Source organism: Nerophis ophidion, linkage group LG08 (genome assembly GCF_033978795.1).
Source record: "Nerophis ophidion isolate RoL-2023_Sa linkage group LG08, RoL_Noph_v1.0, whole genome shotgun sequence".
In the NCBI taxonomy this organism is placed as follows: domain Eukaryota; kingdom Metazoa; phylum Chordata; class Actinopteri; order Syngnathiformes; family Syngnathidae; genus Nerophis; species Nerophis ophidion.
The window spans coordinates 67,076,655-67,148,743 of record NC_084618.1 but is presented as its reverse complement, the minus strand read 5'-3'; the positions used below and the strand labels follow the sequence as shown (position 1 = coordinate 67,148,743).

Genomic DNA, 72,089 nt, shown 5'->3' with positions numbered 1-72,089 from the left:
CATTCACACTTTTACACACTAAGGCCAATTTAGTGTTGCCAATCAACCTAGCCGCATGTGCATGTGTTTAATTTCATTGTATTTTTTTTTCATTTATCAAATTGTCTTTTATCCATCCATTATTTACCCATGATCTCTTTTGGGGTCGTGTGGGGGGGGGGGGTCTGTGGGGCCTATCTCAGCTGCATTCGGACGGTAGGCGGGGTACATCCTGGACGAGTCGCCACCTCATCACAGGGCCAACACAGATAGACAGACAACATTCACACTCACATTCACACACTAGGGACCATTTAGTGTTGCCAATCAACCTATCCCCAGGTGCATGTCTATCCATCCATTTCTACCGCTTATTCCCTTTGGGGTTGAGGGGGGTGCCTATCTCAGCTACAATCAGGCAGAAGGCGGTGTACACCCTGGACAAGTCGCCACCTCATCGCAGGGCCAACACAGATAGACAGACAACATTCACACTCACATTCACACACTAGGGCCAATTTAGTGTTGCCAATCAACCTATCCCCAGGTGCATGTGTTTTGTTTTTTTTGTATTTTTTATTTATTTATTAAATTGTCTTTTGTCCATCCATTATCTACCCATTATCTCTTTTGGGGTTCTGGGGGGGGTGCGCGGGTTGCTTGGGCCTATCTCAGCTGCATTCGGGCGGTAGGCGGGGTACTCCCTGGATAAGTTGCTATCTCATCACAGGGCCAACACAAATAGACAGACAACATTCACACTCACATTTACACACTAAGGCCAATTTAGTGTTGCCAATCAACCTATCCCCATGTGCATGTGTTTTATTTATTTTTATTTTTTTTTTCATTTATTAAATTGTATTTTGTCCATACATTATCTACCCATTATCTCTTTTGGGGTCGCGGGGGGGCTGCTGGGGCCTATCTCAGCTGTATTCGGGCGGTAGGCGGGGTACACCCTGGACAAGTCGCCACCTCATCACAGGGCCAACACAAATAGACAGACAACATTCACACTCACATTCACACACTAGGGCCAATTTAGTGTTGCCAATCAACCTATCCCCATGTGCATGTGTTTTATTTTATTTTTTTTCATTCATTAAATTGTCTTTTGTCCATCCATTATCTACCCATTATCTCTTTTGGGGTCGCGGGGGGGTTCCTGGGGCCTATCTCAGCTGCATTCGGGCGGTAGGCGGGGTACTCCCTGGACAAGTCGCCATCTCATCACAGGGCCAACACAGATAAACAGACAACATTCACACTCACATTCACACACTAGGGCCAATTTAGTGTTGCCAATCAACCTGTCCCCAATGTGCATGTCCATCCATCCATTTTCTACCGCTTATTCCCTTTGGGGTTGCGGGGGACGCTGGTGTCTACCTTTGCTACAATCAGGCGGAAGTCGGTGTACACCCTGGACAAGTCGCCACCTCATCACAGGGCCAACACAGATAGACAGACAACATTCACACTCACATTCACACACTAGGGCCAATTTAGTGTTGCCAATCAACCCGTCCCCAATGTGCATGTCCATCCATCCATTTTCTACCGCTTATTCCCTTTGGTGTCGAGGGGGGTGCTGGTGCCTATCTCAGCTACAATCAGGCAGAAGGCGGTGTACACCCTGGACAAGTCGCCACCTCATCGCAGGGCCAACACAGATAGACAGACAACACTCACACTCACATTCACACACTAGGGCCAATTTAGTGTTGGCAATCAACCGATCACCAGGTGCATGTGTTTAATTTTATTTTATTTTAATACATTAATTAAATGTTCTTTTCTTTTTTGTGACATAATACTATTCCATTGAGCACAACATTGTTTACTGGAGATATGTATGCATATTATGTACTACATGTATGACCCTGAAAGGGACAAGTTTCCACCCAAGCAGGCCAGGCCCATGACCAGGTTTTATCTGGACCGGAGGATGAGTGTGCTAAGTATAAAAATGAACCGGAAATTTTTGAATGAAGGAAACAACTGGTCTAAATGTGTCCACTAGATGTCACAATAGCAATTATTTGTATCTTTGTAGATGATGCTACATATGTACAAAATAAACCACATGATGTTAGTACATCAGTTAAGGAAAATTATCAAACAACATAAAAAACATACTGTAATTCATCTTGATTGATTGAAAATTAACACCAATGAGTTGACTGATGAGCATTATCACATAATTTATTCAGAAATATTGATAAAAACAAATAAAGATAGTGTAAAAAGTGTTTTAAAAAAAAACCTACAACATTATGATTTGTACATTTTCAGAAGGTGCGTGTTCTACTTTTAAACAAAGATCTGAAGTTGTCTTTATTTTTAAGTTATCGTGTCATGAATTTAACAGTGCGGCCCACTTGGGAGTAGATTTTTCTCCATGTTGCCCCTGATCTAAAATTAGTTGGACACCCCTATTTTAAATCTTTAAAGCCGAGATGGGCAAACTATGGCCCACAGAATTGCCACAACAAAACTAATACAAGATTTCGACACACTGGCATAAAAAGGGTGCTCAACAACACTGCTCCCAATGATAGAGAATGTAAGTGTTAACACTGTAATACCATTTTTGTGTTTCGTCAAGGTACTGATATGATATTGTTGAAAATAGATGTACAGCTCGTGTTTGGGAAGGCTACTCTTAGTTCCAACCGATATGATATGCTTTGAAATACATCATGTGCTCGCCAAGCCCGTCTGTCAAATTTCAAAAGCCAACGTGACCCATGAGCCAAAAAGTTTGCCAACCCCTGCTTCAAAGGACATCTGTACTATATGTGTGGAGCCTGTTGATTATTTCCAGCAGTGCTGCCACTAAGTTGGAGACTTTTGTATCATTCAAATATGAGAAAATATGCTAAGTCCCTTGCCTCTCAGGCCCCCCGTGACACGCCCCACTATTTGAGAAGCAGTAGCTCGATACAGAGATGGATAAAGAGTTGCAGCTACTAAGGGTTGGAATTGGGGGTTTAAATCACCAAAATGATTCCCGAGCGCGGCCACTGCTGCTGCTCACTGCTCTCCTCACCCCCCAGTGGGTGTAACAAGGGGATGGGTCAAATGCAGAGAGTAATTTCACCACACCTAGTGTGTGCGTGACTATCAGTGGTACTTTAACTTTAACTTAGTAACTGTTCATAAAATTTTGGAAATAAACACATGACCTCCAATAAAATGAATGATGAGATAGAAAATATAATATAGTACAGTACAAATATAGTAGTAGTTTTCAACAATATGTGGGTGCAAATAAAGCTCTCCTCTATAATGAACTCCTTGCCTCGAGCAAACATCTTGTACATGCACTCAGCTCCTGAGTAGATAAACACCTTCGGCCACTGTAGGTATACAAATATAAGCGAAATAAAAAAATAAAAGCCCCCTCAATATTTGTCATAAATTGTGTGAAAAAAGTATTAAATAGCATTCAGTGTATTGCAACAAATTAACAGCCTGCACTCAAAAAACACCAAAAGTAATGTTATATTATTTGCAGTTGACTAAAGAAACACCTGCCACAATTTGAAGAAATACAAGATAGATTGTTAAAGCGTGCAAGGGTCCTCTCTAGTAAATACCTTTCCTTTAACAAACATCCTGTACACTAAACGCCTCGGGCCACTGAAGGTAGAAATACGAGCGAGTTGAACAAATAAAAGCCCCCCGCTCTCGATAATTGACAATGTTTGCATGGAAAAGTATTAAGTGTACTGAAGCAATTTTAATGGCTTCCACTTAAATGAAGTAATTTATTGTGCTATTTGCAGTTGAGTAAAGAAACACCAAACATTATGTGAAGAAATTCAAGGTCAGAGCGTGGCGTCTTCTCCCGTAAACAACTTACCTTTAACAAACTTGTACACTCTTGTACACTCGGCGCCTGAGTAAATAAATGCCCCCGACCACAGATGGTAGGAATATAAGCGAAATGAACAAATAAAAGCCCCTCTCAGTTATATTTGTCGTCATTAGTATGGAAAAAGTATTGAGTGTACGGCGACAAATTAAGGGCCTCAACTTTAACAAAACACCTGACCTCTAACAAATATATAGGAATATTTGCAGTTGAGTAAAAAATACCTGCACTGTGTGATGAGTGTGGCCTCCTCTCGAATAAACGCAGTGCCTCAATCAATTGCCGAAATTTCAAAAGAAAAGTATATATGGTACACATTTGTATATAAATAGTTATCAGCATTATATGTGTAAAAAAAGTAGAATGTGTAACGATCTGTCACTTACTTTCTGATTGTTTTTCGTGTTTTGTACTTTGTTTCCTGTTCAGTGCTCTTATTTTGTCATACTTCCTGTTTACTCCACTGAGCACTGTTTTTGTCACACTCGCCGTTGATTGGCAGCGGTCCTCAGCTGCGGTCAATCAACAGGTCTATTTATGTTTCACTCGAGCACTCCTCAGTGCTCGAAGTTAAACCTATGTTGGGAACATCTCCATGCAAGACTGCTTTCTGTTTATATCTTTTACTTTGATGAAATTAAAATCATCTTACCTGCTTTCTGCTCTCCTGGATTTTTGCATACTTGAGGTCACACAACTGCAGCCATGCGACATCCCAACAGTAACTTCGAGCCAGAAGATTGTGACCTCGCGAGAATCCCTGTCGGCAATCCTCAGCCGACGTTCTGGACCGCACAATTCCTGGAGGACTTGAAGGCCAGGTTTGTGCGGTCCCAGCCTACAGACGCGGACCCTCTCCCCGCGGCAACGCCACCGGCTTCGGCTCTCCGACCGGCGCGTCCGCCACTTCCTGCATGCCTCGCGGCTCCCGCGGCAACGCTACCGGCTACGGCTCTCCGACCGGCGCGTCCTCCGCCGCCATCCTTCCTCTCGGCAACGCTGCCGGCTACGGCTCACCGACCGGCGCGCCCGCCTCCTCCTTCACGTCTCGAGGCTCCTGCGGCTCCGTCGCCGACTGCGGCTCTCCGACCGGCACGTCCGCCGCCGCCATCCTTCCCGTCGTCTGCTGAGCTGCTTCTCCCTGCTCCTACGCAGCTTCCAGCGGCTGCTCCCCGGCTGCTCTTTTTGCCAGCTCCCGCTCTCTTTTTTGGTTCGCCGAGAGCTCCAGTGGAGCCCACAGTGAGGTCGCTTTTGTCCTCCTGCTGGGACTCGGCACGGGACGTGTCTTCGTCCCTCCTCCTGGTCCCCTCCCGCCCGTCCCTGGTTTTCGCACCGGGGGACTCCGACGAGCAGGCACGTTTTCCCGCATGTGTGAACGGTGTCTGGCAGCCACCTAGTGGAGGGGGGCCCACTATACACTGCGGTGCAGCCAGGCACACACCGCTGTCATCCCCGCCAGCGTCTCCTTCCACGGAGACATCTACGTCCCTGGCGGGCTTTCGCCTAGCCCCAACGCCGGCTCCACGCCGAGCCCCAACGCCGGCTCCACGCCGAGCCCCAACGCCGGCTCCACGCCGAGCCCCAACGCCGGCTCCACGCCGAGCCCCAACGCCGGCTCCACGCCGAGCCCCAACGCCGGCTCCACGCCGAGCCCCAACGCCGGCTCCACGCCGAGCCCCAACGCCGGCTCCACGCCGAGCCCCAACGCCGCCAAGAGCAGCACCACGCCGGGCTTCGTCACCGCCGGCATCCGCTATTCCTCGGCCAGCATTTGCTGCTCCTCGCCCGGCGTCATCTGCCGCTTTCACGCCGCCGATGACATCTGCAACAATCACGCCGCCGATGACGTCTGCCGCTTTCACGCCGCCGATGACGTCTGCCGCTTTCACGCCGCCGATGACGTCTGCCGCTTTCACGCCGCCGATGACGTCTGCCGCTTTCACGCCGCCGATGACGTCTGCCGCTTTCACGCCGCCGATGACGTCTGCCGCTTTCACGCCGCCGATGACGTCTGCCGCTTTCACGCCGCCGATGACGTCTGCCGCTTTCACGCCGCCGATGACGTCTGCCGCTTTCACGCCGCCGATGACGTCTGCCGCTTTCACGCCGCCGATGACGTCTGCCGCTTTCACGCCGCCGATGACGTCTGCCGCTTTCACGCCGCCGATGACGTCTGCCGCTTTCACGCCGCCGATGACGTCTGCCGCTTCCACGCCGCCGATGACGTCTGCCGCTTCCACGCCGCCGATGACGTCTGCCGCTTCCACGCCGCCGATGACGTCTGCCGCTTCCACGCCGCCGATGACGTCTGCCGCTTCCACGCCGCCGATGACGTCTGCCGCTTCCACGCCGCCGATGACGTCTGCCGCTTCCACGCCGTTGATGACGTCTGCCGCTTCCACGCCGCCGATGACGTCTGCCGCTTCCACGCCGCCGATGACGTCTGCCGCTTCCACGCCGCCGATGACGTCTGCCGCTTCCACGCCGCCGATGACGTCTGCCGCTTCCACGCCGCCGATGACGTCTGCCGCTTCCACGCCGGCACCAACATCGGCTCCTCAGCCGCCTCCTGCAGAGGTATCTGTTTTGGCTGCAGCCCCCGCCGCTTTGTCTGCTGTCTCCGGGCCTGCTTCAGCGCGCCCGCCTCCACGTCAGCCGCGGATGTGGCCGTGCCCTGGGCGTCCTCCTCGCGGGATGCACTCGTCTCTTTTTCGGCCAATGATGTGGCTGTTCCGTGGCCGCCCGCCCCGCCAGTTCCAGCGGCGCTCTACGCGCCGTCGCCACCTGACTTTCCCTCGCTGGCTGCGGGGACACGAGGTTTGGCGACCTTCCACCAAATCCTCCTTCCATCCTCCCTTACTTTGTGGACATTTTTTTTCCATTTTTCTTTTCCAGGGAACATCTGGTATCTGTTCCTTGAGGGGGAGGTCCTGTAACGATCTGTCACTTACTTTCTGATTGTTTTTCGTGTTTTGTACTTTGTTTCCTGTTCAGTGCTCTTATTTTGTCATACTTCCTGTTTACTCCACTGAGCACTGTTTTTGTCACACTCGCCGTTGATTGGCAGCGGTCCTCAGCTGCGGTCAATCAACAGGTCTATTTATGTTTCACTCGAGCACTCCTCAGTGCTCGAAGTTAAACCTATGTTGGGAACATCTCCATGCAAGACTGCTTTCTGTTTATATCTTTTACTTTGATGAAATTAAAATCATCTTACCTGCTTTCTGCTCTCCTGGATTTTTGCATACTTGAGGTCACACAACTGCAGCCATGCGACATCCCAACAGAATGCACGTGTAGTAGGCTGTATAATGACTCCTACCTCTAACAAATGCCTTGTCCTCTCTGCGCTTGAGTAAATAAATGCCTCTGGCCACTATTGGAAGAAATGCGATACCATTTTTCCTCAAATAGTGGCCTTACACTACGTGCCTTCCTTATTACGGATATAAATAAGTGTGTCACCATAAGCTTTATTAAACATTATACAATGCACTGGTACAAATAAGTGAACACCTCACCTTACACAAACGCCAAATACTCTTGAGTAAATAAAGAAATCTAGCCATTATTTGATGAAATATAATAGATGGCATGTATATTTAATCAAAAAGTGGCATCCGGTCTAATACACACTAGGCCTCGATTAATTGCCATGGAGCCACTTGGACAAAAGAACGCCTTACTACCAAGAAACATCAAAATACTCCACATATAGATAGGTGGATAGGTTAAGGTGAGCTACACTACTGTACTGTAATGCTTCTTGAGGAAAACACTGTATGGCAAAATTGTGTTCAAGTCTTTTGAAAGCTATTTAGTTCCCCCTAGTGTTGCTGCAGGGGAACTAAGTTTAATGTGACACTGCACTGAATAAAGGACAGACCTAGTTGTACTTTGAGGACTTACACTTTGTATCTGTCTTGTATCTCTGCCAGGGTAGATACTCGGAGTGAAAATGAGCACAAGATATCCAGTGGTAATTATTATCAGATAAATGGTCTTTATAGCAATGTGTTGTCTACCATGATGGAATATGAATATTGTATGAATCTTTGGTGGCTGCTGCCCTGGACATGTTGCTGTCCCTAAGGACCTATTATGATCCAGTAATGAGCTATTCGTTAGCGTGAATGGGCTTCTTATCTGACAGCGCACGTCCTCTGAATAAATAATTCCAGATTTAGGAGTGTGAAGTAGTTTTATCATTGTGGCCATATGGTATACGAAAAATGCAGTGCTTTAAAACAGTGTTCAAGCCCTGAAAATGAAATGATTAAAGCCAACAAATATGGCCATAAAGTCACTTTTTATGCAACAATATTTTCTATTGTATTTTTTTTCATGCAAAAGTGACTATTTTGTAATTCATTAATATTGATTTTGTAAACACTATTAACAGAAAATAATATGTAACAGTCCATCCATTTGTGTTTTGGTTAAATACTTTACCTCAAATAAATACCCAATGCACTCTGCATTTGAGTTAATTAATGCTCCCAGCCGAGGCCACAGTATTTCCCCACATCTTCATTCTAATATAATCAAAATCAGAATCAGAAATACTTTATTAATCCCCGAGGGGAAATTAACATTTTCAGCACAATCCCATTCAAGATCAGACAAACATTACAGGGAGACAGAACAGGATCGCTGACGGGTCTGCCAACTTCCGGCGGCCCTTACAAAAAAGGTGATGTACCCCCTGTGAACATTTTTTAAATTCAAGTACCCCCTAATCAGAGCAATGCATTTTTGGTTGAAAAAAAAAAGATAAAGAAGTAAAATACAGCACTATGTCATCAGTTTCTGATTTATTAAATTGTATAACAGTGCAAAATATTGCTCATTTGTAGTGGTCTTTCTTGAACTATTTGGAATAAAAGATATAAAAATAACTAAAAACTTGTTGAAAAATAAACAAGTGATTCAATTATAAATAAAGATTTCTACACATAAAAGTAATCATCAACTTAAAGTGCCCTCTTTGGGGATTGCAATAGAGATCCATCTGGATTCATGAACTTCATTCTAAACATTTATTCACAAAAAAAGAAATCTTTAACATCAATATTTATGGAACATGTCCACAAAAAAATCTAGTTGTCAACACTGACTATTGCATTGTTAAATGTATTTTCACAGATTATGAACTTACATTCATATTTTGTTGAAGTATTATTCAATAAATTTATTTATAAAGGATTTTTCAATTGTAGCTATTTTTAGAATATTTTTTTAAAAATCTCACGTACCCCTTGGCATACCTTCAAGTTCCCCCAGGGGTACGCGTACCCCCATTTGAGAACCACTGGTCTAGATTTACTGAGCAGTTGTGCAAATAAACACTCAAGAAATACCCTATTTCCTCACTGAGTTGCCTCCTCTCTAATATATGCCATACTTCAGTTATTACTGGGAATCTTTGAAGAAAATGTCTTAAATCTGTTTTATCTGTGGTTTGGCTAAACACCTTATCGCAAGAATGCAAAATACACTCTGCAGTTGAGTACTTAAATGCTCCCATTTAAGGCTGTACATTAAATACCGTTTTTAATGTACCATGGTACATGTACCATTTTCCCTCACATAGTGGCCTCTACCTTAATTGACACTGAAATGGGGGGTATGACCATAAATCTATATTGCAAATACTGTTCTTTGCAACCTCCTGCCATAAAGATACAGTATGAATCACAATACAAACCCTGTTTCCATATGAGTTGGGAAATTGTGTCAGATGTAAATATAAACGGAATACAATGATTTGCAAATCATTTTCAAACCATATTCAGTTGAATATGCTACACAGACAACATATTTGATGTTCAAACTGATTGACATGTTTTTGTTGTTGCAAATAATCATTAACTTTAGAATTTGATGCCAGCAACACGTGACAAAGAAGTTGGGAAAGGTGGCAATAAATACTGATAAAGTTGAGGAATGCACATCAAACACTTATTTGGAACATCCCACAGGTGTGCAGGCTAATTGGGAACAGGTGGGTGCCATGATTGGGTATAAAAGCAGCTTCCATGAAATGTTCAGTAATTCACAAACAAGGATGGGGCGAGGGTCACCAATTTGTAAGCAAATTGTCGAACAGTTGTAGAACAAAATTTCTCAACGAGCTATTGCAAGGAATTTAGGGATTTTACCATCTACGGTCCGTAGAATCATCAAAAAGTTCAGAGAATCTGGAGAAATCACTGCACGTAAGCGATGATACCACGGACCATTGATTCCTCAGACGGTACTGCACCAAAAACCGACATCAGTGTGTAAAGGATATCACCACATGGGCTCAGGAACACTTCATACAACCACTGTCAGTAACTTCAGTTGGTCGCTACATCTGTAAGTGCAAGTTAAAACTCTACTATGCAAAGCGAAAGCCATTTATCAACAACACCAAGGAACGCCGCTGGCTTCGCTGGGCCCGAGCTCATCTAAGATGGACTGATGCAAAGTGGAAAAGTGTTTTGTGGTCTGACGAGTCCACATTTCAAATTATATTTGGAAACTGTGTACGTGGTATCCTCTGGAACAAAGAGGAAAATAACCATCCGGATTGTTATATGCACAAAGTTCAAAAGGCAGCATCTGTGATGGTATGGGGGTGCATTAGTGCCCAAGGCATGGGTAACTTACACATCTGTGAAGGCACCATGAATGCTGAAAGGTCCATACAGGTTTTGAAGCAACATATGTTGTCATCCAAGCAACGTTATCATAGACGTCCCTGCTTATTTCAGCAAAACAATGCCAAGCCACGTGTTACAACAGTGTGGCTTCGTAGTAAAAGAGTGCGGGTACTTTCCTGGCCCACCAGCAGTCCAGACATGTCTCCCGTTGAAAATGTGTGGCCCATTATGAAGCGTAAAATACGACAACAAGACTGTTGAACAACTTAAGCTGTACATCAAGCAAGAATCGGAAATAATTCCACTTTCAAAGCTTCAACAATTAATTTCCTCAGTTCTCAAATGTTTATTGAGTTTTGTTAAAAGAAAATGTGATGTAACACAGTGGTGAACATGCCCTTTCCCAACTACTTTGGCACGTGTTGCAGCCATGAAATTCTAAGTTGATTATTATTTGCAAAAAAAAATAAAGTTTATGAGTTTGAACATCAAATATCTTGTATTTGTAGCGCATTCAATTGAATATGAGTTGAAAATTATTTGCAAATTATTGTATTCCGTTTATATTTACATCTAACACAATTTCCCAACTCATATGGAAACGGGGTTTGTACATTGTTTGGGATATAAATAATAACAGAATCGTTTTAAAATGGAGTTACAAAGGCTCCTAATTTGTCTTTTGACATAAGCAGTAACATATTGTGCAATTTATGATTGTATTATTTTGTTAAAACTATCTTTAATCTACTTAATAATTTACTGTTAATATCTGGCTACTTTCTGCTGTATCATGGTTTCACCTACACTTCTGTTAAAATATAATAAGTATTTATTGTATCAATCAAAATAATATTGTAATTATTTCCTGGCTTTCATTCAAATCCTTTGTTTTGTCCTTAAATCCTCCTGTGTCTAGTGACATATTTCCTGAGTTCGTAAAAATAATAACAAAAACAGCTACATAATTATTTGATCATTTAAAAAATCACGATCTAACTTTTGTAGTAGATATTTTACTTGATATTGTTACTGCCTGTATTTCTATCAATCTGCCCACCTTTGTTTACTTTAAAGAGCTCTCACTTGCGGCGAGAGGTTTGCTAACTTAGCTTATCCCCAGACGGTCTGTACTGGAGAATGTTTAGCTATTCCTGGTCGTTTAGTGGTGATATTTGTAAGAAACATAGTTTATTTGCCACCATGAAAACAAGGTTTGCTGACTTAGGAGTGGCTTTGCACTGTGGAGGGACGTTAGCTGATGCTAGCAAGAATGCTATAGTGCGTTGAGGACGGATTGATGCTGTCAAATTTGCAGGACACAGCTATGATGTGTCATCAACATGCATTATTACTAGGGCTGTGAATCAATATCGATTCTTGGGTCACGATTCGATAATATATCGATTTTTTTTTATTAGATCCGATTTTCGATTCAAAAACGATTTTTTTTTTCCAGATTTAAAAGGATTCTGTATTCATTCAATACATAGGATTTCAGCAGGATCTACCCCAGTCTGCTGACATGCTAGCAGAGTAGTAGATTTAAAAAAAAAAAAAAATTATAATTGTAAAAGACAATGTTTTATCAACTGATTGCAATAATGTAAATTTGTTTTAACTATTAAACGAACCAACAATATGACTTATTTTATCTTTGTGAAAATATTGGACACAGTGTGTTGTCAAGCTTATGAGATGTGATGCAAGTGTCAGCCACTGTGCCACTTTTTTTTTTTTTTTTATAAATGTCTAATGATAATTTCAATGAGGGATTTTTAATCACTGCTATGCTGAAATTATAACTAATATTGATACTATTGTTGATAATATTTATTTTTGTTTCACTACTTTTGGTTTGTTCTGTGTCGTGTTTGTGTCTCCTCTCAATTGCTCTGTTTATTGCAGTTCTGAGTGTTGCTGGCTCAGGTTTGGTTTTGGAATTGGATTGCATTGTAATGGTATTGCTGTGTATTGTTTTGTTGGATTGATTAAAAAAATTAAAAATAAATTTAAATTAAAAAAAATAAAAATAAAACGATTTTTAAAAAAATGAGAATCGATTCTGAATTGCACAACGTAAACGATTCGATTCGTATTCGAATCGATTTTTTCCCACACCCCTAATTATCACCATGTAATGATAGTATTAAAAGCTCTATAGTTGGCCAAATTTGAATCATTTTTATCGTATATATCACGTCACTCTAATAAACACCATACCTAACTTAATTATTACTAAAAATACTTTTGTTTTGCCTTAACACCTTATCTTTAACAAATGTCTAATACAATCTGCAGTTGAATAAATTAAAGATACCAGTCAAGGCAATACAATGGATACCCTTTGCCTCACACTCCACTGTAATAGACACCATACCTTAATTACCAGGAGTCACTTGAAGAGAAATTTAAATTCTATCCATCTGTGTTTGGGTTGAATATCTTACCTTTAACAAATCCCTAATTTACTCTGCAATCAAGTAGATGAACGCTCCAAGTCATGGCTATACCATAGATACCTTAATTCCCCACAATCCACTCTTAATAGACGCCGTGTCTTAATTACTAGGAGTCACCAGAAGAAAGTGTTGATTCTATCTATGTGTTTTGGCTGAAGACCTTATCTTTAACAAATGCTGAATAAAACACTCCCTGTCATGGCTGTGTGATAAATACCCGATTTTCCCACACTGCGCTCTAATAGACATCGGATCTCAATTACTAGGGGTCACCTGAAGAAAAGTGTTGATTCTATCTATCTGTGACTGAACATCTTACCTCGAACAATTGCCTAATGCAAATTAGTTGGAAAAAAATAAACGTTGTCAGCCAAGGCTGGACCATAATACCCTATTACCTGACATAGTGGCCTGCACTCGTATGGACGCCATACTTGAAATAATTATTACTAGGAGTCGTTTGAAAAAAAAACATTTATATCCATCTATGTGTTTTGCCTTAACACCTTACCTTTAAAAAAAATGCTGAATGCACTCTACAGGTGAGTAAATTAACACTCCGAGTCAAGGCAATACAATAGATACTGTATTTCCTCACACACCACTCTAATAGAAGCCGTACATCAATTACTAGGATTAATTTAATGAGAAATGTTAATTATTTTTATCTGTGTTTTGATGACAACCTTACCTTTAACAAATGCCTAATGTACTCTGCAGTTGAGTAAATGAGTGCTCCATAGATACCTCAATTTTCATTTCATCGTCACCACATAGACAAAAATAAGACCTTTTGGAGGAAAGTTCTGTGGTCAGATGAAACAACAAATGAGCTGAATGGCTACAATACCCAGCAATATGTTTGGAGAAGAAATGGTGAGGCCTTTAATCCCAGGAGCACCATGCCTACCATCAAGGATGGTGGAGGTAGTATTATGCTCTGGGCCTGTTTTGCTGCTTATGGAACTGGTGCTTTACAGAGAGTAGATGGGACAATGAAAAAGGAGGATTACCTCCAAATTCTTCAGGACAACCTAAAATCATCAGCCTGGAGTTTGGGTCTTGGGTGCAGTTAGGTGTTCCAACAGGACAATGACCCCAAACACGAGTCAAAAGTGGTAAAGGAATGGCTAAATCAGACGAGAATTAAGGTTTGAGACTGGCCTTCCCAAAGTCCTGATTTAAACGTGTGGACAATGCTGAAGAAACAAGTCCAGGTCAGCAAAGCACAAATTTAGTTGAACTGCACCAATTTTCAATCAATCAATCAATGTCTATTTATACAGCCCTAAATCACAAATATCTCAAAGGGCTGCACAAGCCACAACAACATCCTCCGTTTAGATCCCACATCAGGGCAAGGAAAAACTTGACCCAGTGGGATGACAATGAGAAACCTTGGAGAGGACCGCAGATGTGGGTGACCCCCCCTTTAGGGCGACCGGTGCAATGAACGTCGAGTGGATCTAGCATAATATTGTGAAAGTCCAGTCCATAGTGGATCTAACGTAATAGTGAGAGTCCAGTCCATAGTGGGGCAAGCAGGAGACCATCCCGAGCGGAGACAGGTCAGCAGCGCAGAGATGTCAATCAATCAATGTTTATAGATGTCCCCAACCAATGCACAGGCAAGCGGTCCACCCTGGGTCCCGACTCTGGACAGCCAGCACTTCATCCGTGGCTACCGAACCTGTGCCACCCCCTCTCTCCCCGAGGGAGAGTGGGGCAGAACAGAAAATAAACGGCAGATCAACTGTTCTAAAAGGGGGGTCCTGGGAGTACTTGAAGGTATGCCAAGGGGTACGTGAGATTTTTTTTGAAATATTCTAAAAATAGCAACAATTCAAAAATCCTTTATAAAAATATTTATTGAATAATACTTCAACACAATATGAATGTAAGTTCATAAACTGTGAAAAGAAATGCAAAAATGCAATATTCAGTGTTGACAGCTAGATCTTTTGTGGACATGTTCCATAAATATTGATGTAAAGATTTCTTTCTTTGTAAAGAAATGTTTAGAATTAAGTTCATGAATCCAGATGGATCTCTATTAAAATCCCCAAAGAGGGCACTTTTAGTTGATGATTACTTCTATGTGAGGCTTCACGGTGGCGGAGGGGTTAGTGCGTCTGCCTCACAATACGAAGGTCCTGAGTAGTCTGGGGTTCAATCCTGGGCTCGGGATCTTTCTGTGTGGAGTTTGCATGTTCTCCCCTTGACTGCGTGGGTTCCCTACGGGTACTCCGGCTTCCTCCCACTTCCAAAGACATGCACCTGGGGATAGGTTGATAGGCAACACTCAATTGGCCCTAGTGTGTGAATGTGAGTGTGAATGTTGTCTGTCTATCTGTGTTGGCCCTGCGATGAGGTGGCGACTTGTCCAGGGTGTACGCCCCCTTCTGCCCAATTGTAGCTGAGATAGGCACCAGCGCCCCACGCAAGCCCAAAGGGAATAAGCGGTAGAAATGGGTGGATGGATTGCATTGTTATAGAATAGAATGGAATAGAAATTACTTTATTGATCCCTGGGGGAAATTCAGCACCACAGTTTGCTCACAATAAACAATAATAATAATAAATAGTATATGACATATATTATACATGTAATATATCCATCCATCCATCCATTTTCTACCGCTTATTCCCTTTTGGGGTCGCGGGGGGCGCTGGCGCCTATCTCAGCTACAATCGGGCGGAAGGCGGGGTACACCCTGGACAAGTCGCCATCTCATCGCAGGGCCAACACAGATAGACAGACAACATTCACACTCACATTCACACACTAGGGCCAATTTTAGTGTTGCCAATCACTTCCAAAGACATATAATATATGAATGATATAAATATATTCTACATATATTCTACATTTAAGTGCAGTCAAGAAGGAACATATGCATTATACAGTCTGATGGCTGTCGGTATGAAGGACCTCCTGTGTCGTTCCGTGTTGCATTTAGGGAGTCTGAGCCTTCCACTGAACGTGCTCATTCTCTCCGCAAGGTCCGAGTGTATTGGGTGGGAGGTGTTGTCCATAATGGCTAGGAGTTTTGCTAGACTTCTCCTCTCCGACACCACCGCCAGAGAGTCCAGCTCCATTCCCATCACGTTACTGGCCTACTCTACCAACTTGTCCAGTCTGTTTGCGTCCCTCACTTCCAGCCCGCCACCCCAGCAGGCAACGGGGTACATTATGGTATTGCTGTGTATTGTTTTGTTGGATTGATAAAAAAAAAAAAAAAAAAAATCGATTAAAAAAAAAAGAGAATCGAGTCTGATTTGCACAACGTGAGAATCGCGATTCGGATTCGAATCGATTTTTTTTCCACACCCCTAATAATATGTAATAAAAAAAAGTGCTCATTATCTTAAAGCACAAAGGCGAGTGATCGTGCGAGTACTTATGGTGTATGCACATGCAAATTTCTCCTTCGAGGGGTGTTTGCATGACTATAGTCTCACCTCCGTCAGCAGCAGCCGCCTGTCTCCTCTCACGACCCGTCCCCTGCACCCATAATCCCCCGCGCCAGGACAAGATGGAAGAAAGCAGCGGCCGCCGGAGAACAATGTTTTGGCAATAAAACCCCCAAAAAGCTGCGCGTACGGAGGCAACACGGGCACGATCCAAGCCGTCTGCGGTCATGTGTAGGTGAGCGACGATCCAACCCGGCCGCCGCGCCAGGCTTCGGCGGCGGATCTAGCGAGATAATCGGCGTCGCAATGCTGGGGTGAACCGTAGGGAGATGCACCGAAAGGCAGCATCATTGTTTCTGATGCATGGGCCCTAATGCGGCTTTGCGGTATGCTAACTGCTAGCCTGCATGCTAATAGCCACTCAGCTACCGAGCTAACGAGGCTAGTTTGATTGTTACACGCTCAGCCGCCTCCCGACTCAAGTGTTTGTTCGAAATGAGGGAGTCGACGAGAAGCTGGATTAAAAATAGAACTATTTTAGCCGCCCGACACGAACACGGCAATCATTATCCGCTCGTAATTACGGCTAAAGTTAGCTATCAATAAATGGAGCGCCAGCCTCGCTCGCTCGCAGCCAGATTTCATTTCCAAGCGTCATCAAAGGTCGGGAATGAACATTACATTCCACTGAAGCTTACTTTAGGGCCAACTTAATGCTTCGTTTAACACTTTAAATACCTTGTATTCATATGTAAATGGACTGGAATTGGCCAATATTGCATGAGCCGCTGCTGCATTTTTAAATAGCCTATATCAACACATTTAGCACAAGATAGCTAGTGACACGGCTAATTGTTATTATGACAAAAAAAAAGGTCACGTTCTACTTATTCCGTTCTGTATAAAATAACCTCACGACTATATAGTGTGGTTTTTCAAGCGACTTGCTCGTTTTTGGAGGGTGAGAGACTCGATGATGCATTGATTGTTTCATTGTGGCAAGCCGGCTAGGCGTGCTAATGTTGTAGGCACAATACCAATGTGAGCAATTTGCAAAATGCGGTAGCAATTTTTTTTTCTGGATTTTTTTTTTATCTATCCAACAAAACAATACACACCAATACCATAACAATGCAATCCATCCATCCACTTTCTACCGCTTATTCCTTTTGGGGTGCTGGTGCCTATCTCAGCTACAATTGGGCAGAAGGCGGCGTACACCCTGGACAAGTCGCTAGCTCATCGCAGGGCCAACACAGATAGACAGACAACATTCACACACTAGGGCCAATTTAGTGTTGCCAATCAACCTATCCCCAGGTGCATGTCTTTGGAAGTGGGAGGAAGCCGGAGTACCCGGAGGGAACCCACGCATTCACGGGGAGGACATGAAACTCCACACAGAAAGATCCCGACCCCGGGATTGAACCCTGACTACTCAGGACCTTCGTATTGTGAGGCAGACGCACTAACCCCTCTGCCAAACCTGACCCAGCAACACTCAGAACTGCAATAAACAGAGCAATTGAGGAGACACAAACACGACACAGAACAAACCAAAAGTAGTGACACAAAAATGAATATTATCAACAACTGTATCAATATTTGTTATAATTTCAGCATAGCAGTGATTAAAAATCCCTCATTGACATTATCATTTGACTTTTGACAAGAACAAGAAAGTTTGATCATGTTGTTGTAGGCACAACACCAATGTGAGCAATTTGCAAAATGTGCAACCGCATTTTGCAAATTTGTATAATGCGCAATCTTTTTGCAAATTGCTTCCAGCTATATATTTGAATAATTTGTGGTGCACATATTGCAAATCAATGGGCGCAAATACATGTTTTTGGTGTCAAAATAATTAATTAAATACTTATATAAATCTATTCATCTGTAGTCGGGACAATATAAATGAGTATTGCCCTCAAATCAGTCCAACCCTAACCACTATACAGTGTTCATCCAAAACTAAACTACTGACTAAACTACTACCACAACTTGGTTTACTATTTATAAAATAAAATAATGTATGGTTACTGACTAAACCATCCACAAAATCTCGTCTTAAATCTCGTCTTGCGATATGCAAATTGCTTGCGCACAATGGAATTGACGTATAATTTAGTTACTGACTAAACCATCCACAAAATCTCATCTTAAATCTCGTCTTGCGATATACAAATTGCTTGCACACAATGGAAATGACGTATATTTTGCAAAGTGCGCGAGATTGGTGAAATGTTTACAACACTAACAAGCTGGCTAACTATTATCTGCTGCTGTCTTGTTAAAGGCCTACTGAAATGAGATTTTCTTATTTAAACAGGGATAGCAGGTCAATTCTATGTGTCATACTTGATCATTTCGCAATATTGCCATATTTTTGCTGAAAGGATTTAGTAAAGAACATCCACGATAAAGTTCCCAACTGAAGAAAAGCCCTGCCTCTACCGGAAGTCGCAGACAATGACGTCACATGTTGATGGCTCCTCATAGATTCACATTGATTTTAATGGGAGCCTCCAACAAAAACAGCTATTCTGACCAAGAAAACGACAATTTCCCCATTAATTTGAGCGAGGATGAAAGATTCGTGTTTGAAGATATTGATAGCGACGGACTAGGGGAAAAAAAAAACCGCGATTGCAATCGCGTTGCATTGAGACAGATTCGTATGTTTTTAGAGAGATTTACTAGGATAATTCTGGGAAATCTCTTATCTTTCTATTGTGTTGCTAGTGTTTTAGTGAGTTTAACAGTACCTGATAGTCGGAAGTGTACGTCCACGGCCGTGTGTTGACGCGCAGTGTCTCGGGGAAGTCGACGGCAGCTGTACGGGAGGCGCAAGCTCAGCTGATATCCGGTAAGAGGCGACTTTTTAACCACAATTTTCTCACCGAAACCTGCTGGTTGACATTCGGTTGGGATCCATGTTCGCTGTGATCCTTAGTAAATTTTCACGTCCGTGAATTTTAAACAAGGAATCACGGTGTGTTTGTGTGGCTAAAGGCTAAAGCTTCCCAACTCCGTCTTTTTACTTTGACTTCTCCAATAATAATTGAACAAATTGCAAAAGATTCAGCAACACAGATGTCCAAAATACTGTGTAATTATGCCGTTAAAGCAGACGACTTTTAGCTGTGTGTGTGTGCAGCGCTCATATTCATAACAGCCCGTCACGTCACACGTACACGTCGTCATTACGCGACGTTTTCAAGAAAAAAGTCCCGGGAAATTTAAAATTGCAATTTAGTAAACTAAAAAGGCCGTATTGACATGTGTTGCAATGGTAATATTTCATCATTGATATATAAACTATCAGACTGCGTGGTGGGTAGTAGTAGGTTTCAGTAGGCCTTTAAACTACTACCACAACTTGGTTTACTATTTATAAAATATCATAATGTAGGGTTACTGACTAAAACATCCACAAAATCTCGTCTTAAATCTTGTCTTGCGATATGCAAATTGCTTGCGTGCAATAGAAATGACATATAATTTGCAAAGTGCGCGAGATTGGTGAAATGCTTACAACACTAACAAGCTGGCTAACTATTATCTGCTGCTGTTTTATGTCTTTCTTTGACTAATGTTGTAAGCACAAGACCAATGGCGCGCAATTTGCAAAATGCGGTTGCGCATTTGACAAATTTAATGCCAAATCAAATCAAATGTTAACTGGATTCATCACTATACAGTGTACATCAACGAGTAAACTACTGACTAAACCAGTGGTTCTCAACCTTTTTTCAGTGATGTACCCCCTGTGAACATGCTTTTAATTCAAGTACCCCCTAATCAGAGCAAAGCATTTTTGGTTGAAAAAATTTGATGAAGTAAAATACAGCACTATTTCATCAGTTTCTAATGTATTAAATTGTACAACAGTGCAAAATATTGCTCATTTGTAGTGGTCTTTCTTGAACTAGTTGGAAAAAAAGATATAAAAATAACAAAAAACTTGCTGAAAAATAAACAAGTGATTCAATTATAAATAAAGATTTCTACACATAAAAGTAATCATCAACTTAAAGGGCCCTCTTTGGGATTGTAATAGAGATCCATCTGGATTCATCAACTTCTTTCTAAACATTTCTTCACAAAAAAAAAGACATCTTTAACATCAATATTTATGGAACATGTCCACAAAAAATCTAGCTGTCAAGACTGTATATTGCATTGTTGCATTTCTTTTCACAGTTTATGAACTTACATCCATATTTTGTTGAAGTATTATTCAATAAATATATTTATAAAGGATTTTTGAATTGTTGCCATTTTTTAGAATATTTAAAAAAAAATCTCACTTACCCCTTGGCATACCTTCAAGTACCCCCAGGGGTACACGTACCCCCATTTGAGAACCACTGGACTAAACTACTACCAAGTGTGGATTCAGGCCGGGTGGCCTATTTGAAGTTCCAGGTAACCCTACATCATTATATTTTATAAATAGTAAACCAAGTTGTGGTAGTAGTTTAGTCAGTAGTTGTGTCGTGGATGTACACTGTATAGTGATGAATCCAATAAACATTTGATTTGGTTTGCTTTGATTTGACATTAAATTTGCAAAATGTGCAACCGCATTTTGCAAATTGTGCGCCATTGGTATTGTGCTTACAACACTAACGCCTCTTTTTATGGGATGAATAATAAAAAAAAATTCCACTGCTAACATAGCGTTTAGTCACAGGACTATGACCGAGTCAAATTACTCAAATGTCAAAGCCCATTTGACCTAAATACCGTTTGTTTTAGGCAAGACCACTGAGGCGTCTAATTAGCAGTTTAAACCGATGGAGCCACGGGTTTTCTATAGAGGAGCATTAAAACAACAATACTACTTGTCTATTCTTCAAATGCAAGTCATTTTTGCTCAATCATCACCACCAAAAAAAAATGCTGTATAAATAATGTCAACACAACTTTCAGTAAAATTTTGGCGATAGTGTGTGTATTAATTAAAATTCATGTATAGATTTTTATCCCCATGTATCCTTTTCTATACCACTTCTCGGGTGGCGCCTCCAACCAGGACAAATTGCCTGTCAATCACAGATGTAGACAAAATATTCACATTCACACCATCATTTGCAAACAGCTAAAATTTAATAGGGCTGCGAATCTTTGGGTCTCCCACGATTCGATTCAATATCGATTCGTGGGGTCGCGATTCGATTATATAACGATTTATTTTTAAATTTTTTTTATTCAACGCGATTCTCGATTCAAAAACGATATTTTTCCAATTCAAAACGATTCTGTATTCATTTAATACATAGGATTTCAGCAGGATCCACCCCAGTCTGCTGACATGCTCGCAGAGTAGTAGATTTTTTTTTTAAAAAGCTTTTATATTTGTAAAGGTCAATGTTTTATCAACTGATTGCAATAATGTAAATTTGTTTTAACTATTAAACAAACCAAAAGTACGACTTATTTTATCTTTGTGAAAACATTGGACACATTGTGTTGTCGTGCTTCTAAGATGCGATATAAGTGTAAGCCACTGTGACACTATTGTTCTTTTTTTAATTTTTATAAATGTCTAATAATAATGTCAATGAGGGATTTATATCACTGCTAAACTGAAATTATAACTAATATTGATACTGTTGTTGATAATATTCAATTTTGTTACACTTCTCTTGGTTTGTTCTGTGTCGTGTTTGTGTCTCCTCTCAATTGCTCTGTTTATTGCAGTTCTGAGTGTTGCTGGGTCAGGTTTGGTTTTGGAATTGGATTGCATTGTTATGGTATTGCTGTGTATTGTTTTGTTGGATTGATTAAAAAAAAAATCGATTAAAAAAAAAAAAAAGAGGGAATCGATTCTGAATCGCAATTCGTATTCGAATCGATTTTTTCCCACACCTCTAAAATTTAACTATAATCTGTTACCAAAAAATATACAACAATTATTCTCAACAAAAGAGGAGAAATATAATATTTGAGAAAAATGTAATTTAAAACATTTGTATGTACGTACAACACTTAAGACCTTCAGTACATCAGTATTTGGAATTAAATTATGGAAAGGATTAAGCAAAGCAATAAAATAATGTACTAATATGATCCACTTCAAGAAACTCCTCAAATTTAGTGTTTCCAAAGTACAAAGAAGAACCACGATAAACATTTTTAATTTATCCCATCCATCCATTCATTTTCAAGATAATCTTACTCATTCATCATATGAAATATAACTTACTTCACCAATTACTATGTATGTATATATTTTATTGATATTACTTATAGAGTATTTCGTGAATAAACTAAGAACAGTAAATGAAAAGGTGTGGGATTAAATAAGCTCTGCTTCTTCCTACTCCTGAAACTGGAAATGTGAGATATCATGTATGCATGCATGTTCGAAATAAACTCAAACTCAACTCAACCACGAGCTTGGAATATATAACGAGATAATAATTCAGCAAAAAATATGTATGTATTATGATGAAATATATAAATCGTGCAACTCTGGTCAGTGAACCAGATAGTAAAAGGATAAGAAGAACGTTTACAGCAATTGGCACTGTGATCCAACACTTCATAATTTGATCTTTTCATTTAGATCAATGATGGCGACGAAAACCGATGATGTCAAACATGGCCCGCCACTGCTGAGACTTTTTTTTTTTGATTACGATCTGTCACTTGTGAGTTGAAAAAGAGCTTCTTGGTGAACACAGTTTGGCGCTAATGAATTATATAAATGTGTCGGTTGATAGAGTTTTTAATACTATCGTGATAATGAAACAAGCGAACAAAGGCGTCCTCAAAGCAATATGGCTTTCCCGTTAGTGGTTAATGGTCCTCCACGGTGCCGCTTCTAAATCAATAATTCTGGCCTCAGTGGCAGAAAATAAACTGTTTCTTACAAGTAACTTTATCACTGAAGGAAAAGGAATAACTAGATCTGCTAAACTACACACCATAGGAGGATACAAAAAGCATGGCTAACTACTAAAGTAGAGCTCTGGATTATAAACGGGTGAGCACATCCATACTAAGCATATGATCGATTTTTATTGTAATAACAAAATCATATTTTGTTGTGATTGTTTCCAAATTTAGGAATAAAGAGCCATTTCTATTTTCTTAGGTTTTTATAAACTATTAACTATTATAAATTGTGTATGTAATATAAATGATTAGGAAATAATTAAAGTATTAATTGTTACACAGCCTTCATGTGTTTTTGTTGAATGGATAAGGCAAATCAATACTGCCCCTGCAACTACTTGGTATTGGATCGATGCCCAAAACTAATGAAATCGTCCAAAGAACAAAATTAGTGTTTAGTCCATTTTAAGATTAGTGTCAATCAATCAATCAATGATTATTTATATTGCCCTAAATCACTAGTGTCTCAAAGGGCTGCACCAACCACAACACAAGCCACTACGTCATCCTCGGTAGGGCCCACAATGGATCCGCGTTACAACAGAATGTTACTAGATATTAAGAGTAAATAAGCAAATAGTTTAATGATATTGAGAAAATATAATGACTGGAAATGACGCAGTATGTTACCACATACATCAACAGCTAAATTAGGAGCATCTGTAACCCATTTTTTAAATGGTTCTCTTAAAATAATAAAAAAAGAAAGTTTAATTTTCAAGAGTGTACAAAACAGCCAGTATTGTAAAGACAATCTCAAAGTCTGACTACTTAAACAAATATATATAGCAACAAAGTTGCTTAGTTGGCAACACTGATCCCATCTGCAATGTGTTCTTAGTCTCTGGCAAACCAGGTAAAAGCCAGACGTGGGAATCTTTGGGCACGTCATGAGTCGATTATAATTGAGGGGCTATGATTTGATTATAAATTGATTAATTATACATTTATCATTATTATATTGTTAATATATCATATATTATTATATATTGTAAATGTATATGTCGACTTGTCCAGGGTGTAACCCGCCTTCTGGCCTAATGCAGCTGAGATAGGCTCCAGCACCCCCCGCAACCCCGTAAGGGACAAGCGGTAGGAAATGGAGGGATGGATGGATGGCTGTCTACAAAACTCTATACCTTCAGCTACTGTTGTTTGCAGTAATGCGCAATTTCCATTTTTTAAATGAAGTCCCTACTTGGTGAGCAGGCATCCTTGATTTAATAGTTGTGCCTTCTAAAACCACAGATTGTCCAGGCACTTTAGCTTCAGTCGCCATAAACTTGCGGCTCAAAGGTGTGGTTCGTCTATCTGCTCATTCTTTAAATAACTGACAAACGTGTTTCCACATTGTGTGGATATTATTGTTTCTCCTGACTTAATAACATCTACTTGCTATTTTCCTCCTCTTAGCTATTTACTTTCTGCTGTAAAGTTGATTGATTGATTGATTGATTGATTGAAACTTTTATTACTAGATTACACAGTTCAGTACATATTCCGTACAATTGACCACTAAATGGTAACACCCGAGTAAGTTTTTCAACTTGTTTAAGTCGGGGTCCACGTTAATCAATTCATGGTACAAATATATACTATCAGCATAATACAGTCATCACACAAGTTAATCATCATAGTATATACATTGAATTATTTACATCCGGGGGGTGGGATGGGGAACTTTGGTTGATATCAGTACTTCAGTCATCAACAATTGCATCAACAGAGAAATGGACATTGAAACATTGTAGGTCTTAATTAGTAGGATATGTACAGCGAGCAGAGAACATAGTGACTTCAGATAGCATAAAAACAAGTATATACATTAGAAATACTTTTGATTATTTACATTAGGTTATTTACAATCCGGGGAGATGGGATGTGAATGGAGGAGGGTATTAGTAAAGGGTTGAAATTGCCTGGAGGTGTTGTTTTAGAGCGGTTTTGAAGGAGGATAGAGATGCACTTACTTTGACACCTGTGGGTAGGTGGTTCCTGTTAGTCTTTTGTTGAAGTGTATATGTTTTTTTGTCACTAATTCACATTCAAGATAGCTTAGTGCTGCTTGTCCTCTCCTTCTCCGTCCTCCGTGTGTCCGAGCTAATACATAACGTTAAAAGAATGTTAGCTAATGGTTGTCCTTTGGTCAGTTCGAATCAAACTTAGAACTAATGTTTAAAGAACATTGTCATTAATGCCGCATTCTAAAACTCTCTGTTTACTGTATTTAACATATATGATTGGACATTTGTTTGTCGATTCATGAATATATTCAATATTCAAAAATATCATATTTGTTTTATTTTGTTATTTATTTTAATTATACAGATCTGCACTTTTAGTTCTTACATGTTTCCGTACATCCGAATAGTGAACGGACGTGTGTTGATAAAGGATTGGCGCGGCGAAAGACTTTGGTCCATATCGGGGGGGGACTATTTTAAAACTGCTACAATGTGGAGGTAATTTTTCCGGTTTATTCACTTTATTCGCTCTGTGCAGCACTCAATTTTAATTTATTTCGTACTGTAAAGAAAATCTACAGCGAGATGGGGCAACCAAAACTGATGGTTAATGCTGTTAAGCAGTTGGCTGTTTAGCGTGTCCCTCCCTTTTCACGACTACTTCCTGTTTGGTTGTCTTATCAGACTGTGAGTGCATTTGTTGAAGCAACCAACCAAGCGGCATGGCGTAGTGGGTAGAGCGTCCGTGCCAAAAACTTGAGGGTTGCAGGTTCGCTTCCCACCTATGGACATCCAAATCGCTGCCGTTGTGTCCTTGGGCAGGACACTTCACCCTTTGCCCCCGGTGCCGCTCACACTGGTGAATGAATGATGAATGAATTGGTGGTGGTCGGAGGGGCCCTAGGCGCAAACTGGCAGCCACGCTTCCGTCAGTCTACCCCAGGGCAGCTGTGGCTACTGATGTAGCTTACCACCACTAGGCGTGAATGAATGATTGGTGCCCACTTCTCTGTGAGCGCTTTGCGTATCTAACAATAGAAAAGCGCGATATAAATCTAATCCATTATTATTATTATTATTATTCTTGCCGTTTTTTTCCGACCATCAGCCATAGAATGCGAAAATAACTTTTACTGTCATAAAGTAATTGTATGTGTCCTTTCTTCCAGGGTGTTCTCCTGCATTCCTCTCTAGATTGATTGGCGTGGCTCACCCCTGCACAACACCATGAGTATTATCCAAGACAAAATAGGCAATGAGTTTTTGCGCAACAGTGGCATGGACCCCAACTTTGCACCAGGCATGCTCATGTTCAGCCACCTGCCACCCGTCACCAGCTTCACGCGACTGACGTCGCAGACGGTCATGGGTGACCTCCCGCAGGAGATGATCCTCAAGAAGGAGCGCGACTCGCCGCCGGACCATCACCACCACCACCACCACCTCAACAACAACCAGGGCTCCGCCACCGCTAACACGGGGGGCTTCCTCCACAGCATGGGCATCAAACAGGAGCGGCTAAGCGAGCTGGATTATCGCATGCCTCTCTACGGTGGAGGAGGAGCAGGGGGCGGCGTGGGGATGAATTGTGGCGGAGCGGGCCCCGGGAAAAGCGGGACTGACATGCCGGACATGTCTTACGGCAACCACCACCAAAATCCCCATAACATGCTGCTGCATGATCTCAGCCACAGCAATGTTCGCTCCCTTGGAGAACCGGTCAGTAGTGGTTGGGAATGCTTTACTCTTCTAGCAACTTGAAATCATGAGATCATTTAAATTGTGCTTTAAATGTAGATGTCAGGACGATCGGGTAAAGAGCCAAAAGAGTCCTCAGGTAAAAGAGGCAGGAGGACCAATGGGGATGGACAGGGAGGCAAAGCCCGAAGGAAACGCAACGACTCTGCAAAGGTTAGTTAGCCATCCTACCTAAACAATCTTCAATTTGAATGCTGCCTTCTCATCAAGGTTAAAAAATATCTTACACTTCGCACAAAGAGCTTGAAATGTATTGCAATTTCTGACTGTTGAATACATTTTAAATGTCGAGAGTTTCACTGGCGCACCTTGTTTCCGTTGTCAGTATGAAAACTTACCACTGGAGGATAAGGAATTTGGAGAATTAACTAGAAATTTAGGAATTATTTTTACCATCTGTTTACAAATGACAAAATATTATAAAATATTATTTTAGTGGTCAAGAGCATTAAAAACCTAAAAATACATTACTTTGTTTTGTCATAAGACAATATACAGGGGAACTAAATAGATACTTTGTTTCACATGTATCTGTAAATTTAATCAAATCAAGTAGGGCTGCAACAACTAAATGATTAACTTAAGAATTTATTTGATGTTACTTTAATTAATTGTTTAAACAGTCACCAAAATATATTGATCAAATCTGTGTGCATGGAACTCTTAATTATCAATCAATCAATCAATGTTTACTTATATAGCCCTAAATCACTAGTGTCTCAAAGGGCTGCACAAACCAGAACACAAACCACTACAATTATGTGTACATTGTTTAATAAAGCACACATGTTAAATGTGATTTTATAATTGTAAGGATATGGATTTACTGGGGAGAAAGTTATGGTAAGCAAAATATGTGTTTTGTTTTCCATAAAATATGGCTTGAGGTTATAAAGTTGTTTTATGTGATTTAAAAAAAAACAGATTACTCAATTACAAAAATAATTGGTAGCTGCAGCCCTAAAGTCCTGTTCTTTTATAACACTGTCACAAAAAAATTTTTTGAACATTAATTTTCTGACTGAAAAATATTTAGATTCTTGTTACATTGTACCGGTACATAAATTACTTAATTTATGTAGGATAACATCTTTCTCCTCGTAACTGTATGACTTAATTTTTATTTTATTTAAAAAATGTGATTGTAGCATATTGCAACCTTTTGTGGTAATACTATGACATAATTACCACAATAATGTTATTATATTTATCTCCTGTAGGATTAAAAGTATATTCTTCTAATATTACAACACCACTTTCTCTCAGCCCCTTTTATCAAATTTGAAATAAATCTGATTGTTTTAACAGGATAGTCTTATTAAAGTTCTCTGGTATGGACTTGACTACAATTTTCTATATTTCCATTGCATTTTTGATAATCCCTCCATGTTACTACATTTTGTAGTGCAATGCCATCATTTTATATCAAAAATCCAAACTAATCATTATTCTCATTGTTATGTATACAACCTTTAAAGGCCTACTGAAATCCACTCCTACCGACCCGCAGTCTGATAGTTTATATATCAATGATGAAATATTAACATTGCAACACATGCCAATACTGCCTTTTTAGTTTACTAAATTGCAATTTTAAATTTCCCGCGAGTTTCTTGTTGAAAACGTCGCGGAATGATGACGCGTACGTGTGACGTCACGGACTGTCAGGAAATATTAGCCCTGCACCACTCGCGGCTAAAAGTCATCTGCTTTAACCGCATAATTACACAGTATTTTGGACATCTGTGTTGCTGAATCTTTTGCAATTTGTTCATTTAATAATGGAGACTATAAAGAACAATGCTGTTGGTGGAATGCGGTGGATTGCAACTGTCTTTAGCACCGAGACACAGCCGGTGTTTCTTTGTTTGTTGTGAAACGGAGTGGTCAAGCGAACATGTTTTCTCTACGTCAACCAGCATGTTTTTGGATGGGGAAATTGTGATATATATTTTACCGGAGAAATCATTGGATTATTCGTCGTCCTGCAGCAGCTTTTTAAAAGGCTATTAAAACAATAAGCAGATAAGGGATCTTTCAGAATTATCCTAGTAAATGTGTCTAATTACATATGAAACGCTCACACTGCCGCCGCCCGGAGCCGTCGCTTTTTCTTTTTCTTTTTCCTAGTCCTTCACTATCAATATCCTAATTCACAAATCTTTCATCCTCGCTCAAATTAATGGGGAAATTGTCGCTTTCCCTGTCCGAATTGCTCTTACTGCTGGTGGCTCCCATTAAAAACAATGTGAATGTGTGGAGCCCTGCAACTCGTGACGTCACGCGCACATACTTCCGGTAAAGGCAGGGCTTTTCTATTAGCGACCAAAAGTTGTGAACTTTGTCGTCGATGTTCTCTACTAAATTCTTAAATATGGCAATATCGCAAAATGATCAAGTATGACACATAGAATGGACCTGCTATTCCCGTTTAAATAAGAAAGTCTCATTTCAGTAGGCCTTTAATTGTAAGCTATTGGCGAATGCTTGGCTTGGTTTGGGTTAAATGAGTTTAATATGACGCTGATGGTTGTGGCATCATCCCCCCTACCATGGTCCTGTCCTTCCAGGCTATGATGTTGGATGCGGACGGAGCCTGCCTGTCCCCCAACTCCAAGCCACATATCTGCGAGCACTGTAATGCTGCCTTCCGCAGCTCCTATCATTTGCGCAGACACGTGCTCATACACACAGGTGAGCGGCTTTCACTGCTTCTTTTTTTTTCTGTCTTGTTGCAAAGCTTTAGACCCAAAGGACATGAAAAACGGTGTCAAGTGAGCATAACGTCATCTCTCCTTCACCACATGTGCCTAAGAGCGGACTGTCAGGGGCATGACTCATTGATCACTCATGTCTTTCTGGGCGTATTAGTCAGTGCCTTTGCCGGGAATTTCTCACCCGGCTATGGGAAGGATAGCTAAATCAAAAGTTTGTCTTTGTCTTAAAGTCAAAAAAAGGTATAATATATGTATTTCTGCTGAGCTGTGATTAATGTGGGTGGGCGGATGGTTGTACTTTTGATCGCACAGGTGAGAGGCCTTTTCGGTGCAGTCAGTGTAACATGAGCTTCATTCAGAAGTACCTCCTCCAGCGGCACGAAAAAATCCACAGTGGTGAGTGTCTTGTTTCTTTCCCCCCTATACCTTAGGAAATATTGCATTCAAATTGTAACCATTGTGTATCGTTTCAGGGGAAAAGCCTTTTAGCTGTGACCAGTGCAACATGCGTTTTATCCAGAAGTACCACATGGAGCGACACAAGAGGACGCACAGCGGCGAGAAGCCGTATCGCTGCGATACATGCCAACAAGTAGGCCACAACACACTTTATACATGCATTTGTGTAATTTTTATCTGAAAATAATTTTTTTATAATTCCCAGTTCATGATGATCGTGTCTGGGAATATTATTTTTGGCGTTATATTTTGTAGTGTATATAGCACTATTAGGGATGTTAATCTTACCACAACGCAAGATTTGAATCCGATTCTTGGTGTTATGATTGATTTAGAGTCAATTCTCGAGTTAAACCTATTCTCACAATATATTTGGTATAAAAAACATAATTCAACCTTTTCAAAACAGGTTATAGGTTACAAATGCTTGTACAAAAGTTAAAGTATACGTGCATCAAGTAAGCGTGGAGATGATGTAAGGCAGTGGTTCTCAAATGGGGGTACGCGTACCCCTGGGGGTACTTGAAGGTATGCCAAGGGGTACGTGAGATTTTTCAAAAATATTCTGAAAATAGCAACAATTCAAAAATCTTTTATCAATATATTTATTGAATACTACTTCAACAAAATATGAATGTGAAAAACTGTGAAAAGAAATGCAACAATGCAATATTCAGTGTTGACAGCTAGATTTTTTGGAGACATGTTCCATAAATATTGATGTTAAAGATTTCTTTTTTTGTGAAGAAATGTTTAGAATTAAGTTCATGAATCCAGATGGATTTCTATTAAAATCCCCAAAGAGGGCACTTTAAGTTGATGATTACTTCTATGTGTAGAAATCTTTATTTATAATTGAATCACTTGTTTATTTTTCAACAAGTTTTTAGTTATTTTTATATTTTTTTTGTAAATAGTTCAAGAAAGACCACTACAAGTAAGCAATATTTTGCACTGTTGTACAATTTAATAAATCAGAAACTGATGACATAGTGCTGTATTTTACTTTTTTAATCTCTTTTTTGCAACCAAAAATGCTTTGCTCTGACTAGGTGGTACTTGAATTAAAAAATGCTCACTGGGGTACATCACTGAAAAAAGGTTGAGAACCACTGATGTAAGGGACATCTATAAAAAAATAGATTAAAAATAAAATGGTATTAGTTTTACAGGCATGTGATTTTTCCATCTATAGTTGGTCATCCGTCTTTTTTATTTGTAAAAATATGAAAAAATATTTTTAGTTTATTGCTGACCCGCATTGTGTGTTAAAATCTTGATCTGTATCTTTGCCATACCTGTCAACAACTACGGTTTCCTGCAATGAGTACGGTTTTGGATACTCCAGTGGTAAAAACTACGGTTTTTCATTAAAAATTAGCTAACTTAAAAATCGAAGCTATGTAGCGAAGCAACTCCACGGGCAGAGGACAAAGTATACGGGAAACATCAATGGTGACTGGTTGGTTTACATATAAGAAAATCCATGATTGGTTGGTTGGTTGGTTGGTTGGTTGGTTTACTATGATGAGTCACAATTGGTTAAGATTAGGGCAAAACATTATGGACAGGCCAATCAGAGGCAAGATAGGGCGGGTCCTCGAACCAGGCAGGGTTAATCACAACAGATGTGCACATGCACATCCCAAATGACGACAAGAGAGTCGGAGAAGAGAAGGAATATTTAACGGGGCGATTTCTATATTTAAAAAACTATTGGAAGATGGCAGGGGGACTTCACTACCTTTAGATTTTTCTTTTAGCGATATAGACGCCGTCCAAGAAACCCACAATGTGTCTACTTGGCCAACTTTGGACAAATGAATGCGTCTGGATAAAACGATGGCGAACACATTCATTTTAGTTGTTTTCCATTAAGCCCAAATCAAAACTGCTCTCGACATGGAAGACGTGGAATACACATTTAAGAACACATATGATTGTGGCAAACGTGATGGCTTTTGCTACAGTATAGCCTGTCTAAATTATACATTTAATTTTCAATGGTGTTTTAGAACAAGACAGCAGCTGACACTTTGGTCGTTATGTCTACTGTTTCTATTTTGACATTGAATAGTTGAATCATTTGGAAACATTAACAACATGACTGCAATATATTTATTTCATGCTATAAATCACAAATGGCTATAAAGAAAAAGGAAGCTAGCTAATAGAATTAACATTGTTTGTACTCTTTATGATTTTTACATTTGGAGCAGTTAGAAGTGGAGAGCGAGTCAAAGAGACAGAAATTGGCTATAAAAGCCAAGGCACGATTCACTAAAGCAGAAACAAAAAGGAAAATGCAAAGAATTAACATTGTTTGTACTCTTTATGATTTTTACATTTGGAGCAGTTAGAAGTGGAGAGGGAGTCAAAGAGACAGAAATTGGCTTTAAAAGCCAAGGCACGATTCACTAAAGCAGAAACAAAAAGGAAAATGCAAGCTGCTCAGAAATTTGCCAGAAAGCAAAAATGCCAAAGTAATGTGTGAATAAACCAAAGTAATGTGTAAATGTAAATAACTAGATGTACCATCTGTGGCTGTGAAGTGAACACAAGTAAGTTTGTATATACTGTATAGAGTAGGCTAACCCATGTGTTTCTGTGGATGTGAACACAAGTTGTATTTATTGTAGTGACTAAATAACGTAGTGACTAAAACAGACATAGTGATTCATTCGGATGAATGGGGTAAGTATTTATGTAATCTCTGTTGATATTTTTCAATTCTTTAAACACTAAAACATCTTTAAATGGTGTATTTTTTGCTAATGTTTGCATGTTCCATTGGTGGAAAATCAGGAATTTGGCTTCGGGTGCCACCTGGCTGGTGACCTGCGGCCCTCAGGCCCCCTGCTTATTTAAAGTCTTATTCATTAGTTTCGAATCACAGGCCTGGTTTTACCCTACTGATGATGTGGTTCCAATTGTATTTTTTGTATTTATTATTATGAATGTATTTAGAATCGGGATAATAAGAATCACAATTTGGATGTGAATACATTATTTTAGCACCCCTCATTACTATGCTTTATGTTTTTATACTTGGGACTTTTTTTTTTCTCCACTTTTATAAAGTTTACTTTTTAGTTTTAAATTATACTTAAATATGAGTTCGCTTTTTCCACACAGTGATCAGAGTATTTATTTAGTAATTGGGAACGTACCCAGCATTTATTATAGGGATCTCTATTTGTACAGAAACATTTTTAATAGTATTTTTGATTTATTTATATTTTATTTATAATTATTTGGGATTATAATACAAATATAATAAATACATGTATTTATTTTGGTTGATATAATTACAAAATTGCGATAGATGCTTTGATGATTTAGTAATACTATTAAATATGGTTTATTGGAAATTATACACGTATGAATATAATAGTCTACATTATTGCTGCTATTGTCCCTCAGTGAAGTTCACCAGTAATTAGTTAAAGCTAGGGTTGTCCAGATCCGATATTTGGATCGGATCGGCCGCCGATATTTGCCCAAAAATGCGTATCGGCAAGGCATGGAAAAATGCCGATCCAGTTTTAAAAAAAAATCTGGTCCGTGTTTTCCAACGCACCGATTTAAATAATACATTTCCACTCTTCTGCTGCTCCCTGCGCTCCGTTCCGCATTTTCCAGCACACCTTCAACACATCCACAGGTCTGTGTTCTAACCGTTAAGACGGCCGTGTGAATTAAAAGTTACGGGAAAAATGTCAGCTGTGTGGGATTATTTTACCCTACAAAACGAAAAAGATGAAGAGATGGAGTGCACAACATGCCACCATAAAGGCAAGTGTGCTGGTAAAGTTGTAAGACATTTGAATGACTCTTAAGAGTGAGAGGCTTTTTAGTACTCATCATTGATGGACACAGGAGCAGGCTGGCACCTGAGCATCTTGAAGCGCTCGTCTTTGTTAGAAAGAATCTCCCCATTATGCATGGACTTCAATTGTCCCCAGTCACCCCTAGTAGATTTTTTTTTTTTTTTTTAAGTTTACACTTGTTCAAGAGCAAGTATTGATGTTGAGTTATAGACATTTTATCCCACTCAGGTTGTTTGTGTGTTTTGCTTTTTTAAATAATGTTTACAGCATTATTTGCACTTTATACTGTTCACTTTTTTTACTGTTTAATGATGCCATTTCTGTTTGTCATGTATAATTTTTTCTATTTTGTGTTTATCCTTGAATACCAACCATTGTGTATTATTCAAACTCACCTAATTCAGCTGGCTAGTTGTCATCAAGAGTACTAAAACCCTTTTCAACATGAATCTGTCAACTAAGTAGGCTAAATAACTTTAAACTTTAATACATGCTCAGATAGGCCAGTATCGGATCGGAAGTGCAAAAACAATATCGGTATCGGATCGGAAGTGCAAAAACCTGGATCGGGACATCCCTAGTTAAAGCTGCATATTTAAATGCCAGCCGTACAGATGTCTGCTGTCTTGTGAAGGTGTTATGCTGTGGTAGTTACGTCTACTGTTAGTTTTTTACCTGCTGGGGTGAAAACAATGGCTGGCATTTATTTGTGATGGGGTGTGGTGGTTAATGAAGGAATGGCGTCCATTAGAGCAGAGGCCGCAACTACAGTAATATATGTCATGCAAGTAATATGTTCTTAAAGTGAAAATCTGTTCTTGTCTTCAGTTTTTTTCAAGAACTGACCGGTTACTGAAGCACAAGAGGACATGCGGAGAAGCCATAAAGAAGGGCCTGGACCCAAACATGCTGGAGTTCAGCGACGCTGAGCTCGGCCAGGGCAGCTATTCACTCACTCAGGGAAACGCCACCACCTCTGGACGCAAGCGAGCCAAGTCCAAAAACGGGGAAGGCGGCGAGCGCAAGCGGAAGAAGAACGTAGTGGCGTCATTAGCGTCCTCAGAGGCAATGGCGCGTGACCTAGGCCTGCAGGACTTTGGCATGGAGCAACCCTCAGGCTCAGGTCCCGCCATGCAGGGGCGCACTCCCAAACTGTTATTCAAGAAAACAGGCCGCAAGAGCCTGGATAAGAGTCTCCTTTCTCTGGAAGACAGTACTGATGGACAAAAACTGTTAGGCCAAAAAGCTGTGTCCCTGGATCACGTGGAAGCTTCTGGGCTGGATAACATGGGTCTCCTCCAGGGGGGTGCCAAGCAGGGGCCCACCACCAACAGCAACTATGACGATGCCATGCAGTTTGTAAAAAAACGGCGATATCTCCACGCTGTAAACAACGACTACGGCGCGGGCTCTCTTCACATGGCGTCGCAGGGGAGCAGCGTCATCCAGGCTTCTTTGGGGCCCGAACCCACGCTGGCTATGCTGGACACTTCGCCGCTGGAACTCAAGCACGACAAGTCGGGCATCCCGGATGAGGTCCTGCAAAGCCTGCTGGACCACTACAGCCACAAACCGGAAGGAGCACACCATCACGATGTGGCGTTCGACCTGTCAGATCACCCGCACCACGTTGACCTCCAGCCGGCGGCCCCCGTCACCCCCGAGCTGGAGGACGACGCTGCCAACGGCGGTGATAAAACCGCTGTGATGAGCGAGTACTCCAAGTTTCTCCTACAGGCGCTGGAGCGCACCAGCCACAGCGGACCCTTCCCCAGCCTCGGCCCCACGGGTCCTTTCCCGCTCCTGTCCAGCAGCTCCAGTCCCACCGGGCCGCTCTTCTCCGACAAGCACGTCTACAGCACATCGCCGCTGGACTGCGGTTACCCCCCCACCGTATCTTCCCCGCTGCCCATTGCCGCCACCTCTTCGACGTCCTCTTCGTCCTCCTCCAAGTCCCACTACGGCATGCTGGTGGGCTCCCCCTCCCAAACGGGCTTCCACCTCAGTCTGGAGCCCAGCAGCCACCAGCAGTTGACTCCATCTCAGGAGTTGACAGAGCAGCTGGAGAAGCAGCACTCCCCTGGAGCCTTCAGCCTACCCCAGGACCTGACCGCCCAGGCGGACGGCTCCAAGGGGCAACCAGCCAAAGCCGGGGGGAGCGCCGCGCCAGCCAACGGCTCCAGTTACTCGGAGCTGTCCCCCTTGAACCCTCCTAAAGAAACCACATACCAGATTGAGAATTTCGCCCAGGCCTTTGGCTCCCAGTTCAAGTCAGGGCGCCGCACGCCTCTCAGCTACGGCAGCGACCCCCCCAGCGCGGAGGTGGACCACAGAATACGGACTCCAGTGTCAGAATTCTCAGGGTATAGCAGTTTGCTAGCTGACGTCAGCGAGCCAGCGAGTACAGGATCAAAAACCCCGACAAGCCAAAGTTTCAGATAAGGGTCAAACGAGGTGAATCCGGTTGGGGTAAGGGGGTGCTCTTCTTGTCCACCTGCACCCCCTTTAACCCGCCCCCATTTTGTTCTTGAAGCAAAATATTCTTGATTTTTTTTATTTTATTTTTTTAAACACTGCCATTAAATGTTGATGCAAACACGACCAGGGAGGGTCCGCCATGGCCTCAAATGCAATTTTTTTTCTTTTTTAAACTTCTCGTTTCTATTTAGTCGCTTTACAAGTAGTGATTTTTTGATATGAGCGTACAACGGTAGATTTAAATGTCATTTGAAAAAAACAACATTTAGGGGGTAGAGATGAACTTTTCCTTTTTTTCTTTCTGAACCTTTTTATCAATCAGCATACCATAAAGTAATAATGTTGTGGCAGGGAAAGCCCAGAACTCAAATGGCAAAAAAAAAAAAAAAAAAAAGTATATATTGTCTGTTACAAGAAACGTATGAACTCAGGAAATAGTCAAAATTGTGTAATAAGACTTTGTATGATGATGCAATTAGCACAGTTTTTACAGGTGTACTTTGAAACAGACCTTTTGATTTTGTTTTGTTTTTTGACAATTTTACTACACGCCAACATGCTTGGTGTCTCCCGCGTGGGTCTTGGTCCAAATGACGACACCGTTGTGTTGTGTCGGAGATGAAACACCAGCCTGTAGGAAAAGACTTGGGAACACGCCAAGTCGCCTCACTCCTTTGCTGTTTTGTTTTGTTTTTTTTTGTCAACGGAATCAAACAAGCACTTTTTTTCAACATATCACCATTGGAAACAATAACCCATTCAATTTGTGCTTCATTATTTTTAAAGGAGAAAACTGTGAAGAGGGGTCAGGGGAGGGTGGGATTATGGTTTTAATGGGGAGGGGGCGCTGAGTCAGCATGGGCATTTTTTACTGTGTTTTGTTGCTAGAAAGGGGAGGGGTGGGTATTTTTCTTGTGTAAAAAGAGGATTTGCCATAACTTTGTTATACAATATTTTGAGAGTAGCTCCTTGTATTTAAATGTCTTTTTTTTTTTGGTTTTGAAAGAGCTTTTTGGCTAACATGCTGGATCCCACAACCCTTTTATTTATTCTCCACACTTGTTTGTAGCAGCAATGCAAGCAGAAGAGTTAATTTATACTACACGCCTCCTTGAATATGCAGCAGCCTGCACTCACAAGAATGAACAATGGCCTTCTTTGTCTTCCGTGGTTTTAAAGCCATCCTCGCTATCCCGGCAGCCAGGGTTGATATTTAATTTAGTCGCCGTAACACAGACCCCCTTTTTTTTTTGTTTGTTTGTTTTGTTTTGTTTGGTATTTTACCCCAAAAGCTGCTCCGATCAGCGGGAAAAATAGACTTGACTGAGCAGTCTATTCCAAACACTAACTATGCTTTTAATAAATGGGAGAGTGAGGGGTGGAATTTTTAAAGACAATAAGATTGACTAAATATACCTCATATCACAAAAAGCGTAAGAAAAGCAGGGACACGCGTTTCATGTATGTAGTGGAAATATTTGTAGAATAGCGTCGACATATTGTATAATCATTTTTACACTGTTTACAATGATAGAGAGCAAGTGACTTGTCAAAATGCAAAATGTATTTTTTTTTTTTTTTTTTTTTTTATAATTGTGAAAACATCCATGCCAAGCAGTGTTGCATTCTAGATGCCTCATAGGACACTCTTTTTTTTTTCTCTCTCTCTCATGCTATCTATATCCCTTATTTTTGTTACTTGCCATAAATGTCTTTTTGATATGAACTCTAGAAGGATATTGTTTACAAAAAATGTACAAAAACACTAAAAACGTGTGTTTGTTTTTTTATTTTTATTTTTGTTTTGTTTATTTTTTTTTTTTGAGTTTTTATCAAGCATGCATGATTTTTATGGCTTTTTTGTTTCTGACTGTCACCTCAATACCAAATGTTGTAGCAGAAGCCTCCCCTGTTCCTTTGTCTTCCTAGTTGTAGACCCTCGTGACATGATTTCCCAGGCTGTACTTGTTATTGAGACGATGAAAGGATTAGAGAAGCCAATAAAAAACATTTTGTTACAAAAATAATCGATGTTTTCATTTTATAGACCGTTCACGTTGCAATGAAAGAAACCCTCCCGTTAGCTGCCACAAGGTGGGGCTGTTTTATACCAGTCACCTGCATTGTATTAATGCTGTATGGATATGGATGGTACTTAACAGTGGTTTGTACTATATTGCATTGGAGGTACATAGTATATGAAATATATATAATACATCCATTGCATTTAGATAGTACATTGTCTAAATCATTTATGCAAGGTATAGCCATCTATTTTCTACCGCGTATTCCCTTTTGGGGTCGTTAGGCGCGCTGGCGCCTATCTCTGCTACAATCGGGCAGAAGGTGGTGTACACCCTGGACAAGTCGTCACCTCATCGCAGGGCCAACACAGATAGACAGACAATATATTAGTATGCTATAATGCAGTGGTTCTCAAATGGGGGTACGCGTACCCCTAGGGGTACTTGAAGGTATGCCAAGGGGTACGTGAGATTTTTTTTTTTTAAATATTCTAAAAATAGCAACAATTAAAAAATCATTTATAAATATATTTATTGAATAATACTTCAACAAAATATGAATGTATGTTCATAAACTGTGAAAAGAAATGCAATATTCAGTGTTGACAACTAGATTTTTTGTGGACATGTTCTATAAATATTGATGTTAAATATTTCTTTTTTCGTGAAGAAATGCTTAGAATTAAGTTCATGAATCCAGATGGGTCTCTATTAAAATCCCCAAGGAGGGCACTTTAAGTTGATGATTACTTCTATGTGTAGAAATCTTTTTTTATAATTGAGTCACTTGTTTATTTTTCAACAAGTTTTTAGTTATTTAAAAAAAAAAATCCAAATAGTTCAAAAAAGACCACTACAGATGAGCACTATTTTGCACTGTTATACAATTTAATAAATCAGAAACTGATGACATAGTGCTGTATTTTACTTCATCTTTTTTTTCAACCAAAAATGCTTTGCTCTGATTAGGGGGTACTTGAATTTAAAAAATGTTCAAAGGGGGTACATCACTGAAAAAAGGTTGAGAACCACTGCTGTAATGCATGGATGGTGAATATTATGTACATTAATATACATCCATCCCTTTTCTATACTTCTAGTAACAGGTAAGCCTATCACAGTTGACGGTGACAGGCAGGGTACGCCCCAAGAATGGTTGCCAGCCAATCACAGCATTTGTATACAATAACGCACACAAACATTGTATGTAGGAGGTACATACTAGTTATGCTATGGTACTGCATAGTGGGTCAAAGGAAGGTGGGCTATATACTAGTATAGTGTACTAACGGGTCAATGGATGATAAATACTAGTATTCCATAATGCATAGAAGGTACATACTACAAACCCCGTTTCCATATGAGTGGGGAAATTGTGTTAGATGTAAATATAAACGGAATACAATGATTTGCAAATCCTTCTCAACACATATTCAATTGAATGCACTACAAAGACAAGATATTTGGTGTTCAAACTCATAAACATTATTTTTTTTTGCAAACAACAATTAACTTAGAATTTCATGGCTGCAACACGTGCCAAAGTAGTTGGGAAAGAGCATGTTCACCACTGTGTTACATCACCTTTTATTTTTACAACACTCAATAAATGTTTGGGAACTGAGGAAACTAATTGTTGAAGCTGTGAAAGTGGAATTCTTTCCCATTCTTGTTGTATGTAGAGCTTCAGCCGTTCAGCAGTCCGGGGTCTCCGCTGTTTTATTTTACGCTTCATAATGCGCCACACATTTTCGATGGGAGACAGGTCTGGACTGCAGGCGGGCCAGGAATGTACCCGCACTCTTTTTTTATGAAGCCACGCTGTTTTAACACTTGCTGAATGTGGCTTGGCATTGTCTTGCTGAAATAAGCAGGGGCGTCCATGAAAAAGACGGTGCCTAGATGGCAGCATATGTTGTTCCAAAACCTGTATGTACCTTTCATCATTAATGGTGCCTTCACAGTTGTGTAAGTTACCCATGCCTTTGGCACTAATGCACCCCCCTACCATCACAGATGCTGGCTTTTGAACTTTGAATCGATAACAGTCTGGATGGTTCGCTTCCCCTTAGGTCCGGATGACACAATATCGAATATTTCCAAAAACAATTTCAAGTGTAGACTCAGCGCAGGTCAGACCAAAAAACACTTTTCCACTTTGCATCAGTCCGTCTTAGATGATCTCGGGCCCAGAGAAGCCGGCGGCGTTTCTGGATGTTGTTGATAAATGGCTTTCACTGTGGGGTGTTCCAAATAAATGTTTGATGAGCATTCCTCAACTTTATCAGTATTTATTGCCACCTTTACCAACTTCTTTGTCACGTTTTGCTGGCATCAAATTCTAAAGTTAATGATTATTTGCAAAAAAAAAATGTTTATCAGTTTGAAAATCAAATATGTTGTCTTTGTAGCATACTCAACTGAATATGGGTTGAAAAGGATTTGCAAATCATTGTATTTTGTTTATATTGACATCTAACACAATTTCCCAACTCATATGGAAACTGGGTTTGTATATTGCATTGTGGGTCAATCAGGGTAGGCTATATACTAGTACATAGCCTACCCTATAGTATATTCAATGGAAGATACATACTAGTATTCCATAAGGCATGGAAGGTATATACTAGTATACTATAATGCATGTACTAGTTTACTATATAGCATTGTGGGCCACATGTTAGTAAAGTGTACTATTGGGTCAATGGAAGGTACATACTAGTATACTATCATGCATGGAGGGTACATACTACAATACTAAATGCATAGAAGGTACATACTAGTATACTGAATTGCATTGTGGGCCAATAGAAGGTAGGCTACATATTAGCATAGTGTACTAGTAGGTCAATGGAAGGTACACACTACACTAGTATAAATTAATGCATGAAAGGTACATACAAAGATACTATGATGCATGGATGGTATATACAGTTGTACTAGTATACTATATTGCTTGGTGGATCAATGGACAATGCTGTACACACAACTGCATATATGGAGGTATATGACAAAGTGTATTATTTTGAAGGTCAATTCTTATACTAAATTGCAATAATGTTTAATTGAAGGTAAATCATATATTGGATGGTATGAATGGTATAGGGAGGGTGCATACTACTATATTACAGTACATTGTTGGTCAATAGAACGTAAATACTACTATATTGTATACAGTAGGTCAATTAAAGGTACATACTAGTATACAACATTGCCTGAACGGTATATGGTTGGCATCAGTGTGTAAAGGATATCACCACATGGGCTCAGGAACGCTTCAGAAAACCACTGTCAGTAACTGTAGTTTGTCGCTACATCTATAAGTGCAAGTTAAAGCTCTACTATTCGAAACGAAAACCATTTGTCAGCAACACCCAGAAACGTCGCCGGCTTCGCTGCGCCCGGAGCTCATCTAAGATGGACTGATGCAAAGTGGAAAAGTGTTCTGTGGTCTGACAAGTCCACATTTCAAAAAGTTTTAGGAAACTGTGGACGTCGTGTCCTCCGGACCAAAGAGGAAAATTACCATCCAGACTGTTATAGGCTATAAGTTCAAAAGCCAGCATCTGTGATGGTATGGGGGTGTATTAGTGCCCAAAGCATGGGTGACTTATACATCTGTGAAGGCACCATTAATGCTGAAAGGTACATACAAGTTTTGGAGCAACATATTTTTCCATCCAAGCATTGTTATCATGGACGCCCCTGCTTATTCCAGCAGGACAATGCCAAGCCACATGTTACAACAGCAAGGCTTCATAGTAAAATAGTGCTGGTACGAGACTGGCCTGTCTGTAATCCAGACCTGTTGAACAACTTAAACTGTACATCAAGCAAATAATTCCACCTGAAAAGCTTCAAAAATTGGTCTCCTCAGTTCCCAAACATTTACTGAGTGTTTTTAAAAGGAAAGGCCATGTAACACAGTGGTAAAAATCCCCCTGTGCCAACTTTTTTGCAATGTGTTGCTGCCATTAAATTCTAAGTTAATGATTATTTGCAAAAAAGAAAATTAAGTTTCTCAGTTTGAACATTAAATATCTTGTTTTTGCAGTCTATTCAATTGAATATAAGTTAAAAAGGATTTGCAAATCATTATATTCTGTTTTTATTTATGAATTACACGACGTAACAACTTCACTGATTTTGGGTATTGTAAATAGTTTATGAATGGTACATCCATATGATTAATATTGCATGTGTGGTATATGGTTGGTACATATACTACACAACATGTATATTATACAAACGGTGCCTATACAAACTAAACGGTAGGTACTGGACTAAAGAAAATATTTGTATGGTACAGTTGGTAGGCACAAATTATTATATAGATATGAGTGACAGATGATTGGTATAGCTCGGTTGGTAGAGTGGCCGTGCCTGCAACTTGAGGGTTCCAGGTTCGATCCCCGCTTCTGCCCACCTAGTCACTGCCGTTGTGTCCTTGGGCAAGACACTTTACCCACCTGCTCCCAGTGCCACCCACACTGGTTTAAATGTAACTTAGATGTTGGGTTTCACTATGTAAAGCGCTTTGAGTCACTCCAAAAAAGCTCTATATAAATATTATTCACTTCAGCACATGTATTTCCTGCACGTACACACACAGTCATGACGGAAGGATAATACGATTGACGTGTTTGCTTTAGACATCATAAAGACGGTAATGCAGCTATTTTATACAACATAGTAAGGTGGACCATGTTCCGAACCTCTATTGTCGAGGCGGCTGATTGGAGCTGTGGCCGCAAAGTTGTTGGTGCCTGTCGTGGCGGTAATCCCAGAACCCGTTGGTGGACACCAGCAGTGAGGGATGCCGTCAAGCTGAAGAAGGAGTCCTATCGGGTTCTTTTGGCTCATAGGACTCCGGAGGCAGTGGACGGGTACCGACGGGCCAAGCGGTGTGCAGCTTTAGCGGTCGCGGAGGCAAAAACTCGGACATGGGAAGAGTTCGGGGAAGCCATGGAAAACGACTTCCGGACGGCTTCGAAGCGATTCTGGACCACCATACGGCGCCTCAGGAAGGGGAAGCAGTGCACTATCAACACCGTGTATGGTGCGGATGGTGTTCTGCTGACTTCGACTGCGGATGTTGTGGATCGGTGGAGGGAATACTTCGAAGACCTCCTCAATCCCACCAACACGTCTTTCTTTGAGGAAGCGGTGCCTGGGGAATCTGTAGTGGACTCTCCTATTTCTGGGGCTGAGGTCGCTGAGGTAGTTAAAAAGCTCCTCGGCGGCAAGGCCCCGGGGGTGGATGAGATCCGCCCGGAGTTCCTTAAGGCTCTGGATGCTGTGGGGCTGTCTTGGTTGACAAGACTCTGCAGCATCGCGTGGACATCGGGGGTGGTACCTCTGGATTGGCAGACCGGGGTGGTGGTCCCTCTCTTTAAGAAGGGGGACCGGAGGGTGTGTTCCAACTATCGTGGGATCACACTCCTCAGCCTTCCCGGAAAGGTTTATTCAGGTGTACTGGAGAGGAGGCTTCGCCGGATAGTCGAACCTCGGATTCAGGAGGAACAGTGTGGTTTTCGTCCTGGTCGTGGAACTGTGGACCAGCTCTATACTCTCGGCAGGGTTCTTGAGGGTGCATGGGAGTTTGCCCAACCAGTCTACATGTGCTTTGTGGACTTGGAGAAGGCATTCGACCGTGTCCCTCGGGAAGTCCTGTGGGGAGTGCTCAGAGAGAATGGGGTATCGGAATGTCTTATTGTGGCAGTCCGCTCCCTGTATGATCAGTGTCAGAGCTTGGTCCGCATTGCTGGCAGTAAGTCGGACACGTTTCCAGTGAAGGTTGGACTCCGCCAAGGCTGCCCTTTGTCACCGATTCTGTTCATAACTTTTATGGACAGAATTTCTAGGCGCAGTCAAGGCGTTGAGGGGTTCCGGTTTGGTGGCCACGGGATTAGGTCTCTGCTTTTTGCAGATGATGTAGTCCTGATGGCTTCATCTGGCCGGGATCTTCAGCTCTCACTGGATCGGTTCGCAGCCGAGTGTGAAGCGACCGGAATGAGAATCAGCACCTCCAAGTCCGAGTCCATGGTTCTCGCCCGGAAAAGGGTGGAGTGCCATCTCCGGGTTGGGGAGGAGACCCTGCCCCAAGTGGAGGAGTTCAAGTACCTAGGAGTCTTGTTCACGAGTGGGGGAAGAGTGGATCGTGAGATCGACAGGCGGATCGGTGCGGCGTCTTCAGTAATGCGGACGTTGTATCGATCCGTTGTGGTGAAGAAGGAGCTGAGCCGGAAGGCAAAGCTCTCAATTTACCGGTCGATCTACGTTCCCATCCTCACCTATGGTCATGAGCTTTGGGTCATGACCGAAAGGATAAGATCTCGGGTACAAGCGGCCGAAATGAGTTTCCTCCGCCGGGTGGCGGGGCTCTCCCTTAGAGATAGGGTGAGAAGCTCTGCCATCCGGGAGGAGCTCAACGTAAAGCCGCTGCTCCTCCACATCGAGAGGAGCCAGATGAGGTGGTTCGGGCATCTGGTCAGGATGCCACCCGAACGCCTCCCTAGGGATGTGTTTAGGGCACGTCCAGCTGGTAGGAGGCCACGGGGAAGACCCAGGACACGTTGGAAAGACTATGTCTCCCGGCTGGCCTGGGAACGCCTCGGGATCCCCCGGGAAGAGCTGGACGAAGTGGCTGGAGATAGGGAAGTCTGGGCTTCCCTGCTTAGGCTGCTGCCCCTGCGACCCGACCTCGGATAAGCGGAAGATGATGGATGGATGGATGGAGTAAGGTATTAAAACTACTGTTGTACTGTATAGTTTTCTTGTACGTAAGGTGTGGTTCAGGATGGCCATATAACTTTTGTTGGAACTTTTTGAGACTTTGGACTTTCTGGATATTCTGTTATCACACCTGTGATGACACGGCAACATCTCATAAAAGTTTTCGGGAAAGACAAACCGTGAACATGTGATTCACATTTTCATTGCTAAACTAATTATTAGATAATAATTAGTCTTTCCTACAGGGAAAGACTATTATAGATATAGAAAAACGACATTTTTTTTATTTTTACACAATCTAAAGTGGATCAAGTTCCAACAAATATAAATTAATATCTATTGTAATAATATTAATATTTTATTGTGAATTTTATAATAACAATATATTTTAATGGGACCAGTGGCAGAAAATGGATGTATGTTGTGTATGTTTTATAGCATTTAAAATAAATTTACAATATAAGTACTGCATCATAATTATATATATATATATATATATATATATATATATATATATATATATATATATATGTATATGTATATAGTATATATATATATATATATATATATATATATATATATATATATATATATATATATAGTTTATATACAATAACATCCACAGTCCATAATATAAATAATGCCAAAATATAATTTTTTTGTAAATGTTTGTTTGCCTTATGAAATTATGGGAATTTTGTTGAATGAGTTCATATTTTTTTAATCTTATCTCTTTGTACCTCCCAGTTATTTTTAGACATTGTTTTTCCTGTCACCACTTTCCGTTATGATGTCAAAGCAGCGTAAAAAAAAAATGGGTGTCGCAAAAACATCAGCAAAAAAAAACAGGTCAACATGAAGAATTATGGGATGTCTACAGAGTCCTCACTAACTTTTGTTGAAGAAGATCATTCCAGTGTGTGCGGAATTATTCTTTTATTTTTTTCTCAATAACTTTGTTGTTATGAGGCCAGATGGAATAATCTGGTGTGACGTTGATGAAGCAAAGGTCACTTTATGCACCTTTGTCCCAGCCGAGCTTAATGGCCACCTGGTTTCCATAACAACGCCATCAGTGTTTGTTGAGGAGGTTGTCTCTGGGTCAAATAAAAACTAGAGGGACTGTTATAAATCCATAAAAGCACAAAAAAAGAGTGTTATGTTTGCTCAAAATAACTCAAGCCATTTATTTTAGCACATAACATTTTTTTTATATTTTAGGAAAAATACATTTCTTGATAAAATGTCATTTGAATGAAGGAACCTTCAATCATCTACTGTGGGAGTTCAAACAAATACAGTCTTCAACATATTTGTATACATTTAGTAATAAGTCATCAAAGAATAACAAGGTTTTTAAATCCATGTACATGATAACAAAAACAATAATAGTAAAACAATTGGATGGATGTTAATAGTCCGATTCATAATGACTACAATACACAGTAGACAAAAATGCATTTTATTAGATAATAATTAGTCATATTTTGAAATATGGGATGCATTTTATGTATTTGTTTAAATTATTGTGCCTTTCCTTTTAACAGCACTCAGTAAAAAGTTTGGGAACTTAGGAGACCAATTTTTGAAGCTTTTCAGGCGGAACTCTTTCCCATTCTTGCTTGGTGTACAGCTTAAGTTGTTCAACACTTTCCGGGGTCTCCGTTGTTGTATTTTACGCTCCATAATGCGCCACACATTTTCAAAGGGAGACAGGTTTGGACTACAAGCAGGCCAGTCTAGTACCCGCACTCTTTTACTGAGAAGCCACGCTGTTGTAACACGTGCAGAATGGGGCTTGGCATTGTCTTGCTGAAATATCAATCAATCAATCAATCAATGTTTATTTATATAGCCCCAAATCACAAATGTCTCAAAGGACTGCACAAACCATTACGACTACAACATCCTCGGAAGAACCCACAAAAGGGCAAGGAAAACTCACACCCAGTGGGCAGGGAGAATTCACATCCAGTGGGACGCCAGTGACAATGCTGACTATGAGAAACCTTGGAGAGGACCTCAGATGTGGGCAACCCCCCCCCCCCCGCCCCCCCTCCCTCTAGGGGACCGAAAGCAATGGATGTCGAGCGGGTCTAACATGATAAATAAGCAGGGGCGTCCATGAAAAAGACGTTGCTTGGATGGCAACATATGTTGCTCCAAAACCTGTATGTACCTTTCAGCATTAATGGTGCCTTCACAGATGTGTAAGTTACCCTTGCCTTGGGCACGAATACACCCCCATACCATCACAGATGCTGGCTTTTGAACTTTGCGCTTATAAAAGTGAGGATGGTTCTTTTATTCTTTAGTCCGCAGAACACAATGTCCACAGTTTCCACAAACAATTAGAAATGTAGACTCGTCAGATCACAGAACACTTTTCCACTTTGCATCAGTCCATCTTAGATGAGCTCGGGCGCAGCAAAGCCGGCGGCGTTTCTGGGTGTTGTTGATAAATGCCTTTCGCTTTGCAGAGTAGAGTTTTAACTTGCACTTACAGATGTAGCGACGAACTGTAGTTACTGACAGTGAAATATGGGATGCATTTTATGTATTTGTGTAAATTATTGAATCAACTTCAAATAGGACTCTTTCTTCCTTGTGGGTGCTGTCAAAAATGTATTTATAAATTCCATAAAATGATAAATGAATACATTTAAAAATAAATACATTAATAAGAGACGTACATTTAAAAACATTTATCATTAATTGTTTTTAAAAAATGTTATGGTAAAATGAAGCCACAATGTCGGTGTATGTAAAAAATCTGCCTTTTCAGCAAAATCAGTGCTTAGTTTGCTCCATGACAGCGTCATAATAACGGCGATAGTGACTCTGCAAGCTCCAAACGACCACAAAAATGTAAACATAAACTGTACATGTTGGATTTTCTTCAAATTGTCATATTTCCAACGGAACTGTTGTGTTGTGTTGCTGTTTTTCCACTGAAGGGTCAAACGTCAAATATGTGGCCCCAAAGCCGTAAGAACATGTCAGCTATGCATACAGGAAGCTACCACTATTTTTTTGCACACATTTCCAGCCTCTTTGAAGGAGTGGCAAATGATTAAAAGTGAGCAGAACTCAAGTCGTCTGCGTCATCAGCCAAGCTTGGAGGCCATTGAAGACTCACAGCTCTTCTCACTTTATTACATTTAGGACTTTTTTACTTCCATCATGGGGCCACAATTGAAACTTCTCTTCGTCCTTTGCCTCATCGCTGCCTGTAAAAGTAAGTAAATTTGAATATAAGTCATTCATTTTGCTTTCCTATAGATGCTTTTATTGTATACAGTGTTGTTTTTTCATTCATCCATCATTAATCTTGTTATTGATCAATTTAGTGTCCTATTCATTCATGGTGTATTAACTATTTTAAAATTGAATTATTCCATCTAGTATCTAAATGAACAGTAAATTGCTGCAATATAGAGACATTTTTGGATTACATACACTCCTTTTTGGCCGTGTTTAATTGTGCTTGTTAACTTTACCAGGACATCCAAAACAAATAAAAACATTACGATGACTGTTTTCTAAAAGATAAGAATAAAATGGTCTTCTTGCTCTTCTATAAATGATTTATATCAGAAATAGGTAGTACAAGCTCACACAGTGTAAATGTTTGACAAGTGTGTTGATAACAGACAATCAAAACTTACCCAATGTCCCATTCATTACACACCCTTCCCGACAGGACACAATGTTTGCTTTACTCAGTGCTCTATTTGCTTTGAACCTTAATCAGTTCAAAAAGCACATTTTCACCCTTTTCAATGGAATTACCACAGCATCCTTGTATACGATTTCATTTTAATGTTTTGGTTATGTACTTCTGTTGTCAAATGAAGCTGAACTTTCCACTCCCCCTCAATAGGGGGCAGTGTGTTGTAAATGACCTAGCATTAGTTCAAATTTGGTATTTTTATAAACGACCTTAACATAGAAATTAGAGGTGTGGGAAAAAATCGATTCGAACACGAATCGCGATTCTCACTTTGTGCGATTCAGAATCCATCCATCCATCCATTTCCTACCGCTTATTCCCTTTGGGGGGCGCTGGTACCTATCTCAGCTACAATCGGGCGGAAGGTGGGGTACACCCTGGATCGATTGTCATTTTTTTTAAATCGATTTTTTTTAATTTATTTATTTACATTTTTATTTTTTTATTTTTTTTAACATTCCAACAAACCACTACACAGCAATACCATAACAATGGAATCCAATTCCAAAACCAAACCCGACCCAGCAACACTCAGAACTGCAATAAACAGAGCAATTGAGAGGAGACACAAACACGACACAGAACAAACCAAAAGTAGTGAAACAAAAATGAATATTATCAACAACAGTATCAATATTAGTTAAAATTTCAGCATAGCAGTGATTAAAAATCCCTCGTTGACATTATCATTAGACATTTATAAAAATAAAAATAAAAAGAACAATAGTGTCACAGTGGCTTACACTTGCATTGCATCTCATAAGCTTGACAACACACTGTGTCCAATGTTTTCACAAAGATTAAATAAGTCATATTTTTGGTGCGTTTAATAGTTAAAACAAATTTACATTATTGCAATCAGTTGATAAAACATTGTCCTTTAAATTATAAAAGCTTTTTGAAAAAAACTACTACCCTGCGAGCAAGTCAGCAGACTGGGGTAGATCCTGCTGAAATCCTATGTATTGAATGAATACAGAAGCATTTTGAATCGGAAAAATATCATTTTCATGTAACTTTTATTGACATCCAGCATTAGACATTCCTATCCATTACATCATATTTACATACATCATACATCTGTAGTCTGCCTAAAATCTCAAAATATATTTTTTTGTTTATATCTTAGCCATAACACATAACCCCCCCCCCCCCCAAAAAAACAAAAAAACAACAACAACAACAAAGAAAGAGCTGGGAAACAAAATAGTATTTACAGATACATCAATTAAATTAAAAAGTAATGATAATTTTAAAAAAGTGTTACGCCATATATATATATATATATTCTTTTATTTTAGTTTTGATTATTATTACTAATAATGTATTATTATGGCCTACATTTTCTAATTGGCTTAATGGTTTACAGTTATCAATCAAATTTTGGAGGATGATTAAGAGTAAAAAATAACTTTAAATTGATATCTTTGTTAAAAACATTTAAAGTGATTTAGGTAGCCCTTTTTGTCTTTTTATTTATTTTTTTATTGTTTTATTATTATTATTTAATACTCGATCTGTATTTGCTTTTCTTTCCTTGACATGTTTTGCTGATGTTGAAAGTTCCTTGACTTTTGTATGCATTATAAATGTATGTTTGTTGTTCAATAAAAAATAAAAAATAAAATACAAAAAAAGTTGGACTTCCTTAGCTTACAATCGAGGCTGCGTTCAATAAGACAAACGTTTTGAATGAATAAATGTATGGTTTGAAAAAGACAGCTTTATGTAGTAAAGATTAGATTTTAAGGCAGGATTTTAACACATATTTAGCTGATGCAGGTTTAATTTTGTACCTTTATTGGAACATCTATTCCACCTTTGAACAGGTCTACTGTGTATGGAAAGAGTGTGTTCTTCTATGATTGTGAATCAGGGTTGCCCAAACTTTTTCGACTGATGGCCACAGACAGACAATTCAAAGAATGTCAGGGCTATTTTGGTCATTTTGTCCTTCAAAACCATATTTTTGTTTTCAAAGAACTAAGAAATGCGGTCTTGGTAAACATTTTGTGTGAATGCTGAAGAGCCAAAGCCGAACTAAAATGTTAAGACATAGCATGCTGGCCAGGTAACGTCACGTAATAAAAAAAATATGAGCAAAATTATCTAAAAAAAAAAAAAAAAAAAAAGCTGGCCTGTTAACAGTATTATGCTAACATGCTAGCATTAGTGAAATACCAAAATATAGGACACTGAGGTGTAACCTGCAAAATTAGCTAAAAATATAGCATGCCGAAATGCATAAAATGCAAAATATATTAATCCGAGGTGTGTACTTGAAAAATGTGTTGAAAATGCTAGCATGCCAACATTAGCATGCGTCAAGTACCAAAATATGACTGAGGTAGGTACCCATGAAATTAGCTTTGAAAAGTTAGCATACTAATGTTAGCATGTTATCAGGTGTTATTTGTCAAGTAACAAAGTATTTGACGTTGAAGTATATACCTGCAAGATTAGCAACAAAAAAAAGCTACTATGCTAACATGCTAGCATTAGTGAAATACCAAAATATATGACACTAAGGTGTAACCTGCTATATTAGCTAAAAAATATAGCATGCCGAAATGCAAACTGCAGCATGCGCTAGCTGCCAAAATATATTACTCCGAGGTGTGTACTTTAAAAATGTGTTGAAAATGCTAGCATGCCAACGTTAGCATGCGTCAAGTACCAAAATAAGACTGTGGTAGATACCTATTAAATTAGCTTTAAAAAGTTAGCATACTAATGTTAGCATGTTATCAGGTGTTATTTGTCAAGTAACAAAGTATTTGACGTTGAAGTATATACCTGCAAGATTAGCAACAAAAAAAGCTACTATGCTAACATGCTAGCATTAGTGAAATACCAAAATATATGACACTGAGGTGTAACCTGCTATATTAGCTAAAAAATCTAGCCTGCCGAAATGCAAACTGCAGCATGCGCTAGCTGCCAAAATATATTACTCCGAGGTGTGTACTTGAAAAATGTGTTGAAAATGCTAGCATGCCAACGTTAGCATGCGTCAAGTACCAAAATATGACTGTGGTAGATACCTATTAAATTAGCTTAAAAAAGTTACCATACTAATGTTAGCATGTTATCAGGTGTTATTTGTAAAGTAACAAAGTATTTGACGTTGAAGTATTTACCTGCAAAATTAGCAACAAAAAAAGCTATTATGCTAACATGCTAGCATTAGTGAAATACCAAAATATATGACACTGTGGTGTAACCTGCTATATTAGCTAAAAAATATAGCATGCCGAAATGCAAACTGCAGAATGCGCTAGCTGCCAAAATATATTACCCCGAGGTGTGTACTTGAAAAATGTGTTGAAAATACTAGCATGCCAACATTAGCATGCGTCAAGTACCAAAATATGACTGAGGTAGATACCCATGAAATTAGCTTTGAAAAGTTAGCATACAAATGTTAGCATGTTATCAGGTGTTATTTGTCAAGTAACAAAGTATTTGACGTTGAAGTATATACCTGCAAGATTAGCAACAAAAAAAAGCTACTATGCTAACATGCTAGCATTAGTGAAATACCAAAATATATGACACTGAGGTGTAACCTGCTATATTAGCTAAAAAATCTAGCATGCCGAAATGCAAACTGCAGCATGCGCTAGCTGCCAAAATATATTACTCCGAGGTGTGTACTTGAAAAATGTGTTGAAAATGCTAGCATGCCAACGTTAGCATGCGTCAAGTACCAAAATATGACTGTGGTAGATACCTATTAAATTAGCTTTGAAAAGTTACCATACTAATGTTAGCATGTTATCAGGTGTTATTTGTCAAGTAACAAAGTATTTGACGTTGAAGTATTTACCTGCAAAATTAGCAACAAAAAAAGCTACTATGCTAACATGCTAGCATTAGTGAAATACCAAAATATATGACACTGTGGTGTAACCTGCTATATTAGCTAAAAAATATAGCATGCCGAAATGCAAACTGCAGCATGCGCTAGCTGCCAAAATATATTACTCCGAGGTGTGTGCTTGAAAAATGTGTTGAAAATGCTAGCATGCCAACGATAGCATGCGCCAAGTACCAAAATATGACTGTGGTAGATACCTATTAAATTAGCTTTGAAAAGTTACCATACTAATGTTAGCATGTTATCAGGTGTTATTTGTCAAGTAACAAAGTATTTGACGTTGAAGTATTTACCTGCAAAATTAGCAACAAAAAAAGCTACTATGCTAACATGCTAGCATTAGTGAAATACCAAAATATATGACACTGTGGTGTAACCTGCTATATTAGCTAAAAAATATAGCATGCCGAAATGCAAACTGCAGCATGCGCTAGCTGCCAAAATATATTACTCCGAGGTGTGTGCTTGAAAAATGTGTTGAAAATGCTAGCATGCCAACGATAGCATGCGCCAAGTACCAAAATATGACTGTGGTAGATACTTATTAAATTAGCTTTAAAAAGTTAGCATACTAATGTTAGCATGTTATCAGGTGTTATTTGTAAAGTAACAAAGTATTTGACGTTGAAGTATTTACCTGCAAAATTAGCAACAAAAAAAGTTATTATGCTAACATGCTAGCATTAGTGAAATACCAAAATATATGACACTGTGGTGTAACCTGCTATATTAGCTAAAAAATATAGCATGCCGAAATGCAAACTGCAGCATGCGCTAGCTGCCAAAATATATTACTCCGAGGTGTGTACTTGAAAAATGTGTTGAAAATGCTAGCATGCCAACGTTAGCATGCGTCAAGTACCAAAATATGACTGTGGTAGATACCAATTAAATTAGCTTTAAAAAGTTAGCATACTAATGTTAGCATGTTATCAGGTGTTATTTGTCAAGTAACAAAGTATTTGACGTTGAAGTATTTACCTGCAAAATTAGCAACAAAAAAAGCTATTATGCTAACATGCTGGCATTCGTGAAATACCAAAATATATGACACTGTGGTGTAACCTGCTATATTAGCTAAAAAATATAGCATGCCGAAATGCAAATTGCAGCATGCGCTAGCTGCCAAAATATATTACTCCGAGGTGTGAACTTGAAAAATGTGTTGAAAATGCTAGCATGCTAACATTAGCATGTGTAAAGTACCAAAATATGTGGTAAATACCTATGAAATTAGCTTAAAAAAGTTAGCATACTTATGTCAACAGGTGTTATTTGTCAAGTGGACTGGACTTTCACAATATCATTTTAGACCCGCTCAACATCCATTGCTTTCGGTCTTCCACATATGCGGTACTGTCCAAGGTTGCTCATAGTCACTGTCCCCGACGTCCCACTGGGGTGAGTTTTTCCTTGCCCTTATGTGGGCTATGTACCGCGGATGTCGTTGTGGCTTGTGCAGCCCTTTGAGACACTTGTGATTTAGGGCAATATAAATAAACATTGATTGATTGATTGAAGTAACAAAATATTTGACATTGAAGTATACACCTGCAAAATTAGCAAAGCTTGAACGCTAATTTTGGAATGCTAACAATTGCTCTGAGTACTAAATCAGATATTTGCAAATTGATGTCAAACCTACAGAACCTACTACAGTCGCTGCCGCGGACCAAGCTAACCTTACAGAACCTACTGCAGTCGCTGCCACGGACCCAACTAACTCTACAGAACCTACCACGGTCAGTCCATCCATTCATCCTTCATCCCCAAATTCAGTGGCTCCGTCGAGTAATCCTCCAACAGTTCCTCCGACCACAAAAGTTCCAGGTACTTTGAGCCGTAGCGTACACATCCATGCAAGTGTTGTTAGTACTATTAGTGCATAAATGGTTTTTGTCCACTTTGAAGGTATTTGCGACTCTCACCCTTGTGGCACCGGGAGCACCTGTGAGGCTCGTGCCAACGAAACGTTTGTATGCTTGTGCAGGGCCGGGGAAATCCACAATGGAGACACTTGTCAGAGTGGTGAGTATTAATAACCCAAATATATATATATATACATATATATATATAAGTGACAATCAGTGGAAAATGAATGGCACGTTGTTTAAAGGCAAAATAAATTTTGTGATATGTATGTATTAATATACATACAAACCCTGTTTCCATATGAGTTGGGAAATTGTGTTAGATGTAAAAATAAACGGAATACAATGATTTGCAAATCCTTTTCAACCCATATTCAGTTGAATGCACTACAAAGACAAGATATTTGATGTTCAAACTCATAAACTTTTTTTTTTTTTGCAAATAATAATTAACTTTGAATTTCATGGCTGCAAAACGTGCCAACGTAGTTGGGAAAGGGCATGTTCACCACTGTGTTACATCACCTTTTCTTTTAAGGACACTCAATAGAAATTTGGAAACTGAGGAAACTAATTGTTGAAGCTTTGAAAGTGGAATTCTTTCCCATTCTTGTTTTATGTAGAGCTTCAGCCGTTCAACAATCCGGGGTCTCCGCTGTCGTATTTTACGCTTCATAATGCGCCACACATTTTCGATGGGAGACAGGTCTGGACTGCAGGTGGGCCAGGAAAGTACCCGCACTCTTTTACTTCGAAGCCACGCTGTTGTAACACGTGGCTTGGCATTGTCTTGCTGAAATAAACAGGGGCGTCCATGATAACCGTTTCTTGGATGACAACATACAGTATGTTGCTCGAAAACCTGTATGTACCTTTCAGCATTAATGGTGCCTTCACATATGTGTAAGTTACACATGCCTTGGGCACTAATACGCCCCCATACCATCACAAATGCTGGCTTTTGAACTTTGCGCCTATAACAATCCGGATAGTTTATTTCCTCTTTGTTCCGGAGGACACCACGTCCACAGCTTCCAAATATAATTTGAAATGTGGACTCGTCAGACCACAGAACACTTTTCCACTTTGTATCAGTCCATCTTAGATGAGCTCGGGACCAGTGAAGCCGGCAGCGTTTCTGGATGTTGTTGATAAATGGGCTTTGCTTTGCATAGTAGAATTTTAACTTGCACTTACAGATGTAGCGACCAACTGTAGTTACTGACAGTGGTTTTCTGAAGTGTTCCTGAGCCCATGTGGTGATATCCTTTACACACTGATGTCATTTTTTTGATGCATCACAGCCTGAGGGATCAAAGGTCCGTAATATCATCGCTTACGTGCAGTGATTTCTCCAGATTCTCTGAACCTTTTGATGATTTTACGGACCGGAGGTGGTAAAATCCCTAAATTCCTTGCAATAGCTCATTGAGAAATGTTGTTTTAAAAGTGTTCAACAATTTGCTTACAAATTGGTGACCCTCTCCCCATCCTTGTTTGTGAATTACTTAGCATAGCATGGAAGGTACTTTTATACCCAATCATGGCACCCACTTATTCAGAATTAGCCTGCACACCTGTGGGATGTTCCAAATAATGAGCATTCCTCAACTTTATCAGTATTTATTGCCACCTTTCCCAACTTCTTTGTCACGTGTTGCTGGCATCAAATTCTAAAGTTAATGATTATTTGCACAAAAAAAAAAATGTTTATCAGTTTAAAAATCAGATATGTTGTCTTTGTAGCATGTTCAACTGAATATGGGTTGAAAATAATTTGCAAATCATTGTATTCTGTTTATATTTACATCTAACACAATTTCCCAACTCATATGGAAACGGGGTTTGTATATATTCATTTCTGTTTTCTTTTTTTTTTACTTTCAACACCTAAATCTCAGGATCAATTTTAAATCTATTTGTGGATTATACATTTTTGTTTGTTTGTTTGTTTGTTTCATGCCCTTTTTATTAAAAAAAACAACTATGTTTTTTATGCACACCAGATATGCATTTTCCTCCAAAAAATACTTTACAGTGAAATTTAGACGTTAATTAATTGGAGCCTTCAATAGGTCAATAATTCATAACAATATTTATTTTGATTCATTTAAAATTTTTCGAGCAATGACAGTTATACAGAACAAAACAGACGGAGTGTAGCACAGAATACTGGGCTCCCATACACAAAAGTCATAAAGGTCCCCACATCGCACCCGCAACCCAACATTGTCGGCCTATACACCCACTTGTTTACACAACAAATTATGGTTGAAACAAGCTTTTTAAAACACATGTTAAACTTTAATCAGGGTTTTGACTTTTGAAAGATGTGACTAACATATCTAGACATATCTAAATAACCTTCCCTAAATAATTTGGTATTGTTAAAAAAGTCACAGTAATTCATAATTTTCATTATGATTATATTAATAGCAGGGTTAAATCACCCCCGTCTTTAAAACCTGTTGACACCTTTGTTTCGAACTTTAGTTTGGGGTCCTTGAGTGCACCACAGTTACGAGCTTCGGCAGTGAAACTTTTCCATTGCTTTTTCCAATGCTGCCACAAATTGTTGTATTATATCTTCTATCACCTCATCCTTGCTCCAAAATGCTGGCGCTGTGTGTGAATGCCAAAATGTGAGCTTTGTTTCACGCCAGATTTGTTGTTATCCACGTGGAACAAACCATTTTGCATTTTTGATAAGGGGTGTGAATCATTTTTATTTAGATTCAAGTGATCTTGTTATTGAACTTTCACGGCTATATTAATTTTATATTAACATTTATGACGTTGTTTTTTGTGTGTATATTACTTACATATCCAAGTTTTAAATTGACAGAAAAAAAGATTGTTAAACTTTACAAAAGTCCAAGAGCCCCTGAGTGCTTGGGGCCCCTATAGAACATCCTCACTCTCCCTCTAATTTAAACACTTGTCTCGAGATGCATACATGCAATCCAAAAGGTGCCCCCAAACAACTTCTCCTCAGCTCCTTCTTCACCACAACAGATTGATACAGCGTCCGCATTACTGAAGACGCCGCACTGATCCGCCTGTCGATCTCACGGACCACTCTTTCCTCACTCGTGAACAAGACTCCTAGGTACTTGAACTCCTCCACTTGGGGCAAGATCTCCTCCCCAACTCGGAGATGGCACTCCAGCCTTTTCCGGGCGAGAACCATGGACTCGGACTTGGAGGTGCTGACCCCCATCCCGGTCGCTTCACACTCGGCTGCGAACCGATCCAGTGAGAGCTGAAGATCTTGGCCAGATGAAGCCGTCAGGACCACATCATCTGCAAAAAGAAGAGACCTAATCCTGCAGCCACCAAACCGGAACCCCTCAACGCCTTGACTGCGCCGAGAAATTCTGTCCATAAAAGTTATGAACAGAATCGGTGACAAAGGTCAGCCTTGGCGGAGTCCAACCCTCACTGGAAATGTGTTCGACTTACTGCCGGCAATGCAGACTGAGCTCTGGCACTGATCGTACAGGGAGCGGACCGCCACAATAAGACAGTCCGATACCCCATACTCTCTGAGCACTCCCCACAGGACTTCCCGAGGGACACGGTCGAATGCCTTCTCCAAGTCCACAAAGCACATGTAGACTGGTTGGGCAAACTCCCATGCACCCTCAAGAACCCTGCCGAGAGTATAGAGCTGGTCCACAGTTCCACGACCGGGATGAAAACCACACTGTTCCTCCAGAATCCGAGGTTCGACTATCCGGCGTAGCCTCCTCTCCAGTACACCTGAATAGAACTTACCGGGAAGGCTGATTTTAAAAATGGATTCTTAAAATAAAAAATAAGTTTATTGATTGATTGATTAAAGCTTTTATTAGTAGATTGCACAGTACAGTACATATTCCATACAATTGACCACTAAATGGTAACACCCGAATAAGTTTTTTAACTTGTTTAAGTTTGGGTCTACGTCCATACGTGTATATATATATATATATATATATATACATACATGCACCTGGGGATAGGTTGATTGGCAACACTAAATTGGCCCTAGTGTGTGAATGTGAGTGTGAATGTTGTCTGTCTATCTGTGTTGGTCCTGCGATGAGGTGGCGACTTGTCCAGGGTGTACACCGCCTTCCGCCCGATTGTAGCTGAGATAGGCACCAGCGCCCCCATGACCCCAAAGGAATAAGCGGTAGAAAATGGATGGATATATATATATATTTATATATATATATATATATATATATATATATATATATATATATATATATTTATGTATATATATATATATATATATATATATATATATATATATATATATATATATATATATATATATATATATATTTATTTATTTATTTATTTATTTATTTTTTAAATAGTAAATAAAATCGATTTTTGAAAATTAGGAATGTATTTGAAACCCAAATAGCTCAATCTGTTGGTTGGCAAGTTTTAAATCTCAAGACCCCAAATCTATCTATCTATATAAGACAACCTGTCTTTGTTCTGATAACAAAATACTAAGATATGTGTTACATTCAGATCAGTACAATATTTCCTTACGATCAATAAACCAATGTTTTTGTCAATTTGTTTTATTTCAGCTCAAGTTTTCCCTGGACAACTGCAGGTGCCCAAATTAACCTATGTTGAGGAAATGGCAACCAAAACATCAGACGCATTTGCCCACGCCTCAAAGAAAATTACTGCACAGGTTTGTTTGTTTCTTGTACTGTGGAACCACCAATATTCAACAATGTTGTTTGGATTTTAAACATTTATAGTCATGAAGATAAATGACATTTGTGATGCCTCCTATGGGTGTTGGTCAAGAATGCACTGGAAGACATGCTAGCATGTAATGAAGTGAAGCAAATAGAACTAGATGTTTCAATGCCTTTGTAAAGTAGGAACAGTCTTGACGGTAGCAGTCGGTGTGGAGTGGTGAAAGGGAGGGTAAGTATGTCATTGGGGTCTTCGGGTGGGCACCGTGCTTCATCGACGTTTCGTTGATTTGAAGCCCACGACGTCTCCAGAGGGCTCAACGGTGTACCTAGCGTCCCAGATACACCCCCCCTCCTTGCCATACCCTCCATATCCTGTCGGACTATGCATGGCAGGGTCGTCCTTTTCCCTGAGTCAGGCCTAAGCCTGACCGCATACCATTGTCTCTTATTCTACCGCCCAGTTGGGGTCCTTGCGCTTAATCCAGAGCCAGTTGCTGGCTTTTTCGGCAGCATTTGACATGGACTTGATAGCCTGTTGGAGGGAGCATCCCTTCACCCCTATTTTCCTCGACAGACTGATGGTAGATGTGGCAATAAATCCCCTGCATCCCATTACTGGGAAAATGTTGGTCTTCCAGCCGTTCTGGGATGCTTTAGCTGCCAGGTCAGAATATTTGTTTCTTTTCCTCTCGTAAGCCTCTTCAACCCCTTCTTCCCATGGTACTGTCAGCTCCACGACATAAGCCAGCTTTGCTGATGGAGACCACAGGACCATGTCTGGCCGGAGTGTTGTAGCCATTATTTCTGGGGGAAACACAAGCTTTTTATCGAGGTCTACTTCCAATTACCAATCTCGGGCCGACTGCAGGATGCTTGCATTATTTGGTGTCGTTTGACACTCTTGATGTTGGCCAGCTGGTACAAAATGTGTGAAATGGACTTTTCCTGCTGGTGTTTGTGGGAGATTGTTTGTGGTGGTTCGCCTCTGTTCCAGTGTTAATGCAAGCTCTCTGAGTACTTGGTTATGCCGCCAAGTATAGTGTCCTTGGGTGAGACTTATAGTACACCCTGATAGGATATGTCTCAGAGATGCAGGTACTTGACACAGGGAACAGGCGGGATCTTCTCCGTACCAGGTTTTCATATTTAGGGGGGACGGTAGCAGGTTGTACGTGGCTTTGATGATAAAACTCAGCCGTGCTCCCTGCATCTGCCAGATGTCATACCAGTTGAGCTTTTTCTTCTCCAGGCTTTCCCAGTTGGTCCATCTCCCCTGCTTGGCCATTGAGACGACTTTAGCATGTCGCTCTCACTCCTCCTGTCTCCTGACTTCCTCTACTACTAGCCGTCTCTTCTGCTTTGATGTTGCTTTGTGCCATCGGGGAGTTTTTGGGATGAATCTGAGTCCTGCTCTCCCATGCTGTACATGCCCAACCACATCTCTGAATTGAAGAGCAGACTTTGCATGAATTATTTTTGATGAAAACAAAACATTTTTAAGTGTTACAGTCATTGCAGAAATGGTCAATGACACATTTTGTGTTTTTTTGCCAATCTGACTCAAATTTGACACACATGTGCTGACAGTTCCTTAAAGGTGTGTGCCAAATTTGGTGGTGATTGAACTCAACCCCTGTGGGGGTTTTGTAGAGCTGTGTGAGAAAATTCAAGTCAATCTGACAGAGTTTGCTTACAGAGCCACCGCATAGTGTATTGGTTTGTTTACACTTAACATTTTGAACAAGGTCAGAAATATTACTGTACATCATATAAACAGTGGTGTCATCCATTTGAGTGTGTGAGATGAAGTCAAAGTTAACCTAAAATATATATTCTCTCTCCATAACACAGCTGTGGCTTTCATTCATGGACCAATATGGCTTCAGTAACAGTACGGTGCTGGAACTCAAGTAAGTTGCCAAACACTTTCACCATTTAATTATTTCTAAAGTCACACACTTATCATTGTTTCATGAAAACCACAGCATCTAATGTCAGTTATCCTTAATTCCCAATGAATTATTTTGATGAAAACCACAGTATGATTTTTAATTTACGATATCCTGAATGCATTAATTTATCATTGAGCAATAAAGACCAATGTATTTGATATCATTTAGCCTGAATGGGTTCAATTATTGGTTAATAAAAAAACACAGTACAGTATATGACATAATGTATCCAAATGTATTGATTTATTATTGTTTATCGAAAATCACTTCATCGAATGTAATTTGTCTCAAATTCAGGTAATATTGTTTAATGAAAACCACAGTATCTGATATAATGCCCTGGATTAATTAATGTATTGTTATATGGGAAGAATTACAGTATCTGATACCATTTATCCTGAAGTTATTCATGTATGAGTTTTTTGGAATGAAAACAACAGCACCCGTTGTCATTTATCGTAAGTTCATTCATTCATGTATCAATTTTTAATGAAAACAACAATCTCTATTATCATGTCTCCTGAATGCATTCATTTATTAATGAAAAAAACCTCAGTATCTGATCAAATTTGCTGTTTTTTTTCCATTTATTGTTTGATGAAAACCATTTACAGTATCTTATCTTATCCAATTTCAATAATGAATTATGTTTATTAAAATCAAATATATTTTACCTGGAATAATTTATTATCATTTAATGAGAATAATAGTATCCGTGATCATTTACCCTGAACTCTTTCATGTATCAAATTTAAATGAAAACAACTTTTATCCTGAATTTCTTCATGTACTGCATACAATTTAGATTGACAACTTTATTCTCTGATATCATTCATCTTGGATTCATTCATGTGTTATTGTGTAATGAAAACAACAGTTACCATCTGTTATTTATTTTGGATTTTTTTCGTTTATTGTAATTTAATGAGAACCACAATACCTGATATCATTAACCCTGAATTCATCATACAATGTAATAACAAGGTGGTACCTATTATCTGGCTATGTTATGTTTATTTATTTGTTAAACAATGGTTTTGACAGTTTTTACTCCTGTATTTCACTATCCAAATCAAGTAATGTTTATCATATATCTTCAATAGTGTGTTTTTTGTGTTTACAATGATTCTGTCAATTTTTACTCCTTTATTATTTACTTATTTGTTATTTGACTAACACTTTACTATAAAACATATTTATATTTTGTCCTTGTCATTTATGTTCAAAATAAACAAAACCATTATAATGTCCTTATTCTGTCAATTTTTACTCCTTTATTATTTACTTATTTGTTATTTGACTAAAACTTTATTATAAAACATATTTATATTTTGTCCTTGTCATTTATGTTCAAAATAAACAAAACCATTATAATGTCATTATGTCTGCACAGGCGCTTGGAAAACAAGCGATCAAATTCAAGCGGCGTCAACGCGACTGTAGAGCTCTTTTTCTTCGTGACTCAACCCATCACGACACAGATGTTTGATGACATCATGGCGAATGCTTCCAAATGCGCCGACTGCATTCTGGCCAATTCCATATTTCTTAGTACGTTATCCCCCACTCCCAAGTCCTCATCTTATATCCGTGTCAATACGGTCATTTCTTTTCTCGTCGTTTGCAGAGACCGACCTGTGTCTTAAGAACCCCTGTGAGAAGGAAACGTCGTCGTGTTCGGCCAAAGAAGGCTTCTTTGAGTGCACCTGTGCGGCGGGTTACATTTACACCGACTTCAGCGAGAGGATGTGTGTCGGTAAGTACACCTGATTGGCTGACAAAAAGGTAGTGCAGGGGTCTCAAACTCAATTTACCTGGGGGCCACAGGATGCAGAGTCTGGGTGAGGCTTGACCGCAGGAAAATATTTAAAAAAATATGTTGCATACTCCTTAGCATGTCTAGTTGTATAATGACGTTTCAACTTGCATCCCTTGTGCACCGCAACTTTCTCTGTGCAAATAAAACACGTCGGGGTGCCCCTGTGCTCAACAAAGAAATATTGCATCACTCACTTTTCCCGGAATTGTCTTTGCGCATCACTAACCTTTCTCTTAACTGCGGGGTTTGAAAAAGACATGTTTAGGGTTGTGGAATATATTTGTATTTAGGTGACGCACAGAGAATAATGTTATTTCCTCCCTACAGCAACACGGCGGCCGGTGGTTAATAGCGAGCGCAAAAAAGTGACTGCTCCCGGAGTGTTGTATAGAAATGTATGTAGTTTTTATCGTGTGAGGCAATGCAAATTAAACAATAAAAAAAACAAATAACGGTTTGAATTGGTGCAGGTTATCGGGGAAGGTTATTACTGATGGACAGGTGTCGCGGTGTGACAGCAGCCAGGAACGTAAGAAAACCCTCGTCTCCATGGCAACGTCTCTGTCGCTTTCACTCATTTTCCGCTTTTCCACTAATGCAGGGGAAGGCAACCAAAAACGTTGAAAGAGCCATTTTGGACCCAAATAACACAAAGCTGTCAAGCGCCATTCATATAAAACTTGCGGGCCGCACTAACATTAAACTTTCATATTAAGGTGGGGGCCGCAAAATAACGTCTCGCGGGCCGCGTGTCTGAGACCCCTGAGGTAGTGCATCTTTTCAAATCTCATTTCCAACTGTTCTACATCTGCAGCTTGTCCAAGTGGCCAGAAACCAAACGGAACTCGACATTGTATGGAGTAAGTAGCTTTATTGTCTTAAATAATATCATTATTAACGATAATAACAATGCATTATTATCTTTTCTTTCAGTTGTCCATACGGTCATTCTGGTTTTAACTGCAACGAAAGTGAGTGAAACAGTCGCTACATGTGTTGTCTAGCGTAACAGTAAGCTGCACTGTGTGCTATAACGTCCTATTGCCTGTTCGTTAGCATGGCAGCTGGCGTTGGTGGTTGTCGGCTCCGTGTTCGGAGGACTGTTGCTCATCTCGACCATCACTCTGATCGTCATGTCTTGCAAGTGAGTTGTATCGGCCATGGTAACCCAGTTAGCCCCCTATTAGCCTAAATAAAACAAGCAGTTGGCGAGCTTTTCTTCCTGCCACACAACGATGACTTCTTTTTCATGACTCTGTGCAAGAATTGAGTCTCAGTTACCATACTGACACAAACACACAACTACTAGGTATTTTACCACAACAAAAGCCATCTTATATTTGTATAATATGGATTCGCACTTGCAAATCCCAGGAAAGCTTTTCTTCCCATCACTCACACTTCATGATTCTGTGCAAGAATTGATTCTCAGTTCCCAGACTGACCTGAATACAAGACTAATAGGTATTTGTCCCCTAAAAAGTAATCTTACATTTAGAATATCAGGATTCATAATACAAGACTAGGTATTTTCCCATAAAAAAAGTATTCCTATATTTGTAATATAGGAATTTATATTACAAGACAAGTAGATATTTTCCACAAAACATGTCTTATATCTGTGATATAGGCATTTAAAATACAAGACTACGAAGTATTTTCCCTCAAAAATGTTGTCTTATATTTGTAATATAGGGACTCATAGTACTAGATGACTAGTTATTTCCCCCAAAACATTGTCTTTTATTTGTATTATAGGGATTCATGATACTAGACTACCAGGTTTTTCCCCTAAGTCAATCAAGTATCAAATTTGATTGAAAACAGTTTCTGATAACTTTTCTCCTGAATGTCTCTATGTGAAGTGAAGTGAAGTGAATTATATTTATATAGCGCTTTTCTCTAGTGACTCAAAGCGCTTTACATAGTGAAACCCAATATCTAAGTTACATTTAAACCAGTGTGGGTGGCACTGGGAGCAGGTGGGTAAAGTGTCTTGCCCAAGGACACAACGGCAGTGACTAGGATGACGGAAGCGGGAATCGAACCTGCAACCCTCAAGTTGCTGGCACGGCTGCTCTACCAACCGAGTTATGTACTAAAAAAAAAACAATTTGAATGAAACCCCTAGTTTCTGATATCATTTATCTTGGATTCATTCATGTATTATCGTGTAATGAAAAAAAAAAACCTACCTGTTGTTATTTTATCCTGAATTTGTTTTGTTTATTGTTATCTAATGAAAACTACTGTACCTGATATCGATAATAATCATAATAAAGGTATTTTACCAGGTATTCTTCCCTTACAAAAGTTATCTTATATTTGCAATATAGGGCTATAATATAAGGATTCATAATACAAGACTACTAGGTATTTTCCCCTAAAAATATTCTTATATTTGTAATTTAAGGATTCATAATACAAGACTACTAGGTATTTTCCCATAAAAAAAGTATTCTCATATTCTTAAAATAGGAATTTATATTACAATATTAGTAGGTATTTTCCACAAAAAATGTGTCTTATATTCGTGATATAGGGTTTTTTAATACAAGACTACGAGGTATTTCCCCCAAAAAAACATTGTCTTATATTTGTAATATAGGGACTCATAGTACTAGATGACTACATATTTCCCCCCAAACGTTGTCTTGTATTTGTATTATAGGGATTCGGATACTAGACTACCAGGTTTTTCCTCTAAATCAGGCGTGTCAAACTCAAATATAGAGTGGGCCAAACTTTAAAACTGAACAAAGCTGCGGGCCAAGGTTGAACAAATTAACCTTTTAATAGGGACCCAAACAAGTTTTACAATGAATATTGAACAAGCAAGGCTTAAATAGGGCAGCATGGTGTATATTGTAGCATTCCGGAAGAGTTAGTGTTGCAAGGGGTTCTGGGTATTTGTTCTGTTGTGTTTATGTTGTGTTACGGTGCGGGTGTTCTCCTGAAATGTGTTTTGTCAGTCTTCTTTGGTGTAGGTTCACAGTGTGGCGCATTATTGTAACGACGTTAAAGTTGTTTATACCGCCACCCTCAGTGTGACCTGTATGGCTGTTGACCAAGTATTTGTGTGTGAAAGCCGCATATATTATGTGACTTGGCCAGTAAGCTGTTTATATGGAGGAAAAGAGGACGTGACGACATGTAGAGGACAGTGCCTTTAAGGCACGCTCCCAATATTGTTGTCCGGGTGGAAATCGGGAAAATGGTTGCCCAGGGAGATTTTCGGGAAGGGCACTAAACTTCGGGAGTCTCCTGGGAAAATCGGGATGGTTGGCAAGTATGAGTATTAGCGGTGAATGTGGTGTTACCGGCGGGCCAGCTCTAATGTTAATTTGATATTGCCTCAAGGGCCAAATTTAATTAAACGGCGGGCCAAATTTGGCCCGCGGGCCAGAGTTTGACACCCATGCTCTAAATCAATCAAGTATCAAATTTGAATGAAAACAGTTTCTGATAACTTTTATCCTGAATGTCTTTACATACTGAAAACAATTTGAATCATTTATCTTGAATTCAAGTCAAAGACTACTAGATAGGGCTTCACGGTGGCAGAGGGGTTAGTGCGTCTGCCTCACAATACGAAGGTCCTGCAGTCCTGGGTTCAAATCCAGGCTCGGGATCTTTCTGTGTGGAGTTTGCATGTTCTCCCCGTGAATGCGTGGGTTCCCTCCGGGTACTCCGGCTTCCTCCCACTTCCAAAGACATGCACCTGGGGATAGGTTGATTGGCAACACTAAATTGGCCCTAGTGTGTGAATGTGAGTGTGAATGTTGTCTGTCTATCTGTGTTGGCCCTGCGATGAGGTGGCGACTTGTCCAGGGTGTACCCTGCCTTCCGCCCGATTGTAGCTGAGATAGGCGCCAGCGCCCCCCGCGACCCCAAAAGGGAATAAGCGGTAGAAAATGGATGGATGGATGGACTACTAGATATATAAGTTGCCTTATATTTGTAATATGGACATTCATAATACTTGACTACTGGGTATTTTTCCCGTAAAAAAAGTCTTCCAATTTTCGTAATATCGGGATTCATTAAATAAGATTACTAAGTATTTTACTAGGTTTTTTTCCACCAAAAATGGTGTTATATTCGTAATATAGGGCTATAATATAAGGATTCATAATACAAGACTACTACGTGTTTTCCCCTAAAAATATTCTTGTATTTGTAATTTAGGGATTCATACTAAAAGACGACAAGGTATTTTCCCCCTAAAAAGTGGCCTCATGTTTTTAATATAGACATTCATAATACTAGACTACTGGGTATTTTTCCCGTAAAAAAGTCCTCCAATTTTTGTAATGTAGGGATTCATAAAATAAGATTAGTATTTTACTAGGTATTGTCCCCCCCAAAAATGGTCTTATATTTGTAATATAGGGATATAATATAAGGATTTATAATGCAAAATTACTACGTAATTTCCCTTAAAAAAAGTTATCTTATATTTGTGAAATTGGGTATTCATAATACAAGACTACTGGGTATTTTCTCCCCCAAAAAGGTGTCTTATATTTGTAATATAGAAATGTATAATACTAGACTGCAGATATTTTCCTCCTAAAAAGTTGGCCTCCATTCATAATGTAAGGATTCACAATGCTAGACTTCTAGTTATTTTTTCCCCAAAAAATGTCTTATAAAAGGATTCGTACGCGTGAACCAAAAGGTGACGCCTAACTTTTCTTCCGGTCACTCACACTCACCAGTGACCTGGGGAGGTTTTTCTGCATGATTATGTGCAGGAATTGATTCTCAGTTACCATATTGACCTAAACATAGGACAGTATGTTTCCACTATAGCAAAGTTAAATAAAAAAAAACATGTGGTGTTATGTTCGGGCTCTCGAGATTTATGCATGTAAACCAGCAGATGGCATGAAACGACCCCGATAGCAAACAAGAGGATGAGTTGCGTTGTTAATTTTAAAATGATGGCGATTAATAAATCATAAAGGCAAAAATAATTGAACCGCTCTAAAAGAAAATACAAAAAAGTTTGTTATATGAAAGCTGCTCACCTTTTGGAGACACTGCAAACTACACTAGAAACAATACACATTGTTGCAATATTTTGACTGTAATTGTTTGTCCTGATAGATCCACGGAGAAGACGTCCAAGAAACACAAGGGGTCGAACGCGGAGAAGAATCATGAATTGGGCCACTCCTATAATGATAAGCACCCGCTGGTTGACAGCCTCCCAGCCAACAGGCAGCCCTTGCCAGTAAAGACAGAATCAGCAGACCACGGCCTGAAACCTTTCCCAAGCGGTGGCGTGCCCAGGATCCCGCGGGCCACGGCCTCCACCGCCTGGGACAACGGGACCAATCTGGAGATGACGCAGAGCAATGGCCGCCACAACTTGTTGGCCGAGGGGAAGAGTTCGGTGAGTAAAGTAGTCAAAGATAAAGGTAAAAAAAAACTTAAGCAACCCACCAGGTACGCTTTGAGGCACTTTAATACAACTTTTTTTTAGGAGCTATGATGTAAAGTAAATCTTTTGTTCAGGCTGTAAGTCTACGTGGTTGCACTTTTTTTCATTTATTACTTACAAAAATATGCTGGGTCTCTTAAGAATGAACGAAAAATATTTTTCTCACAGTAAATATGTTGAGGTTTTACATTTAATTTGCATGATTCCGCTGCTATTATTCTTCCTTATTTTTTTGTTAAGAGACAATATTTTTTTAATTCTTTAGTTCCTTTAAAAAAATACTGTATTTTATGTTGTTTCTGTTAATTTTGAAATAGTTATTAATTTACTGTATTTATCTAAATATGTTTCACTACTATTATTGTTTTTTATTTTAAAATAAAGTAACAGTAGTTAACTTTGATATAGATAACTAGGGCTGTCAAACGATAAAAATATGTAATCGCGATTAATTGCAGATAGATATAATGTTTCATCATTAATAAGTGTACCATAGACAGTATTTATCTAAATATGTTTCACTACTATTATTGTTTTTTTATTTGAAAAAAAAGTAGTAGTGGCAGTGGTTAACTTTAATAAACTAGGGCTGTCAAACAATTAAACTATTTAATCGCAAAAAGATATCATTTTTCATCATTAATAAGTGTACCATAGACAGATCATTTTCAGGAGAGGTGGCTTCATATATATATATATATATGTATATATATATATATATATACACATATATATATATGTATCGATATATATATATATATATATATATATATATATATATATATATATATATATATACATATATATATATATATATATATATATATATACATACATTTATTTATTTACAGTTTTTATTTAATTATATTTTACTGACATTTATTGTGCCATGGACTAAAAGTTAAATTACCAAAAAAGTGCACCCTTTTTCAAAATATGAAAGTATTTATTTATATTATTTTACTTTTTATGTTATTTTTGACATATATTTTATTGGGCTCCACTATAAATAGCGGCTAATGTAATCAAAAAAAGTATATTTTCATGATTCAACTGCTTTCCATGATAGTAAATATTGGATCATTTTAAAAGTGATATTAATTCGTACATTGATTCTTTTGGTAGAGTTTGTTTTTTAAACATCTTTTTTTTTAGTCTTATTGTAAACAAAACCAAATATGGCATTTTTGTCATCGAACTTCTTAAGGCCCAATCTGTTTGTTTACATGCTTGTTTTATTTCTCTTTGCTATTTGGGCTTATTGGACCCTAATTAGAATAAAAAACGAATCATCTTTTTATTTGATGTACTTAGTCCTTAAGTAACAAACATGTACTTCATGTTTAATGACATGCTAATTCTTATTTTTACACTTTTTTTTTGCAAATTCCATTGTATGTTATACTCTTCTGACACCACCAGATAGCAGTATAAGTGTCCACATAAGGGCCATAAGACCCCAATTCAGTAGTGTACACAATTTTGGAAATAAGACCTAAAAGGAGCTGTCCACGTCTGTGGCAACTATGGCCTCTAGAGCAGTGGTTCTCAACCTTTTTTCATTGATGTACCCCCTGTTAACATTTTTTTTATTTCAAGTACCCCTTAATCAGAGCAAAGCATTTTTTCGTGAAAAAAGAGATAAATAAGTAAAATACAGCACTATGTCATCAGTTACTGATTTATTAAATTGTATAACAGTGCAAAATATTGCTCATTTGTAGTGGTCTTTCTTGAACTATTTGGGAAAAAAACAACTAAAAACTTGTTGAAAAATAAACAAGTGATTCAATCATTAATAAAGATTTCTACACATAGAAGTAATCATCAACTTAAAGTGCCCTCTTTGGGGATTGTAATAAAGATCCATCTGGATTCATGAACTTAATTCTAAACATTTCTTCACAAAAAAATAAATCTTTAACATCAATATTTATGGAACATGTTCCACAAAAAAAATCTAGCAATCAACACTGAATATTGCATTGCTGCATTTCTTTTCACAGTTTATGAACTTACATTCATATTTTGTTGAAGTATTATTCAATAAATATGTTTCTAAAGGATTTTTGAATCGTTGCTATTTTTAGAATATTTTTTAAACATCTCACGTACCCGTTGGCATACCTTCAAGTACCCCCAGTGGTACGCGTACCCCCATTTGAGAACCACTACTCTAGAGCCTAAACAAGTGGGAAAAATCCTTTCTTTTTTGGTGAAAAGTATCAGTGTTTTGCGACAGAGGCGAGGAAAAACCCTGCAAAAATGTGCTGAAACGGTGCTGAAATAATCATTGACGTAAAACAAACACGATCCTTTCATTGCAGTGGCTCAATGACCACTCAGACAACACGAGCGGCAGCCCCTACCAGCGTCCTCGCAACCAGACCAGCCCATACGCCCAGACTCGAGCCGCAAGCAACCCCTATGCAGATTCGCGACCTTTGAACAACCCGTACACTCAGGATCGGCCTCAGCAGAATCCGTACGCTCGGAACCAAGGCCAGAGCAACAGCAACTACTCACACGATGACGGGAGACCCTTCAACTACTGAGGCTTTGACGCACAACCACAGCTCAGGGATTGTGCAATGCTTTTAAATAAATGTCAGGGTGCTGAACACATCACCAGGGGGAACGCCAGTGTGGTTTGTTCTATGGAAACATATTCAACTTTTATTTGTATAATGTGTTTGTAGATTTTTTTAATTCAGTGCCTTTGTAACAGGTTCAGATTTATATAGCTTTATGAATATTATACCCACCCGTAAGTAAAATGTTCAAATGTTTCTTCCTAATGTTCTGTCATCATCTGTAATTCTTGATTAGCTATTACAAGATAGTTAGGTTTTTTGTCATGTGAGAGAATATTTTGTCCACTGGGAGCTTTTTGAACTTCATCCACACTCATTTTGATGTTATGTATGTTCTTGTCTATTTTTTCAGCATCACCTATCATATCCGAGATATTTCCGGGTTGTGTACAAATGATTAAAGTTTTACATGTTTTATTGCTGCTCAGGTTCAAATTTAACTATTAAACTTTTTATCACTAGCCTTTTGCGGCTTTTCAACAGCAGTGCTTTATCAGACCACTTTAAGGCGCTGACGTGCCACAGTAACAACAATTTACATGCTTCATCTTTGCTGGTTGTCTTATAAATCCAACATTTTGTATTAAAAAGAGCCTCAAAGACACCTAAATACAAATAAAATCCACACATCAACTGCAGTGTTGAATCAACCCCCACAGAGTTGATTTTAACACTTAGCACGGAGTTTACATGTATCTTCACACTGCAGAGTTAAATTAATATTTTCAAAATAGTTCATTATTTAAAGTACCGCACACACTACGTGTGGTGAAATTACCCTCTGCATTTGACCCATCACCTTGTTCCATTCCCTGGG

The 72,089-nt window shown here is 39.4% G+C and overlaps 2 protein-coding genes across 6 annotated transcripts; both read left to right on the top strand.

Annotated features, from left to right (window-relative positions):
- Positions 1-16,399: 16,399 nt before the first annotated feature.
- LOC133558274 (zinc finger protein 281-like) lies at positions 16,400-37,307 on the top strand. 5 transcript variants are annotated; one of them, XM_061909517.1, is made up of 7 exons: positions 16,400-16,616; positions 26,428-26,977; positions 27,056-27,169; positions 29,587-29,710; positions 30,037-30,129; positions 30,207-30,325; positions 34,851-37,307. In XM_061909517.1, the coding sequence occupies exons 2-7, from the start codon at positions 26,486-26,488 to the stop codon at positions 36,462-36,464; spliced, it is 2,556 nt and encodes an 851-aa protein (XP_061765501.1). In that variant the 5' UTR covers positions 16,400-16,616; positions 26,428-26,485; the 3' UTR covers positions 36,465-37,307. The 5 variants fall into 5 exon arrangements, with proteins under 5 accessions (XP_061765501.1, XP_061765504.1, XP_061765500.1 ...); XM_061909520.1 differs by having other exon boundaries at positions 16,401-16,620; positions 30,046-30,129; XM_061909516.1 differs by having other exon boundaries at positions 16,401-16,620.
- An 11,047-nt stretch (positions 37,308-48,354) lies between these two features.
- LOC133558275 (protein HEG homolog 1-like) lies at positions 48,355-71,752 on the top strand. The gene is made up of 12 exons (XM_061909521.1): positions 48,355-48,497; positions 54,520-54,702; positions 54,784-54,900; positions 59,336-59,445; positions 61,310-61,368; positions 62,804-62,961; positions 63,038-63,166; positions 64,044-64,089; positions 64,163-64,200; positions 64,286-64,373; positions 68,342-68,630; positions 71,006-71,752. Exons 1-12 carry the CDS (start codon positions 48,443-48,445, stop codon positions 71,231-71,233), a joined length of 1,500 nt encoding a protein of 499 aa, XP_061765505.1. The 5' UTR covers positions 48,355-48,442; the 3' UTR covers positions 71,234-71,752.
- The last annotated feature ends 337 nt before the right edge of the window (positions 71,753-72,089 follow it).

Bases quoted from the DNA above. Each gene is read 5' to 3' on its own strand.
- LOC133558274 (XM_061909517.1), top strand. From the start codon at position 26,486: ATGAGTATTATCCAAGACAAAATAGGCAATGAGTTTTTGCGCAACAGT. The intron at 27,170-29,586 runs GTTAGTTAGCCA...CTGTCCTTCCAG, and splicing joins AACGCAACGACTCTGCAAAG to GCTATGATGTTGGATGCGGA. The intron at 29,711-30,036 runs GTGAGCGGCTTT...GTTGTACTTTTG, and splicing joins ACACGTGCTCATACACACAG to ATCGCACAGGTGAGAGGCCT.
- LOC133558275 (XM_061909521.1), top strand. From the start codon at position 48,443: ATGGGGCCACAATTGAAACTTCTCTTCGTCCTTTGCCTCATCGCTGCC. The intron at 61,369-62,803 runs GTAAGTTGCCAA...ATGTCTGCACAG, and splicing joins AGTACGGTGCTGGAACTCAA to GCGCTTGGAAAACAAGCGAT. The intron at 62,962-63,037 runs GTACGTTATCCC...CGTCGTTTGCAG, and splicing joins GGCCAATTCCATATTTCTTA to AGACCGACCTGTGTCTTAAG.